This window comes from Fringilla coelebs (assembly GCF_963513975.1).
Source record: "Fringilla coelebs genome assembly, chromosome: 2".
NCBI classification, from domain to species: domain Eukaryota; kingdom Metazoa; phylum Chordata; class Aves; order Passeriformes; family Fringillidae; genus Fringilla; species Fringilla coelebs.
Window position 1 is genome coordinate 70856874 of NC_140029.1, and position 72089 is coordinate 70928962.

General features: G+C 42.3%; 1 protein-coding gene across 1 annotated transcript; it reads left to right on the top strand.

Annotated features, from left to right (window-relative positions):
- Positions 1 to 2303: 2303 nt before the first annotated feature.
- Positions 2304 to 32519, top strand: USP12 (ubiquitin specific peptidase 12; the record flags this gene model as incomplete). Its single annotated transcript, XM_084226366.1, has 9 exons — positions 2304 to 2558; positions 13455 to 13535; positions 18945 to 19158; positions 22160 to 22386; positions 27390 to 27466; positions 27653 to 27736; positions 29869 to 30066; positions 31800 to 31878; positions 32418 to 32519. Exons 1-9 carry the CDS (start codon positions 2511 to 2513, stop codon positions 32517 to 32519), a joined length of 1110 nt encoding a protein of 369 aa, XP_084082492.1. The 5' UTR covers positions 2304 to 2510.
- Positions 32520 to 72089: the final 39570 nt, after the last annotated feature.

A 72089-nucleotide genomic window follows, 5' to 3' on the forward strand; every position in this document is an offset into this window, starting at 1 on the left:
GGCTCAGCCAAATCAAGAAGTTATCCTTGATGTCTTCTAGAAATCTTAATTGCTTGCACCCTAATGTGTTATACTTGCAGCAGATATCAGACAGGCTAAAATTATCCCCAAACCCATGGTTTGTGATCAAGAAACTTCCTTCTTTCTTATTACAGTTCTCCTCAGCAGACTGGTGGCCAGTTGGCAAAGATGCTCTGGTTGCCTTTTGTCAGGCGGCGAGCGATACAAGACATGACTGATAACTTTTCTCAGACCAGGTCAGTTACTGTGCTGATCTATATGAATCACAGTCATTCTGTTTTCAAAACTCTGTAACCTCCTACACAAACACATGCACAGTCCTTGTCTAGCCCCCCCCCATTTTTCCTTAGTTCACCAAATATACTTCATTTTTGAATAATTCCAGTTGCCCCAAAGGGCTTGATGATTACAATTACAGGATGATTTTCAATTCTATTCCTCATTTCCTCATATTTTACTCTCGTTTAATGGTTGATCCTACAGAAAGTCTTTCTGTATTTCCCCTCATTCTGTGTGGTGTGAGTTCAGTTTGCTTATAACACAGCAACTCAGTTTACACAGAACAAAATCAGTCTCTCTGTATGTTACTAATTTACCATCTTCCCAGCTGCTCTTAGTCTCTGACCACGATTACCCACACCTGCCAGATACAGGCCAGCACAGCCATACATTCTCCACGCTTTTTGAAATGTGATCCAACAATAACTGAAATAATCCCAAAATAACTGATTTTTTGCCTTGGAACTAGAGAGAGAAAGAGCACTTCACAACAAGTATAATTTACCTTCTTTCTCTAATTTATGGGCAGAAGGAATCTTCTAGGCAATCTCTGATTTTCCAGTTGAGTGCCTTTCAAAATTTCCTGCAGTATTCTCTGGCCTGAACGGTTCCACTTGATGCCACATAATTGGTTCCAAACTGAATTATCTCCCAGATAACGGTATCAGCTTCTGCAACAGTGCAATTGTTTTTTGTGCTTTTCTGCTTCAGGGAGACAGCACACTGCCTTATTTTTTTCATGTCATGTTTTGAAATTTGGTCTACTCTGGATGATAGAGGAGTATCTGTTGTGGTGAGTCTGATTAATACTGTAAGGGATTGTTTTGGAGATGTTTCTGGCAGCAAATGTATTTCAGTAGATGAACTGCTGGATATCTGAAGGTTTGACACGTCTATCCTGCTAAATACCCATTCTTGCTTTCTTTGCTCAAAAATGGCCAATCCACTACTTTTGTTTCTATTCTTTCTCATTCCCCTGATGCTGTCCTCCCCCATGGTTTCTGTGGCAACGGTTTCAGAATATATTCATCCAAGAGGTGTTCATTTTCTCAGCTACTATACTTTTGAAATATACAATTCGAGATGACAGGTATCTTATAAAATGGTTTTATGTGATATAAAACCATTTTCAGGATATTTCAGGTTGCAGTAGAGTTCATTTATAATACTTTCTAAAGTCATATTCTTTATGTTTCAGCTGAAGGAAAATTTACTATTCCATTAACTTAGTTGCTAAAGAACATTTACTTCTGAAGATCATAGAAATGGTAATGATTTAATGTTACAGTGAACAGTGAACAGATGTATTTATGATCAAGACCTTGTGTGCATTGACATTGTTCTTAATGCATCTTGATCTACTAGATTTTTCCCATGTATGAAAAAAGACAGGGTGACAGATGTCTTGGCTAGCTTTGTGCTTCTTTAGTGCAGGTACCAACATCTTGAACAAGCCATCCAGATTTCTTCTTACAATCTGCAGACGAACAACATGGTTAAGCTCTTTCTCAAGTAGGTCCCTCAATTACCTGGTATGACTACTCTGCACGTCAGCTTTATTTTCCCACATGTGTGAGGCCGGCGCACTGTGGTCCCTTCTAGCCAGACCCTATTCTGTGGTCAGATATTGGAATAGGTGGCTCAGGGAGGTGGTGGAGTCGCTATCCCTGGATGTGTTTTAAGAGGCGTCTCGATCGGGCGTTGGGCGATGTGGTTTAGGGGTCACAGTGCTGGGTGGGCGGTTGGACTGAAGATCTGAGGGATCTCCTCCAACCTTGACGATTCGATGACTCCGTACAAGCTCTGGTGCCACTGACGGATCTATCGGTTCCCTCCGTGCCCCCGCGGCGCCGAGCTCGGCCGGCCCCGCCGAGCTCGGCCGGCCCTGCCGGGGCGGGGCGGGGCGGGGCGGAGGGGCGGGCGGGAGCCGGGCGCTGACCCGGCGGGAGGCGGGGCCGCGCCGGGCGGGATCGCTGGGAGCCGGCGGGCGCGGGGAGGCGGCGGGAGCGGGGCTGCGCGGCCGCGGTGGGAGCTGCGCGCCCGGCCGCGGGGGCCCCGCGCCGGCGGGGGGCTGCCCCCGCCGCCTGCCTTCCTGCCTTCCTTCGCTGCTTCCCTTCCTCCCTCTCTTCCTTCCCTTCCCCTCCTGCTCCCGCCCGGCCCGGCTCCGCTCGGCTCGGCGCTGTGATTGGGCGGAAGATGGCGCTGGGCGGATGGAAATCCTAATGACAGTCTCCAAAATCGCCTCCATCTGTACCATGGTGAGCGCGGGGCCGGGGCTGTGCCGGCTGCCCGGGCTGGGGGCGCGGGCGGCGGCAGCGCTGCGGGGCCGGGCTGCGGGGGAGGCCGGGCGGGGGCGCGGGGCGGGAGCGCTGCCGTGGGAGGCGGCCGGGAGCGGAGCGGGGTTAATCGGCTTTGGGAGACTCAACCTGGATGCGGGCGCCGAGCGGGTTGAGCTGGGCGGGCGGCGAAGCCGGGTCCCGGCTGCGGACGGGGCTGGAGCGCGGGGGGACCGAGCGCAGCTTCCCCCAAAGTGTGCCGAGAGCGGGGGCAGCGCTCCGGGGCATCGCCGCCGGTCCGGGGCTGCCTATTGCAGGCGTGTGGTGGTTACGGTCGGGTTTCTGGAAGCGCTTTCCTTCTCCCGGCTCACTCCGTAGCGTCCCTGCCCTCCCTCCGAGTGCTGAGCGCCTGAGCTGGGGCTGGAATCGCTCATCCACGGGCGGGTGCTCCCCGGGTTACCCGGACACGTGCGGGCATCCCATCCCGGCCGTGTGAGCTGCCTGGTGGGCATCGACCCAGGTCCCGATAGGAGGCTTCTCCCTGTGATTGCTTTCTCATTACTCTCTCTCGTGGTGAACTGGAGCCATAAGCAGAAGCACAGATGTGATAAAGCTCTCTTGGGTTCTTTTAGAGAGGGGTGGGGAGCTCAGTAGATTTGCTGATGGAGGAGTGATGAATTTAAGGAAGGAAATATCCCTTAGTCAGTAGAAGTTACTGCTTGTTATGGAAGAGATGTGCTAATGGTCCATAGCAGAAGTTCTTACATTTGTGCTCTCTTCTGCCTATTCCATCGCCATGCGAAAGTTCTTGTTATCAAATGTGTTTCCACGGGGGAAGGGAAGAGATGAGTAAGGGGAAGAACACGCTCTGTCATCTACTCTGTTAATTTGCTGCCATTATTATGTCTCATCAAACAGTGGGAAATGCTTGCGTTTCATATTATTGGAAACTGATTTACGGTTTTCATAAATCGTACTGCAAAGAGCCTTGAATGTCTCAAACAGATATTTTTGAGGTGGCCTGTGAGAATTTTGAGGGAATATCTGGAAGCCCACAGGATGGGATTGCTCAGGTGGTGTTTAGTCACTGTAATAATGTGGGTTTTTTGACATGGGAGATGACATAATTTCCACTGGAATTGGAAGAGTCTGACTTCTTGAATTTATCAGCTGTATATTTATCTGGTGTCATACTGACATCTTGATGTGGCCAGATTGGTAGGACATGTACCATGTGCTTCAGGAGTTTCCATTCTCTGAAGGCAGGTTTTAGGTTGTTGAGGGATCAGTATGGTTGTTCCCTGAGCTGGGGTGATCTTTTATTGCAATTCTAGCTGACATCTTTTCACCCAGAGCTGGCTGCTGGCCTTTGTGTCAGCATAAATTCAGTGCTGGCCTCTTGATTTGGGTCAAGTGTGAGACCTCACTGCTCTGCTTCTGGACTGCATACAAACCATAGGTCTGGATAAGCAGATAGTTTAAGATTATTCTGTATGTATGTTTATTAGAAATGATGTTGTGTCACTGAGATTTAGGTCAATCCTGAAACAAAATTTTCAACCAAAAATCTTCTTATTACTGACTGAAGTGTCTGTATCCATAAAGCTGAAATTCTGATGGCAATTAAATACGATCTGTCCAATCACTGTCATGTGCACTGAGGTGGATAAACTCCAGGCATAAGATTTTTGCTGGGCCTTTCTGATCAATAAGCTTTAATAGTACTGTTATAGGGGACACCTAGCATAGGATACCAGCTGTAAAAGCGTTTCAGCAGTTAATATAAGGTTGTGGTTAAAAGTATATCTGCAAAGATGGTGTGAAGGAGCACATGGTATTTACTGTAGTGTTATTCAGAACCATGTGGTTGAGGCGAGACAGGTCTTTTTAATTCTAACAAGAGTCAAATACTTATGTTTAAGCATATGTTTTACAAAATTGAAGAGGATTATAATTGCTGAGTAATACTGTTTTTTTTTTCTGGCAATGCTTCTTTGTGTCAACACATTTTAATAAAGTGCCAGACAACTACCTAAGAATTCTTACAAGTTTTTCTTGCCTTTTCCTGTGCCTCTTACCAGAACTCTCAGACTGTTCTGTGTCTTCTTGTGAAGACAAAAGTTCTTATTAGTACAAAACCAGTAACAGGCAATTTTTGTCAAGAGGCAGTTTGTGCCTACAGAAACCTAGCATGCATGTACACTTACAGTCTGTAACAGAGCAGTCTAGAACTGTATTGAAGAAACTCTTCCATTGCAGTTCTACATTTCATGACTTCTTTTTTTTTACATCCAAATTCAAGTTTTGCTTCTGCTGACCCATTTATATTTTATGTGTCTTACCCCTATTGTTCAAGCCCCGAAAATTATAAAGCAGTATATTATATTTTATAGTATGGGCAGGTTGTGTGAAGAGTGATAACCAGTATGTTTAGTTTATCTGTGCTACCTTTGGGGGATGATCTTCCAAGAGGACATCCTATTTGTGTTGGTTGGCACCTTTGTATATGCTGCATTAGTTCATTGATCAAACACCTCAGTATTCATCCCAATGTTAACAAAGCTCTTTCTGCAGTAATATGTCCTAGTGTTGTATTGCCTTTCAGCTTCCTTAAAATTCTTTGCTGTGTATCACCATTCATATGCTTCCTTGTGCTGTAGTAAGTCTTAATTACAAGGCCGGAGATTCTGGGAAAGCTCTGAAAATACCTCTGCCCTTGAGTGCTTTAGCCACTGTTCTTGTTGCAAAATGGATGAGGTTAAAATTGTGTGGTCTGCTTTTTCAAATTATTTTTAAAGTCTTTGCAGTAAAAGTAGAACTTGGTCTTTACCCTCATCCATGAGTAAAACTGCAGTCAAAGCCTTACTTGACTGAACAATATGGGATTTTTATGCATGGCTGAGGAGGGAGAAAGTAACCCAGGCTAACTGTAATGAAGATGTGCCCCATGTTATACTCACAGGTTGCATCTACTACTTCTGACTTCTGCTTCTGTTGTCTAGAATCCAGGAAACGCTTGCTAGCAGTTAAAAGGCATCAAGTCTTTGAGTAGCTGAAGCAGAGAGAAGATAGAAATTACATTTGTAGCTTACAAGCTATGAAAAGCCTCTAAGATGTCAGTCTCAGACATACACAAGGAAGTTGAAATGGCAGTAGTACTTGTTTTCTGTGTTTCTTCTGGAAAGTGGTTGATGATGTTGGCACAACCTGAAAAAGTGTGATAATATTTTAAAACTATGCTAACCTAGAAGGTGTAGCATTAGACATCAAAATCTTCCTGTTTTGGGTGTTTGTTTCTGTATTTCCTTCTCTGTTTGCCATCTCAGCATCTTGCATGCAGGGTCTGTCGCTGGATGTCTTCAGTGATTGTTTCAGCCCCCCAGCTCTGACATCAAATACGTAGTTGGTGGTTAGATGTTGATTGTGTAATGTAACAGTGTTCTGTGGAGAACCTCTGCTTATCTTACAATGCAAATTTTTGTTCTGCTTTTGAGAGGATTAAGGTATCACTCTGAATAGCTGACTATTGTCCTTTTCCTGCCTGCCACCCCTCGAGGGGCACTGTCACAGCACTCTTGTCCATTTCGGTCACATTTCATAAGGGTGAAGATGTTTCAGAGGCACTAGAGGTCAAACAAGCATGTGTGGGAAAAGGCATCTTAGGGCAAAAAGCCCCTGGAAGTGCCCAGCTGAGGGAAGGTTGAAGTGCACCTACCTTGAGTGTCATAGCAGAGGGGCTTTATAGAAACTCCCAGCTGCAGGAAAATTTTCAAGCTAGCTGTGACAGAGGTGTACATTTACAGGCTTTCTTACTGCTTCAGGAATTGTTTGTTTACAGTAGGGTTTCAAACTTGATTGTGAAATCTGCACTTAATGTAAATTGATGTTTGCCAGAGTCTGCAGCGAGCCAGCAATGGCTGTGATCTCAGTCCTGTCCTTCTAATTGCACTGTCTCCTCCGAAGCACAAATTATAAGACTTAAACATTATTTGATGATCAGGTTAACAGATTCCACAGGATAAGACTTAAAAGTTATTTGATGATCAGGTTAACAGATTCACAGGAAAGTATACAGAGGACCCATGCTGGAAGAAATTAGAATTGAATTACAGCAAGGAAAGAAAAGTTATGGGAAAACAGCTTCAAAATGAGGAGGTGACGGGGGAAAAAGCCAGCAGAGAAGGAAAGGACTGAAGTAACAGAGAGGAAAGCACAGTATTGTGGGGTTCCTTTATCCAGCTGTCTGACTTGCTCGTGTAGCACAGTTGGCAAGAAGGAACATGTGCTGTGTCTCAGCCATTGCATTTCTCTCTAGCACCATGACCTGGATCCGCCGTGCTCCGGGGACCGGAGTGTCCAGACACGTGCTCTGTTTGCAAGCCCAGGAGTTTTTGGAGAAGTATTTGTTAGGCAGTTGGGGTAGGAGCTTGCACCACAGTGGGGAAGTCCACTCGTCTGTTGGAGTTCTTATCAGGGGACGCTTGGATGATAAACATGACACTAAGATTCAAGCATTTGTCGTCATCATTTTTCTAGCTGTAACATGCTACAATAAAAGATGAATATTTATGTTTGGTCTTTAGAATACTGGGTTTGTGGCACTGTTTAGTATACTAATTGATTTAGACAAATTTGTTTTCAATTTTCATGAAAATAGGAATTTGACTCTAACATAAAACAATTGTCAAAAATGAGACACAAAGAAAAAAAATTCTCAAAGTTACCTAGTTGTAAAGCAGTATTTATACCAGCACAGGGACTGATTTAGTAGACATATTACTTATTTGGATTATTTGATTTATGTAAGTGTTCTATTTTCTTTTTACCTGCACACGTGTGTATATTCATCTTGCATGTTCTAAGCACAAGGAGAAATGAAATACAAATTTGGACTCTAGTCTTGGCAGCAGAATTTTTAGCTGTGTCAGTGGGAACAACTGAGCCTGTTACTAGACAACATTTGAATATTTAGATTGGTCAGTTATGTAGTCTTTGTATCTACTTTTTACATTACTGAAACAACTAATTTGCATTAAAACTTCTAGGGATTTTGTAAAAATGTGTCAAAAGGGGTTTTTCTATTCAAATTTCTTGAGGGGAAGAAGTGTGTAAAAGCCCTCTGTAAGGGGGGCTTAGGAAGATTGCCAAAGTAAAATGCTTTTAACAAATGGTTTATTTCAGTAAGATCTATCTGATCTCTCAGTTGAGAAAAAAAAAACCCACTAGATATTTGCTGTGGTGTAAAACCAGAAGGTTGTGTTAATGTAGACCAGAACAGGAAAACATTTTTTACCATCTTTTATAAACTCAAATTCTTTTTATGATTCCATGAAAATGGGAGGTTATAAAAGCAATATATTTGTTTTCTGAAACTGGAATTATGTAAGTAATAAAAGCATGTGAAACACACCACAGGATGCAGTTTATTAAAAACAGCTATTGAACAAATGTGTTTTCCCCACTCACCCTGCATTTTGGGTAGTTAGGTGAATCTAACTTTTCTGAAATATTAACTTCTCTTTGACTTCAGCAGTCAAAAGGATGCACCATCATATACTTCTCATGTACAAAGAAGTGCTACTACATGTAGTTGCTTGAAGGAAAATACATTGTGAATGTTCAGTGGGGCTCGAAAAGATGGGTTTGGTAGACATACCAAATGTGTGAAGAGAAATTAATTTTGTGCTTTGGTATAATTTTCCTTACCCAGGCAGAGGTGTTTTTACTTCCTACTCAGAAAATATTTTGTCTTAGTTGCACATGATAAGAGTATATAGGACTGTCTTAGACTGATTAATAAAATATAATTAATACTATTTGGAAGTATTTAAAAAGCGTTAACTGAAACTATCCAAATATTTAATGTATTAACAATGCATGTTCTTTTGCAAAGAAATGAACAACAAGGATTATTGAATCCCACTCATGTTTCACTGCTACTTCCTGGCTAGAAACAGTATCAAAAGAATTGTATTTCAGTTTTGGTTGCCACTGAAGCAACAAATATAAACTGATTTAAGATAGCTGTTCTCTTTGCTCTTAGTCCTGATTCATGTGAGTACACAGAAATGTATGCATTCACATATTCTGATGAAATATAACTGGAATAGTAGAATTCTGCATTTCTTCTTTAGCAAAGGATTCCTGTCACAGTGCATTAATTAGTGCATTGGGCTGTGAAATTCTGTTTATCTTCACTAGTTGCATAGACAAGGAAGAATCTCTCTAATCAGAAAAGAAAAAAGTGAAAGCACTAATGAGTGCTTCTGTACTGAGATTTATTTTTGAAAATTATAAATAATCCCATTCATTTTACATTTGTTCAGGAACATTGCTGTTCCTGATTACTGAGTTTCCCTTTTACTTGTAATGCCTTTCTGTCTCTAGAAAGAGTGATAGTTCTGTGTTGTGTGGTGGTATGGTTCATTTACCTATAGCAAAGGTCATGTTTGAAAAATTTATCTTACATATACCTGTGCAACATGGTTTAGTTATTTGAGTCACCTTTAATCAGTGCTGTTCTTGCTTCTTGTGTGGGGTGGAGAGCATTGTAGGGAAGGATCTAGCATAGTGCATGTGTAAGGGGAGAAATCAGGATGCTGGTAGCAAATGTAAGGTTTCCAGAAAAGAAAATTAAACAATTTTAAAGGTGAAATTCTGATTTTATTCAGGTAATTTACAGCTTAGTTAAATTAGAGGGTAAAGGTGTTAAACAACTGAAAAGATGACCCACCAAGCTATCGAGTGACCTTTATTCCAGAAAGGGATAGATCAAACCCCCCTATCCAAGGCCAGTAAGATGTGTAAGCTTCCAAGAACGTTAGGCTGGTTATGAATCAAGGCTTTGTACGGGAAATTCTGCCTGCTGGGTTGGATGCTAATGACCAGGTAGGACACTTTAAAACTGCAATTGTTTGCCTGCTTGCTGACATGTTTTTAGACAGTATTTTTAATGTAGGGTGGCATCCCAATTTACCATGCTTTGGTTTGCATTTTGGGAGCGGTCTTAGCGTGCACAAATTAGATGACTTTTGGAGGAAACTACATCAGACAACACAGATCAGTGTTCAGTCACAAAACCAGCCTGTAACTAATCGGGCAAGAATGCTCTGAAGCCCAAGGTGTGTATGTCAGATCCTAAGCACCAACTGATTTGTTTTACAGATTGGCTCTGGCTGTCTTATCCCTGTGTCAGCTGTGGGTGTGTCTCAGAAGGACTAGTTCAACATGAAACACACCAGTGTGGCCTCTGAGGCTTTGAGAAAAGGCAGTAATAAATAGCATTTAATGACCTTGTTGCAGAAAGTGAAAAACTAAACAAACAAAAAAACACATCTGTGTTTGTCTGTGCTTTTTTGTTTTTCTGCCCTTTTCCATTGAAACGTATGGCAGCAGTGGGCTTTTTAGTTTATTTTAGAAATCTGGGATGATGTATATTAGTAAAACCTGAAAATCCGGAAAATACAACCGTACATATTTCAAAGATAATACACCTTCCTATTCCACTGTATTTCCTGGGCTTTGATTCCACTAAACTGAAGTAAAACCCTCATCTAGTTAGTGTTAAATGTGTTGATAAGTACAAAATTCAAGGTCTTAAAAAAAAAAGTTGAGCAACTTAATTAAGGGACTTCTGTGGCAAACACAGATTATTATCCCTTCATTAAGAAATTAGCATTTAAGGCAAATTTTATAAATCCAAAAACTTGATGGAGGAGGTAAAGCAATTGATGTTCAACTGATTTCAACATGATTCAATAAAGTTTACATTACTTATAATTTTGAAGGATGAAATCTGAAATAGTTCAGTTCTACACCTAACTTTCATTAGGTTTGTGGGGGTTTTTGTGTAATTATTGTTAGTTTTCAGTAACAAAAAGCAAATCTTGATTTCATATTTTGTTCTTGTAAACACACCTTAGTTGCAGAACTTTCCACTTTTAAAGCTGTTTTTCACCTACCATGAGAAATGAGTGTTTTCTCTGCCTTTACTATTGTGTGTGTGCTGGAAGAAGGTCAGTGTAAGGCAGTGCTTGCTTGTGCAGCTGTATGGCTTTTACACTGATGCCATGCCAAAAGTGGTAAATCCCAGAACTACTGCAATATTATCATCCTCTTGGATTTCTGCTGTGCCTCTGTTGCTTCTCATTTCTAGATAATGACCATGTGTGCTTCCCCTCAGAAGAACAAGGAAAATTGGAGGTGGATGTGCTGACCAAACTTCATGATGTTCCTTTCTGTCCCCTGTGTAATATCAAAGCCGGGTTGCAATGTGGAGACTGAACACCTGTTGTATCTAAGTGAGCCCCCCAAAAAAGAGAGTTTTATTGTGGGATTTTCCCTGGGGATCCCAGTTAAGTGGCAGAGGAATAAATTCTCTACTCCACAGCATACAGCACAGCCTGAAATTTCCCAAGTCTGGTTCCCAAGTCCAGTAACTCCAGCTTGGCCGATGGAAAGAGAGGCACTCCCACTTCTGCCTTAAACCTCCACCCGTGTCCTCATGTCCAAGAGATGATACACGACCACAATAGTTGGTGGTGCTGCAGTGCTCCCCCTGCATCTGTTTTTGCATAATGGAAGAGTCAGCTGGGACTGGTAATGTGGACTGTAATCATGACTGGGAAACACTTTGAAGCAAGGGATAATTAGGTTTTAAAATAGCTTTTATGGGTCAGTTGTGAACACGCATTCTAGTGTATTCTTGCTGTGTTTCTGCTCTTTGCAGCCAATACACTGTGCACAGTATCAGTGATTACTTTGGAGGCAGAGATAGCATCCTTTATGACAGACAAAAAGAGAGCTGTAAAGGGAAGTCTGAGTAGCTCGAGGGGTTTTATATTGGTGTAAAACATCCGTGCTGGTTTGTACTAATGTTCATAAACAACTGCATTTAAACATAGATGATGCCATGTTTTGAAGTCATGTGAAAGTCTGAGCCTTGAATGAAGCTTCTTTGAATAATCAGAAAACCATGACGATCTGGTGGTATCTCAGCTTGCCTTTCTTATTGCCAAGTCGGATCTTTATTGTGCAAGAAAACTCAATACAGTGTTCGGGTCTGTGCAAACAGAAACATCAATGTTTATATCATAATATTTACCTTTCAAAGATGGAGTAAAGTAGCTACTCCGCCCTAGCTTTGAAAAGAGAAAGCATTTCCTTAAACCTGCTCTTGAATTTATTTTTAAAGAGGTAGAGATTTTAACAACAGCGTCAAAGGCCCCCACAGTTCCTTCTTTTTCCTAGTTTCTTTGTAATACTCACCTTGCCAGAGCTTGTGGGTGCATTTAAACAAGGCTGCTTCCTTCTTTTTCCTAGTTTCTTTGTAATACTCACCTTGCCAGAGCTTGTGGGTGCATTTAAACAAGGCTGCAAAACAAAATATTCGGAGTCTCAGAGTGCTTTAATCTTAAATGAAGGTTTGTACCCCTTTTCCTCACCACTATAATCTCCATTTGAAAACACCTTCTAAAGTAATAAGCCCTGCAGCTAAATCCTCAGGAAAGGAGAGGCTTTATCAAACTGGGTAATTGGAGGGGATGTGGCTGATGACAGCAGCTAGGGCTATGCTGTGAATGGAGCAGAGCTGTGGTGTGGCAAGCGTGGAGTTTTCCTGGCTTTTGCCCTGTTCTGGTTAAAGTTGTTACCTCCTCATGGGCCTTTGAGCGTGTGCTTCCAGTTTCAGAACTGCTAAGGTAGTTTGTGTAAAGTTCTGCAGTACCATGCCACACCATCATTTCATTTTCATTGTATACATTTGTGACACAGTTCTAATATTCATTCTGTTCCACTGCTCCCTGTCTGTAATTAATCTGTGCAACCCCTTGTGCTGTTTTTGGTGCAGTCCACGATTTTCATGGAATTTAATTGTTATAATATGCCATGTAATGGCTATTTGCTATATCTTTGGTGTAAAAAATGACCTTGCTGGGATGGAGTTGCACCTGGTTTTAAGGTCCTTTGCTGTATATTATCCTCTATTTTAGCTGCACTTAGATCAGCTGGAACATTCATACTCGTGTATTAGTCTCATTGAGGATATATATAGATAGATAAAGATATATGGATATCAGTTTTGTTGAGTGCAAAAAGTTGTGTACATTTCCATTTCTCTAAAAGCAATCAGTTTAAGAGCTCATCCAAAGCTAGGGGTTTTTTGTTGTCTGAATTTTCCAGCATACAAGTTTTTCTGTCTCTAAATAAAAAAGAAAACACTGCTTTTCTTTAAAACACAGTGTTTACTGCAGCAGTTCAGTCAACAGCCACAGAGTAACCAAAGTCATATTCTCTGACTTCTTTCTGAGGATCAGACCCAACAGATTTTTTGGGCAAAGGCTGCAGTATTTGTAATGCACACTATCACTAGCTGTTCTGCGTTTTCTTTTAGTTTTACAAAGTTCAAGGCATTTAGCAAAGCACTTTGAACAACTTATATTTTCAGTGTAGGTGAAGCAGACCAGTCTCTTTGCTTCCTGTGAACAATCTGCATCTCTTAACTTTTTAAGGAATGTGCTTTACAGTATGAAGGTTATGTTTCTTAGAAGGAGCTCACCAGTTGGCCTTGCATGACCTGCTTTGCATCCTGTATTAGTTAAAGTGTTACTAAAGTAATTTGACTCTGGAAATAACAAGTAAAGAACATTGAAACACTGTAATTGCATGAAAATACGTGAAAATTGTATAACTTTGAGATGCTTTAGAATAGCACATATTTGGAAACATTTCTTAGGTAATTTTTAGTTGTAATCAGGTGTTTTCTCAGGGTTTTTTTATGGATGGTTAATTTTAATTGTTCATCCTTGCTCAAAAACTCTTTTTCTCAGCTACTTTCACTGTTGCCACACTAAAATTTTGCTGCTTTTGATTTTTTTCTAGGGCGCCAATGCCTCAGCTTTGGAGAAAGAGATTGGTCCGGAACAATTTCCAGTCAATGAGCACTATTTTGGTTTGGTTAATGTGAGTCTCAGACCATAACTGACTGCTTTGGAAGGGCAGGAATGGGTTGGTGGAACAAGACTGGGATGAGTGAATACTTCAAATTCTGAAAGATATAATCACTGAAACTGAATATTCCTACTATTGAAATGTGTTTCAGTATTTAATGTGTTTGTTGAAGCATGCTACTGGATTGTTGAAATGGGCTCTCTATTGAATATTTTTATTTTGTTTCATTTGTTGTAGGGTAGTTTTTACATTACTTTCATGTTATTAAAATGTGTAAGTCGTAAAGAAGGCTATTTAAAATATATAGCTTGTTGTTCATAATATGCCAATAATGTAAAATAAATACATTAAAAGAAAAAAAAATATTGTAAAAGACTATGATGCTAGGAAGTATTTATATCTGCTCTTTATATTAAGATTTAAAAAAAAATACAGCCCAAAGAGGAAAGCAGAAAAAAATATATTGGACTGTTTGAATCAGTAATTAGTTTTAAGGAATGATTTAAGCTTTAATTTCTAATATTACTGATGAAAGGTGTATCTTGTTAGAAATTGAATTATACTGATGTGAAATATCAAATTAACTGGGCTTCAGAAATTACATAGTTCAAACAGGTTGATTTAACCAGAGCTTGTCTTGCTTTTCTTAATGAAATTGTCTTGTTTTCTTAATGAAATGGATTATTTAAATGTTGTCCTGGTACTGTACCATGTCTCTACCTCCAGATGCTTAGCACTGACCTGGTTTGAGAGTCTGCAGTCTGAGCATACACTGTGGAGTCAGTAAACACTGACAAGCTGACTTCCATGCCTCTCAAAACACCATCACTTAAATTCAAGTGATTTCTTTCCTTTCCCATGAAAGCTGAAATCCCCTCTGAATGCTGCCTTCTCTCAGAGGAGGAAATGCAGCAGTTTCACTGTTAATGCCTGTCAGTTCTGCAGCTGAGCTGAGGCTTTCCATTTTTCCAGTGACAGGATTTCTCAAATCTGTTATTCTGTTGACAGATAAACTGTTTTCCTAATTTCTTGTCCAAGTCCAGAGAGGATTTAAGACTTAATGGTGAAATTGTATTGTACACCTAATCTTAAAGTTTTACATAGTTTGTACCCTTAGGAGAAGGTTCAGTAAAGGACAATCTTCCTAATATGTCATGAAGATCAACAAATTCTGGCTTTTTGTACTCAGGGGGGAGTAGAAATTTGAGTGGGTATCTGTCATTGCACTCATTTCAGAGGCAGACAGCTACAATATATGAGTGCTTTTAATTTTCTGTCTTCTACAGGAATTTTGCTTGTTTTAGCTTCAAACAAATTTTATGAGCTAAAATTCTTTGAATTGTAACAAATAATAAAATGGGATCTCATTACGTTTATAGCGCACTGGTGCTGGTTTTCAGGTACAGTGGTTGGCAAAGGAAATTCAGTGATGTTGATGCCTGAATGGTTTTCAGGTCTGTTCTGCAGGTTGTGTTTACTAACACAGCACACACACACCATAAATGTGTAATGAACTTGCTGCATGTAAATCTGCCAGGAAAAGTGAAAGTAACTAACTATGGCCAATGACTAGAAAGAATGACAGGCATAATGAAAAGAAATACTAGATAATTAGATTATAAATTGGTACTATTAGATTGAGAAGTGATAGAAATCACAGTGTTTGCTTTCATTGATTTCTCTAATTTATTTGTAGCAATTACAGGAAGTGAATCTCCTAGAGGCTTATTAACATTTACTGCTTAGTTTTTTTAAATTTGTTTATTGATTTTGTTTGTCCTAACTTTCTCCAGGGTAATGGGAAAAAGGGAAATAATGTGGAAGTCAGTAGGCTTCTTCTAACTGTATGATAGGTGGTCATTTGAGCTGTCTGGAATACAGAAAAGCATTTTAGATAAAGATGACAATCCTGAAATAGAGATCTGTCAGTTTTCCAGAGGTAGCATAAAAGAGGAGGAAGCAAAAGCCCTGTCTTAACTTTTTTCCAGCTTTGTGGTAGAATCTAGGGATTGTTCAGAGGATGAGCTGAAAGAGCAATTTGAGAGGTAAAAGAAGACTCAAGAAAGGGCAGTTATGGGAAACATATGGAAGGACCAGATGGTTGATGGGAATGGAAAATTCGGCTTAGACTTGAAGGGACAGTATCATTCACTAAATCAGCAGGAAATATCTAAGATATGTGGTACGATGAAAGCATTAGGAGTGTGATGTCCCATGCATCTGGACAACCAGGAGCATCAAGCCTGCTTATTACTCTTCAGTGCAGTAATACAGACTGTTCAAATCTATGTGCTTCACAAATTCCATCAATCATTTTATCCAGTGAGGATGAAATAAGATTTTTAATCTGAGAGAGCTGCTCTGGAAGCTCTTCAGCAGTTTACCAGATTTCTATGGCAGAAGGTTTGGTTATTCAGTCTCTTGCAGTGGATCCACGTGTTTTGGAGAAATCCTTTTCACTGGAATGGACCATTGCAAGAATGAAAAGTTGTTAGAGCTGCCAGTGCATCAGGGCTGGGAGGAGCCCTAGAGCTGCTCAAAGACAATGTTCCAAACAGATCTAAGCTCTTGTAAATCTCTTTGTAGAATGGGGTTCAACAGCCACATTTCTTCATCAGAAATGTCAGGAGAGCATCAGAAGAGTAAGCTGTAAGACTATAAGTGTTCATGGGTGTGCAGTGGTTTTGTTGCACAGTGTTTTTGTTTTGCCTACTGTCTCATTTTTCCACATTGGTTTAGGTGTTGTAACTTTAGTTTAAGAATTTAAATGAGGAAAAGAAAAGGGTGTGTAAAAACATAGTGAATGCAGTATTTTCCTGAAAGGAATTTAGAGCAGAAGAGCAGTATGAACTGATAAAAAGAAAAAAAAAAGTGGATTTTTTACATCTCTTAGTCATGCCCAGCATGAGATGGTCCCAACAAGTTCTTTCTTACATTTTCTACTGCTGTTGTGAGGCAGGCTGGACAAGCATGAAGTCCCCCAGTGCAGGGCTTGCACTCCCAGGTGCTGTGGCTCCGAGGCAGTGCCGGCTGGGGTGGGGAGGAGGAGGAAGGTGTCTCTTGGCAGCCCAGCCCAGTGCTGAAGGTCCAGGGTTGGAAGGCAGAGTGTGAGTGGGTGGTGGGAGCATGGGGAGACTGGAGCAAGGTGTTGGGTGTTTCTCTAAAGATGGGAACTGAAGTAATCCTGGTGGAAAGACCAGCATTTGTCCATTTAGCAAACTGAGTAGTTGTGTAGTCTAGAAACCTCCCAGCCATTTCCCACTTGTTGCTTAGTACAGGTACAGCCTTTTAAATTTTTTTCATGATTGGGAGGATTTATTGTAAAAATATTTTGAGTTTTGAAATGATAAAGACTGATGCTTTAGAGATAAAACAAATGTGAACTAATTAAATTTTCTTCAGGAGTTTGCTTTCATTCTCCTGTTGCCTGCTGTGTTTCTGAATCTGGTTGGAAAAAGCCTTTTATGGACTTAATCTGGTTGCTTTTATTTCATACTCACAGGCATGTAGGTTAACATACATTCATATTAAATTAATCTGAATTTTGTTCAGTGCTCTGAGGTCTTCATATTTTACTTGTCTCTCGCCACATGGTTGCCATTCTAATTAATTTATCATCAGACTGCTCCTTTTTAAAATTGGAATCTTATGAAAATTCTAATTTGCTTGCTTTTCATCTTTTGACACTTGCTGTAGAAATTTTAGCAGTTTTCCAGTTTGATTAAATTTTAAGAACTTTCTTAGCACTTTAATGTAGCTCTCTTTTTATGGCTGTTTCTAATTATGAACTCCTAAACAGCTTACAATATTAAATGTTTTGACAGAAGCTACTGTGTGATTTCATCAGCTTCCTTTAAGGTAAAAAGCCCCAGTTTTCCTCTTAAGTTCATTGACTTATTTGCAGATTTGGACCACCAAGAATCTTAATATAACCATTTTCCTAGCTTAAATAAATAAGAATAATGGATGTTAAATTCATCACTTTTTTAATATGGATACCTTAATGACATCTTAATACTTTTTAAAATACGCTTCTTACTTATTCTTTGAGTGTATCTTGGTTATTCAGAAAGTAGTTCTTCATGTTTCATTTGTTTAGAATAGAGGAAAGTAATTAATTTTTAAGTTTTGTAATTAAATTGCATGGTGCTTGTTTGTCTTAACTGGGAGAGAGCAAAAAGTAGTTACTTCCCTGTTATTCTTAAGATGTGAAAGCTTTTAGTTCTTCTCTATTGAAGGAACCTGCTCTTAAAATATCTCTGAAAGCAGTCTTTGCTATATAATTCTCCCTATCACAACAATAAAGTCTCAATTTGCTGCCTATCTGTGCTGCTATCCCTGTATAACTTAAGTCTGAATGTAATTTCCACGTTTTGCAGAATGTGTGCAATAGGTGCATGCTTCCATTTGCAGGTTGTGTGACTGCAGCTGAAAGGTTGGATTACTTGCTGGGGGCCTCGTAAAGATTTTTCCCACACTTTCAGTGTTGGATAGTAGGTTCCACTGGAGGAGGGCAGCTTAAAATTGGAATGGCAGCACAAAATTGGAATGGCTTTATCCACTGATGGCTCACCATGCCTTCACAGGAGTGGTGGGGGTATTTTCAGTGTTGGGGTGAGCTGCAGACAGTGTCAGTGACCTCAGGTGCCTAAAGGAGTCTGAGGAAGGAGTGTCCCACCTGGGGTGTCCTGGTACAGAGTGGGTTATGGACACTTTTCTTGCTGATTCTACTTTCCTCTTTCGGTCCAGTGGCTTGTCTCCTTCAAAGTGTGCACATCCCAGTTGTGTTCTCTTTTCCCTGCAATCTTGGTTTCAAGCTACCAACTGCCTTAGCTTTGAATCCTAAACAGGCCATGTCACACTGGCACTTTGGAGTTTCCTTAAAGAAATCTTGCACCCTGGAACGAGAACTGAAAATGTAGGAGCAGGTTAAAGTAGTTATTTTGGACTTTGATGACAGCTATTAAGATTTGGAGAGTCTAATTCCTGAAGTGTGTGAGGCACTCTCTGTTTTCAGCTGAACTTCTTGCAGTACAGGGTCATGCTGTGCATGTTCATGGCTGTTGTGACTGATATGTGGTAGACAGATATTTTTACCTGAGCTTATTTTGGGAGTTGTGACATTGGGGGGAATATTTTGAACATTTTGACCCAAATAGATGTAAAATATTACCAATGAGTTAAAATTTAAGTGAGACTGAATTTGTGTTGTTCAAATTAGCCTAGGTGTTTCATGCCCTTAGATACAGTGTCCTTGGCAATCCTTTGTGCTACATCAATATGTTTTTCTACCTTGAAGTCAGGAGGAGATGACTTGCAGAAAGTTGGCCCCTGCTCATGCATTCTCTTACAGCTTGGAATTAATTTTACCTCTCTACAGTAATGCCGTGCAAACTCACAGATCTCTCTCTTATTTTGCAGTTTGGGAATACGTGCTACTGCAATTCAGTTCTCCAGGCACTTTATTTTTGTCGACCATTTCGAGACAAAGTCTTAGCGTACAAGAGTCAGCCAAGGAAAAAAGAGAATCTCCTTACATGCTTAGCTGATCTCTTCCACAGTATAGCCACCCAGAAGAAAAAAGTTGGAGTAATACCTCCCAAGAAATTTATAACAAGATTACGAAAAGAAAATGGTAACTTTTTTTTTTCTTTTTCTTGTGTAACAATTATAGCAATTATGATTTAATTCTGAAGCTGACATAGTGTGTGCCAGCTAAATGCCTGTGTATTTGTGCTCTGTAGAGTACCTATATAGAAAGTGCTCTTGGTGCTGTAGCATAAACAAGAGGTGGCCCCAGGATAAGGGTGTAACCCTGGAGCAGTTTTGAGAGGGAATCCTTGTTTCTGTCTCTTCAAATAGAGCTAAAGTGTATTGTCATATTGTCACTATCTGCTTATGAAATTGCTTGCTACTTTTATTTCTCTGGGAGTTTAATATTTGTAATCAAAATTCACTGTAAAACCTTTGTTCTTTGTTTTAAAAAAATACTTTTTTGAATGGAGGAATCAGTCTCCCAAACTGAGTCTGTGGAAAGACTTGCCCATAAGAATCTAGATTAAAACCCCCCCACCTTTTTAAATTTACTTTAAATTTATATATATGTAACTTTACCTACTTTTAAAACCACTAAGTAGTTTTGGCAAATTGTTTTTTACATGTCATCATTAGCCTAAATTTCAAGAGATTTCTAGGGATTTTTCACATTTCTTGTTTCTTATCTGCAGGGCTAATTCGTCAGAATGTCTAGAAAATTATTTGGTGTCAAAATATAAAGGAGGCCTTGTAATTTGCTACTTGATTTGGATACATTTTTATAAAAATACAACTTTTTTTCCTTAAGAAGTAATACTATATTTAAGTAAACTGTATGAGGTACCATACTCAATGCTGCTGCAATAGATGTATTCATGCTGTTGCAGTCATTTCCAAGACCATGAATGCAGACTGAAAAAGCATTTAAATGATGACTATCTCTGTAGTAAAAACAAGAAATAAAATATTATGATGACATTCCTAGTTTGACATGGCTCTTCCAGCAAATGCACTCCATGAGCTGTAATGATATTGTTAAAAAAAAGCTCTTGGGTGCTGTACAATCACTTGCCTGTGCAGAGTAGAAAACTCATTCCCTTCTTTGGCACGTATCCTCGGGAAAGTGTGCTTGTGTTTGATACATTTACAGAAACAGTTCATTATAACAAATGCAGAGAATCATTCAGATGGAAAACAGAAAGCAAACCACAGGAGCCATTAAGTTCATTATAGAAAGTGTGCTTTGTAATGTGTAATTATGTCATGCCACTAAAATTCTATGCAGAGCAAAGCAATTGGAAAGCCTTCAGTGGAGAAGTCAGATGTGGAAGTTCAACCCTTGTCTTTTTGGGCCTCTTTTAATGATGATACTCTCACCTTTTGTACAAGTAAACAGCTACATTCAGGCTACAATTACATGGGTATCATATTTCTATTAAGTGCTTATTGTAAGGGTTTATAATCTTGAGCCTTAAAGAAGAGTCAGTTTAGGTACGTGTGCAACACCAGTCTAGAGTCTCTTCAGTCAGTATCCAGCACGCCAGGGTGATAACTGAGGGCACAGTCTTAATGTATTCCAGACTCCCAAGCTGCTGCTCCATCTTTATTTGCAGTGTCTGAATACAGCATGGATATATTGTACATCTCTGAACTGGAGAGGAGCTTTTCACAAGGGTGTCTAGTGCAGGACAAGGGGAATGGCTTTAAACTGAAAGAGGCCAGGTTTAGATTAGATATTGGGAAGAAATTAACAGCTGTGATAGTGGTGAGGCACTGGAATAGGTTGCCCAGAGAAGCTGTGGATGCCCCATCCCTGGAAGTGTTCACGGCCAGGTTGGATGGCGCTTTGAGCAACCTGGTCTTGTCGGAAGGTATCCTTGTCCAGAGCAGGAGAGTTGGAACTCAATGGTCTTTAAGATCCCTTCTAATCCAAGCAATTCTGTCTTTCTCTAGTAATGACCTTAAAGTTTAATTGCTTGGGAAGGCAGCTGCTGGCTTGAAGTCAGCTGGAGGTGTACTGTTACATTTGCATAAAGTTCTTCTAATTGTAAAATAAGCAATCTGTATCTTTCACTTTGCTGTAGTTAATGCTTATTACTGACTGGGCACAAAGCCCTGACATGCCTGTGGTACTCACTGTGAAGAACCTCTGAAGTCTTTTACCTCAAGAGACTTGTAGCTCTTGCCCTGCCTTGATTTACTTGATTAAATAATGACCTTGCAATTGGCTAGATTGAACTCGCTTGTCTCAAAAATAGTCTAGTAGTTAATTAAATAAACTACATGGTTCCTACTCTTGCCTCACCTATTGCACTACTTAACCTCTCCAAATGACCTAGATTAGCATGAAGGTTTCCCTACTTAGCTAATAACCTTAGACCTTTTTTTTCTATTTGAATTTTATTCCTGGATACCATCAAGTGAATGGCTGTAAAGCATCCCTGGAGTGCCTGTATGCATTTCAAAACTTGAACTTCACTGAGTATCTTTCTCATTCATCTATCCACTCCTGTACACTAAAGACCTGTCTCTTAGAACATTCTTGGACTGCCAGCAAAGTGAAATAATCGCACATTAAAAGACTTGTGTGATACTAGCTCGGGATACAGAATGCTTTTTAAATAGGCAGGTAAATCTCCTCTTAGTAATTCCTGGTCAGAGAGAAAAGTAACTGTTACTGAATCTGTGTTATCCCAGACATTGATCTATGCTTGGCAGAGGTAGCATAGCCCCTGTAGGAGATTCAGTGGCATCTGGAGGCTGGGCAGAATGACCTGTACCAGTTCAGGCGGCTCCCCACATACACCTGTGTTTAGGCCATTGAATTGTGCCCTGGTTTTCATGCAGGATGGTTCAGTTTTCAGGTAATTCCTGTCAGCTGAGTGATTTCTGTCAGTGCAAGCTGACTTGCTGTCCCCTCTTCCCACTCTTTATTTTTTTGGCTTAGTTTATCAAGCAGGCATTTTAGGTTGGTGTCGTATTGCCTTGAATGATTCAAGATGTGAAATAAAGGACTGGTTTTGAAATCTGACTCTGTTAAAAACCTTTCTGTAGTACAGCACTAACTGATCAGTTAGTAAGGTTTGTGTTTCATCTTGCAGAACTGTTTGATAACTACATGCAGCAGGATGCACACGAGTTCCTGAACTACCTTTTGAACACGATTGCGGACATCTTGCAAGAGGAGAGGAAGCAGGAGAAGCAGAACGGGCGCCTGCCCAATGGCAACGTGGACAGTGAGAGCAACAGCCCCCCAGACCCCACCTGGGTGCACGAGATCTTCCAGGGAACGCTAACTAACGAAACCAGGTGTCTTACCTGTGAAACTGTAAGTTCTGGAGGGCTTTGTAAACACCAATGCTGCCACGCGTCAGAGCTGCGTGCTTCACGGTTCATTTATCCCAGCAGAACAAAATATTCGTTTCTTTCTTCAGGGATCTTTATAGTTGGGTGAATATTCGTGTTTTTTCTCTGTTGGTAAGAACATTCCAGCGGCCGATGCATGAATTGTAGGAAGAGACATTTGATCAATATTGAGAAAATGCCAAGTTGGATTTTTTGTCAGTGTGATTGTAATCACCTTCAAAATTTAGATCAGAAAATCCTAAAGTGGTGTATTCTTAAACAAAATAAACTCTGTGATTTAAGGGTGTGAGGTTCTTCTCAAATTTAATGTCTAAACAACTTAGTGTTGTGCTTATTGATGCATCTCCTAATTAAGTATTATGAATCAGTTTCCATGGATTCCTAGTTTTTAAATTTAAAGCTGTTGAAATCAAGATACTAATGGCTGGCTTTTGGCACTTTGGTAATAGACTGGAATTCTCAAAAAGCATAGCTTCATGTTCATGAAAAGTAATCCTTCCCTAAATGTCTGTCCACAGGAATTCTTCTAATACTACACCCTGAGAAGTAAAATTTCTCTGAGTATGCTATACTAAAATATTTTTGAGAAGTTCCATGATAGGAGAAAGAAAGAATGTATTTCATAAAAACTTAAAATTGGATTTTACCAGATTGAGAGAGTAAAAGCAGCACAATTTTAAAATTACAGTAATTCAGTCATGGTCTATTCCTTAGAGATTGTAAAAAGCTAAATGACTGTGGATTTTGTATAACTTCATGCCAATTTTCTTTAACTTGATTAGGTAATGCAGATATGTCAGCATGACGTTGGAAGGGAGGAATTAATCAAATCTGTATATTTCTCATGTCATTTTCTCAGTCTTCTAGAAATACCCATCTCTTTTATTTCAAAGAAAAGAGCTTCACAATGTCATGTGTAATGTAACAGCAGACGATGAGTAATTTAGGTGCTCATTCCACGCTACCATATTTTTTTTCTGGCAGATTTCCCCTCCCTAATAAGTATTTCTTGGCAACTGTCAATTGTTTCTCTTCTGGTTCTTGAGCTGTTCCTTTTTTTTTTTTCCTTGAAACATGAGTTTAGCCAAAGTCTTTTGTCACAATTGGCATCATTACCTTTCCTCACTGTGGCATTATGAATTACTGCTGTCAGGATTTTGATCTAGGTACCATCCTTAATGCAATTTTAAAACACTGATATGCTCTTTGCCAGCATATTTTATTAGTTATCAGGTCTGTCACAATTTTGAGAATTCTACTAACACTGTTCAGGTTTTTTTTTTTCTATTAGCTGTAGCTAATAGAAATATTCAGCTATTGCTGAAGATGATAAAGTAATCTGGAAACTATTTTATCAGTTTCTGTCTTTTTAGTATATCAGCTTGTGTCTAAAACACAGGGACCTGGAAATGAGCACTCAGAAACACATTTGGACACATTAAATGGGTAATATTACTGTGGATAGTGTCTTATTTTTAAAAATACTGAGTATCTATGATTGTTTTGATGCTTATTAGAAGCTGTTGGCATTTGGATTCTTCCTGTGTTTAGAAATATAAGCTAAAATGTTAGGAGTACTTGGAAATAGCTCATGTACAAGATTACAAGCAATAGTAGATGAATTATTGCTTCTTAATGACAAGACAATAGCCCTAGTATATTTTTAATTTAAATTGGAAAGTTATTGCACATTTAAATATAAAGCATAATGTATATCTTTGCTGAAAGTGACAGTCATTATCTTGTAATGGGACAAACCTCCTCAATGTTCCTAAAATGAGCAAAATTTTATTTTGATTATGGTTGTCCTGGTTGTGGAAAAGAGCATCCTTCCAGATGCACTGTTTCATTAGCTCATCTTAAAGATAAAAACTGAACTATCTAAAGATGCATCCTCAGTTTAAGTATGGACAGTGGAGTATAAGGAATGCAGATATGAGTCTTTAACAAAGATTTGTGTTGTGAATCAAGCCACTTTATTAAATGAATATGTTACAAAAGGATTGTAAGTTGTCTTTACATGGTTTTAATGTGGTTTCTCTTTATAATGCTTTCACCCTTCCTTGAGAGAGGCAGAATGATGAAGTGAATGTAAATTTTATGGCTAATTTATAGAAAGTATCTAGAAGTTAATTGGTTTTACAGATTTCTCTCATTGTTTCAGGAAGGATAACAGTAAACCAGAAAGTATTATAATTGGCTTCATTAAGATTAAATTTTGAATAGCTAAATGTGGCCAGTATTTCTACAGAGAAATACAGGAAATTTTCAAAACCACCATATCAGTCTCCAGGTGATGGTCTTGCTCTTGAGTTCAAATGACTCCACAAGGCATAAAATTCTTTGGTTTAGTTTTGCTTTGGACTGAGAGAAGGCAATAAGGAAAATCCCAGTGTTCTTTCTCTCCCATATGAGTCCTACAGAGCCTTTAGCTCTGCTCAATTTTAATTTCTCTTTTATTTTTAAACTAAGATAAATCACACACTTTGTTTCAGCTTCCTTTAAAATTACTTTCTGTTTTAGCACACATGGCAGTCTATAGCTGCAAGAGCTCTTTTGCCAGTGAGCAGATTCACATTGCCAGTGAAATTCCCAAGTGTAAGAAGTAATGGATTCTGTGAGTGTCAGCCTTCTGAGCTTTGTGTTCTGTGCAGCCCTGGTCATCAGAGCACAGCTGATGATGTCCTTGACGTGGGAACAGCACACCATCCTCTTCAGCCAGAGCCCTGGAACATCCAAAGTCCTCACTGCTACTCAGATGTTCCTGTTAGGAGCACTCAGACAGCTTTTCGAACACATCAGGGCTCGATCCTGCAAGTGCTGAGATTTTCTGATCATGCCTGTCATTTTTTTCATTCTATAGATGACTGAAATAGATAGCATTGCTGATTGTAGCCTAAGAAGCTTAGTGATGTTTATTTGAAACAGAACCTCTACAAAAAGTGGGGGGAGAGACTTGTAAGACTCCAGAGTGGCTTTTAATTTTTTTTTTAATTAAAACTGTATGAGCTTATGTTAGAAAAATCTGTCCAAATACTAAGGCTCAAAAAATCTTAAAAATTAAGAATAGCAATTTATAAATCACCAACGTAAATGGAAAAAAATCCACTTGCAATTCTTGCAATAAAGCCTTTAATGGTTCCTCATGGTCCTAAGTGCACAGTGGGCTGTCTAACCTGAGTGAGATGTTTTAAGACCATATTATCACAGAGAATGAAAATTGTCCTTTTGCAAACTTCTGTTTTCAGTACCAATCTCTTTTTAACCAAGTAGAGCACATCCCTTCCCTCCTCTCCATTGCCCTTACAGCTTTTGTGTGGGATAAAGCTGCCTGTGAAATCTGTATTGTTTCACCTAATTTTCTTTGATTGGACCAAAAGAGGAAGAATTATCTAATTGCATGTCTGAATAACACTGATCACATGACTCCCAAATTCCAGCTGTCCTAGCTGAAGACTGCAGCAGCAGAGTATTTTCTAGAACTGTTTTTTTCTTTTTCTGAGCCATTCTTAATCCCCAGTTACGGTGATTTCCACCAGAGTTCTTAGTGTTACAAACGCAGGTCTGATAATTCCAAGAGTGATTTGCAAAAGGGTATTTTGATGAACTGGCCACACAACTAAACCATAATACATCCCTGAACACAGGAAATGTGCAGCACACTGAAGATGCAGGCTGCTTTTTTTCCCCCACTCTAAACATTCTGGAAGTTTTGCATCTGTGTTCTGTGATCTCTCTAAAAGTATAAACATTATACTTGAGCACCTGAATATTGCAGTAGAAATTATGTGTACTGACTTAGTGGTGTTTTTTGACATGCACACTTAACTCTTGGAAAGACTAGGGACAGAACAGTTGGACCCCAGTCTTCGCACAGGTTTTAACAGAAGCTTTCAACTTGATTTCCTGGGTGTTTGGATTTGCCTTGTGTTTTTAATGCTCAAATATGGTAGTCTTGACCATCTGCCTTTTTCTTTTTTTCTCCATGTACACTGCCCTTAAGAGCTGTGTGTTTCTCATCTCTTGATTATCAGAGAACAACTTCCCCCCCCCCTTTTTTTTTCTTTCCTTTCTGAGTTGAAAAGGGAACATAAATCTCATATGTTTAAAAGATCAACTTATATTATTTCACTGTACCTATTTCACTTTTCCTGCATTCAGTCAAGAAACTGCAGCCAGGTATCTTTTCTAAAAGCATTTACTTCTGTCTAGGTAGAGACCATTATCATGAGTGACATTGAGAATATTTAGGTACAGAGAGGACACACTAGCAGGCAAAAGTTAAGGTTGCACATAACTGGTTTTTAAAACTTCAAAAGCATAGCTGGTTTTCAGGACAGCTGTGGATTTTTCCATCATTTGTCAGGGTTTGTGGTAGAATTTCTTTTCTGCTTCTAGAATGTTCTGTTTTACTTTCTTGTTGCTCTTACATTTTTTTAAGAATTGGCTGCTATTCTGCCTCTGTCAGACCAAGCTCCAAGCTCTCCTTTGCCAAATTTAGTGTCTGCTGCTCCTTTAAGAGTATGAGTCTAGCCTGGAGGAGGCTTCAGAATAATCATGCTGTTTATTAGGTACACTGTGACATGCAAATACATAACTTTCAGTTCAAGGGAGTCAGAGAAGAACAGAAGTGAGAGCACTAAGCAGAAGAATCACAGTGATCCTGTTCTGTTGAAAAATCTGAGGTGTAGAAGACACTTAGCATTAATATTGTTGATCTGAAATCACTGCATAATGACAACTGGCATAATATACACCCAGAGACTCATACACACTTCACCCTTCCTGAAAAAAAAAGAGAGAATACAGCAAATCTCTCAAATAGAAAGGCCACTTGTAAAATTTTTTAAAAGGATATTATAGGGTAAAAGATGCATTCTGTCAATAGAAAGTGGTACTGAAAAACAGAGGCAAATGAGTATTATTTGTTTTAACTATGTTCTATTGGGTCTTCTTTTCATGCAGGTAAGCAGCAAGGATGAAGACTTTCTAGACCTTTCAGTTGATGTGGAGCAGAATACTTCAATCACTCACTGCTTAAGGTAGGCACAAAAATCCAAATTTCTGTGATTTGCCTTTACCTGTTACCCCCAGAAAGCAGGAAATAAGGTGCCAGTTCTATCTTAAGTAGGTTGAAGTGTATTAAGTTATGCTGATATTGTGTATTTATATGGACATTTCATATTAAAAATGAGTCTTTACAGATTTCTCTTTTTTTTTTTACTCAGGGGTTTCAGCAACACAGAAACTCTGTGCAGTGAATACAAGTATTACTGTGAAGAGTGTCGCAGTAAGCAAGAAGCACATAAAAGGTACAGCACAGTTGGGGAAGGAGACAAATAACCCATGCATTCAGTGAAAATACTCTGGTACTGCTTCTGTGTGGGGGTGTAAGGGAGACAACACCCTTTTCCCCTTCATTTTTCTACTCTTCTCCCACTTGAAAATAACTTGCTAGAATTCAATGTGTCTTTTCCCATGAGTAGTGAGAATCCATGTAAAGCATTTTGGGACTCCTTTGATCATTATTTATTTTACAAATGAGAAAATGAATAGTCTTAAGACCAAAAAAAAGTTAAAAAGCCAAGTCAAAACAAACTCTAGGGGACTAATAAAAAGTAATTGGCAATGGTGAAGTCATTGATTGCATGTGCCTTCTTAAAGTTAGTTTTGTTTTGAAAATGAAATAATTTTTCCAGTTGCTGAAAGATTCAGTTTGATAGCACTTTTTGTAACTATTGTTGTTGACTGAGTTTCTGGTTTCTTGAGTGTGTTTGATTAGTTGTGCTAAACTGCTTGACAGAGCTCCTGAAAATCATCAGAAGCTCTGTGGAAGCCTGAAAACCATTATGTTTGTTTAAAACCAATTCTTGTCTGCCTTATAATTCTAGTCTTGTTTACACCTTTGAAAAACCTGTCAATTTGTGTACTGCGTGGTTATTTACTATCTGAGGAAGTATTTGGCTGAAGGAGTGGGAGCTCTGACATGCTCTACTGGTTATACCACTGCTGCTGGTTATTTGGTTTACCAGAGATTGCCCAGGAAGCTTTTGCATATCTCATCTGCCAAGTCTGCCTTCACACGTTGCCTAAGCTTACTAATTGGTGTCTGGTAGAGGATGTGAATCCAGACCTGGCCTGTTTTCTGTTGCCTGAGCTCTTTTTCTGTGTGGGAGGTAATGTGAGCCATGGCCAATATAAATTGGGTTGACATAAACCTGTACTGTAGGCACTTCCACAGCAAAACACAGCTTTGATTGCTTATATTTTGGGTTTCACGTGGGGTGTAAGTTCGGTTTCACTGCAGTCCTACTTTTCTTCCATCTCTATAAAACAGTTTAGCTGTGATGGGGACTACTCAGCTAGCAAAGATGGTGTACCAGATTTCTTCACCATTGAAAGAGCTCCAGTTACCAAACACAGTTACATTATAAGGAGGGGAATTAGTTTTGAAAAGAGAGCAGAAATTGTAGCCATAATACAATAAAGATGTCTGAAGCCTGGGCTGTATTGCAGAGACATTTGAGCAGCCTTTTGGGGCTGAAGGTTTGAACCATCAGCGCTGTGCTGGTGTAAGGCACTTGGCAGTGCCAAGACGCAGAGCGCTCTGGTTTGGTTGTTCTGTTGGGATGGGCGGATTCATTGCCCAAAGATTTGGAAGTCAGTGTTTGCTGCCAGGCCAGCTGTGGTTGGCTGGGGAGGATTTGTAGGCACTGGTGTGAGATCTCAATACCTCGTGCTGGGGAAAGGGGCTACTGAGCCCTCAGTAGAACTAGGTCATTTTCTGGCTTTGACTGCTGTAAAACATTGCTGCAACATTTGTATGAATTTTTTGTGCCAGAGCTCGGCCTTATCTTGTTTGGATAGCAGGAGGTAGGTGCATAACAGTGGGCTATTTGTGTCCCTTGGAAATTTTAAATGAATGGCTTGGAAATGAATGGCTAGGAAAACTTGGGAGTAATACTTATGTGACAAAGCTTATTTTAAAGAGCTTGTTTGACTTGGCTGGTTTACTGGGAAATTCAGCTGGAATGGGACCTCTGAAATAGCTCTGTTGCAATACCTGCACTGTACATCAAGTGGGATCTGGGCTTTGCTTTTGGAACTCTGAAAAGCTATGGGTAGATAAACATAAAAATTGAATTCTGTGCTATGTGATCTTTATGTCTAAATTACTGTGTGAGCTCATCGCAGCTGTTTTTATATACTATATCTTCCTGTTTTAAATACATTTTCAGTTCTCTCTCTCTTTTGGTTAAAAATCTTCCTTTAGTTTAGCAACACAATATACTTTTAAACAGCTGATTGTTTTGGTTTCTTTTAATGCTTGCAAAGGTTTTTAAAGACTTCAGTAAAACAGGTTTCTTGTTAGCTGATACCGACTGAATGTTTAAGATGAATATTGGAAATACTGCTGTTTTTTTGGGTTTGTTCTTTTTTTCAGGATGAAGGTAAAAAAGCTGCCTATGATTCTAGCTCTCCATTTGAAGAGATTTAAGTACATGGATCAGCTGCATCGATACACAAAACTCTCTTATAGAGTAGTTTTTCCTTTAGAGCTTCGTTTATTTAACACCTCAGGAGACGCCACCAATCCTGACAGAATGTATGACCTTGTTGCTGTGGTAGTTCATTGTGGAAGGTAATTACTCTGCTTTAAGCAAGGGATTTTTTAATAACCATAACTGTGCTTAAAAGAACAACACAAAGCCCCCACTGTCATATAAATCAATAGCAAATAAAGACCTCTCAAAAAGTAACTTATTTAGGAAAAAAATTGTTGTGGGGAGAAGCTACCAGTCCTGACAGAAATTATGGCCTTGTTGCTTTGAGAGATCATTGTGAAACATGGTGACTCTATTTCACATTACAGATCTTTATATGAACTTAACTGTGTTTAAAAAAACCAACACAAAACACACATTATCATAGAATAATATTTAAAAACAGTTTCTAAGGAAAAAGGCTTTCTTAGGAAGGAAAGCATTATAGAAAGATTAATTTATAAAGCATTTCCTTTAGGGTGTGGTGTTTTTCTTAAGGCTTGAGCAACATTTTCTGGAATATATCCATATATTATGAGTTTTGTTGATTACTATGTTTCATTGCTTTCAAAATAGGACTGTTAGATTTGTATTTGACTTTGCTATATTCAAAAAAACGTTCTTGTGGCTTCAAGGCTTAAAACCAGGTTGTTCTACAAACTGTTTATTGAGTGGATAAAAGCTGTAAGTTGAAGAGCTGAAAATTACAATTTGACATCTAGAATCATAGAATAGTTTATGTTGCAAGGTCAAATACTAAAACTCAAAGCAGGGTAACTTTGACATTAGACTAGGTTGCACTGGTCACAGTTTCATAACTAAGAATCCTAATTTCACTTTCTCTTTGGACAATTTGCTCCACTTATTCAGTCTTCTCACAATGACTGAAGAGTAGTGTTAAGATAAACGATCCCAGTTGGACAATTTTGGAAAACAAGCCTTTGTGCCATAGTTTTCTGGGACACTCTTGTTCTGGGTTATAAGGGAAATTCTTTCTGGCTGTTCTGACCGTTTCTGCCTTCTTGGGGACTTCTCTGTTCGCGGAGCCATGGGCAGGAAGGAGATGCCCACGCTGTTTTCGTGGTGGTGGTGATTTGGTGCACAGGCATCTCCCTCAGGGAGCAATCTTCCTTCCCTGACCTGGGCACAAAAACTATGGGAAAGCTGCTGGCTGGTTGTGGCAGTTCCAGAACTGCTTTCTCTTGGTCAGTTGTAAGGTTCAGCTGTTTCAGAAGTTGTGCTGTTTCCTTTTTCTTCCTGAAACCTGATGAGAAATAAGACACTCCTGAAGTTCTGGTGGGTTGTTTTTTCTGTCATAGTCATGGAGAAGTTTCCTGTCTGCCATAACTGAAGAGGCTGAGCATTGTAACACTTTTAACTGGGAGCCCTTCTCATTGCTGAGCTTCTTGAGACTCCATTTCATTCAGTTTCTGTTTACAGTGGACCAGATAAAGAGACTGGAGATGAGCAGCAGCTCTACAGGCTTTTTGCTTTCTGAAGATCAGAAATAGTTTGGGATCTGTTCTGTCTTAATGAAATATCAGAATGCTTTATTGATTTCACTTCTCTGTTTAAGATTTCATTTATTTTTTCAGTGCCTGTGCTGCTCATTCCTCCTTTATTTAGCATAATAAGTAAGACTGTGTTGTGAGGATGATGTAAGGAGAGGGTAAAAACAAAATAGACAAGACACATCCAAGCAGGAATTGTGGTGGCAGCCATTTTTATTACTGTTAATTACTGCTTTTCTACAAGAAAAATAATTAAAGGGAATGCATCTCCACATATATGTGTGTTATGGTTTATGTTCTTTCCTAATTTTATTTTACAGTGGCCCTAACAGAGGACATTATATTGCAATAGTGAAGAGTCATGATTTTTGGTTGCTTTTTGATGATGATATTGTTGAGGTAAGCCCAACCAGAGCACATGCACCCCCCTTGTGGATCTGATTATTTAAAGTAGAATGACTGGTGTGCTGATGAAAAGAGGCTTCAACCCCAGTCTAAATGAGCAATGATTGTGTGTGCAGAGCTGTGCCTTACAATTGGACTGCACAACACTTTGAATTCCATTTAGGTTTTTAAAAAGAAACTCTTTTGTTTATGACCACTGTCTTTCACCATTGTTTAATAAACTGTTCTGTGGCAAGAAGACAAATAATGATATAGATAAATTGGGTTTTAGCTTAAAATATGTAGGAACTTAATGCAATACTTGCAACACTTAAAAATTTATATATAAAACATACATAGCTGCTACCCTCTGTGCAGTTGATGGCTGAGGGGAAGCTGAGACATAACAAGTTGAAGAATTATTTGGATTATATTGTTTTATGTAACTATGTGAAAGTTTATTTGGTTCAACAATAACTTTTAGTGGAACCTAATTTTATGTGTATATTATGCAAGACATTCCTACTTCAATTTTTTTGTGCTTTTGCCTCCAGAAAATTGATGCACAAGCTATTGAAGAATTCTACGGGTTGACATCAGACATCTCAAAGAACTCTGAGTCTGGTTACATCCTCTTCTATCAGTCTCGGGACTGAGGGGGAGCTGTAGTGAAGAGAGATTCTTGTGTCTCACATCTTCTCTTTCCTGGAATGGAGCAAGCACTGAGGAGAAGGAAAGCAGGGAGCTCTAGGGGCAGTAGCACAGTTTGCACACAACTAAGAAAAGAGTTTGGGGTTCTTAAAACGTTTGTATCGTTTTCATTTTATTTGCTCAGGTATCATGCTGATTACACATCTCTGCTGCATCCCATAAAAGCAAAAAGAGAGATACCAGCCACTCTTGCAGGAGCTTTTCTTTGGGGAATGCCATCTCTGTGGTCCTAGTTCAAAGCCCATTGAAGCCTTCCATGGACTTCAGTGACCTTTGAATCGGGCTCTCACTGTGCTGCCGGATTGGTGCAGTTAGGAGCGTTAGAAATCTATTTTATACAGACTTCGTGTATAAAAGGTAAAGGATTCCCTGTGCTTAAGTCTGAAAGAATGAGGTTTGGAAGGTTAACATGTAAGCAAGAAGTTCTGTCTGGGCCCAACTCAATTGCCTTCTTGATGGAAGTGGTTTAACTGGAGGTGTAAACTGGTGTCAGGGAGGCAGGGATGCTTTGCTTCTCTGGAGAAGCTTACATTATTTATAACGTGTGATCGGGAACAATCAGTCACGGTTATGGCTTTTCATCTCCGTATGGGGAAAGATTTGGTTTGTAATAGTTTATTTTTTATTTATAAATTATTGTAACTTAGGATCTTGTGTACTGTCCTTTATTCTAACAAGTATTGGAAATTTTATATATTCATTTGAATTTAAACTAATTATGTTTAAATATTAAAGGAGAGACAATAAAAATTACAAAAGAGACGCCTACAATATCTGAAAAAATGTATAACACAGAAGAGAGATTTCCTTCTGGAGGAACTGGTATCTAACTCAGGTACTTTATTTAGTTAAATCAGAATAGGCTCTTCCCATTAACGGGTGAAAAAAGTGATCAAGCTGTTATGTAGAAGACTTAAATCATAACAAAACGTTGGTGCAGTGGTGGTATACCAGTCTTTGTAGTTCTTTGATGATTTGTTAATGGTTCAGACTCTAGGCAAATTAAAATGGTTCAGATCGAAGTTAATAATTTTAAGAATATTATTTCCTCTCCTAAAAGCAGATCAACTTCTGTTAAACATTAAATTAAGTCTGAGTAATAAGAAGAAATAGGTTTGGAATTTCATGAGACTGAAGATACCACATTCCTGTGAAATTAATAATATTTCAGTCCTGTGTAGTGGAAATTTTTGAAACCAAGCAGTTTAACTTGCTTTAGGCTTATGAAACAGCGTTAAGAATTAAATCGTGGCAAAACACCTGATCTGTAAGAAATGTGAACCATTTGACATTCTTCACTTAGGAGTACTTTGTCTGACAGTAGCTGAATGTAATTTCTGGAAGGTCATTGGATGTGCATTCCAGATTATGGCAATCAGGTCTTGGATGTCCTTGTCACTCCCTTGTCAGCTAGTGATTTTTACATTACTGTAATTTTCTAAGGTTATTTTATTGATACTGTTACAACTTTTAAAAAGAATGTCTCCTGTCTGCTGCTATAACTGACTATTTACTTACCTGTATCTTTTAGCTCAGGAAATGACTTCACCTATTCACTCAGTTGAACAAATCTTTAACAGGGTCACTAAATAAATTGGGCTATTTAGCAACTGTCATATTATAACAAATCGCTTTTGTAAGATGCAGAGTTTCTAATGCCTTGGTTTGGCTAGAATTCTTTTATAGAAGATTATGTATCATGATTAAACTACCAGCATTGTAAAGTAAAGGTTAAATATTCTGATGAGAGGTGCAGAAAAATATGATTGGATTTTTCTGAAAGGATTCAAATAATGTTAACATCTATTTTTGGCTTTCAATAAGAAAAGGGTTTAAGGGGTAAATCAGTTAAATAATGGTGCATGTTAGAAGGATGAAGTCCTTTGCATACTAAAGGTACAGTTTTGCAAAAGAGCTGTCATATTACCTTTTGTTAATTTGTTTGGTCTTTTTTTTCCTTTTTTTCTTATTTTTCTTTTTTTTGTTGTTTTGTTTTTTTCTTTTAATGTAGTTGAAAGCTGAGGCTAGTTGATAAATGGTTTATACTTAAACAAAATTCAAAACATTTTTGTTGTTTCACTGGTTTTACTCCTGCTATGTATTTTTCTAAGATACTGACTTTTATTTTGTATAGGGGTTTTGAGATAGTATTCCAAATTATATATTTTGTTTTTCTTTTAGTGCAGCTGAAATAATTGTAAGTTCTTAATTAAACTGGTGTCAGAAACTGCAACTTAAAACGGAATTAAAAGAGACAGAAATAAGAAATATAACTGATTGGTATGTAAAACATTATAGGATTTTTTCTTGACTGTAATACAGTGAGGAGTGTGGGAAAGTTGTCAGTTGTTGTAAATGGTGGAATTTATTTGCTGTGTAACTATGTAAATGTCAATTGGGATTACAGTCCCTTATTTTGTATATTGGAGCAAAAAAAACTTCTATTAAATAAAGTTATGTTCTCTAAAGATAAATACTGTATCCTTTGTGAAGCCCAGATGGTCAGTCAGCTGCTTTTTGTACTTTATAATGTTTTTTAAAAAAAAGACAACTATGTGGAACTTGCTGTATTAGTCCAACTGCCCTGAGCCCTGGGCAGAGAGGTGTGTTTAAATACACTGCATTAAGTATCTTACTCACTGTGTTGTTAGGGAAATCTAGGGTGGCAGCCGTGTTTGGGGTGGTGTGCTTCTCTAGGAGTACTTTTTGATAAGTCCCTGGTCTCTGAGCTAGAAGAGAAGGGAGTGTTAAATACTGCTCTTCCTGGACTGCTTCTCCCTCAAAAACAAATTTGTCCCTTGCCACAAAATACGTGTCTGAGTTGCCCAAGGGATTTCTTGGATCGCCACCTTGTGGGAAGGAAAACAGAAGGAGAGAAAAATGGGAGAATTTACAGCATTAACTTGTGAGAGACTGACAAAGGACAGGAGTCCAGCGTCACAAATACGAGCTGTAGCTGGTTACAGTATCCATGGATGATCTGGGATCTTTCTTCACTTGGAACCCGCTCTTCTTCTCTAATGCAAGTAAATAAACGTGAGGTTTCACAAACAGCTCAGACCCTGCCATATTTGTATTTGTGGTGTATCTGTAGCCTTTCATTGCCCAGAAATGGTGACTTTTAGGTGTTGGGGTACGTGTATGAATGGTTAAACTGAGTTGTGTTTTCACAATTTAGTCAAAAATCATCTCCTTAGGTGGCATTCAGGTGGTGGTAGCACATGAGGATTTGGGGCCACTTCAGCTCCCCCACCACAGTCTGTGCCATCTGCATAGGGCCGGCAGATTAATGTGGGATCCACAGATCTGTGTCGCTCTGGAGAGGCAGCTTCAAGCTGGGTAGGACATCCTGACTTGTTCCCTGTGGAAAAGGGTGGTGGTCTGGTGGTTTGTATCTGTGGGTTTGGTTTTTTGTCTTCATTTTGTTGTTGGTTTGGGGTTTTTTTAAAAGTTGTCTGAGAGGAGTTTCTTGAAATTGTATTCATAGATGAAACCACTTCTTTGGTTACCTTTGTCTCTAAAAGAGGAAAATGTTTCAGTGCATGTTACTTACCTGTGGCCTGCAGTATTCCACTGACAATACTTTTGTGACTTTTCTAAAAGTTTAAACAGTGCAGGTATTGATTGTTTGCTTCCAAAGAGTGACTGTACTTTGTAAGGTTTCCAGTCTTCCCCCACATTTGTCTGAGCTGATCTTAAGTTTGTGTGTCTTGGAAATTTTGGGGGTTTTTTCCCTCTTGACAATGCAATATGCACTGTTAATGGTTTTGGTCTTCAAAGTCCTCTAACCTCTCACAGCATAATGTGAGATGTATAATACATTAGTCTCTTTACCTGTGAGCCTCCAAGAACTCAATTATTACTGAATTAATATTCTGCATAATCTGTATTCAAGGGTGGTTCACTTTGCAGCAGTTGTGCCCCTGATTGATTGCTATAAATGAACTGTGCAAGTCAACTACCATGCAAACAAACACAAGCTTCATAAATACAGAGGTCCCTGAAATCCATTGTTTCCTGTTTTAATGATAGAGTGTGGTGAGGCAGTAATGAACTTCCTTTGGTCTTTGTTAAAATATATTCTTTGGGGAACTTCTCTACTTCTATAAGAATGTGTTGGATATACAAGGAAAATTGTGGATATCACCAGTTTCGAAATGAACAGAGTAATATCTTTGACTTTCTTAATAAAAGTACAAATAAATTATATTCTTTCTTTCTCTTTAGTGGCTTGTGGTTGCTGCCTGCACAAGAGATTGTAAGGGCTCAGAAGAGACCAAGGTACTTTGTACCCAGGTCATTGTTATAGATCATTGTCCTTGATCTGCATTCTGCAGGTTGTATAATCCAGGAGAGAGAATGCACAGCAGGAACCCATCTGGAAGTAGAGAGACGTAGCTTTACAATTATTTACTGACACAACAAATATGAAAGCAGCGTTCCCCCAAAAGACAAAATATTGTATTTAGTGCAGATTTCTGGTGTTTGGAGAATTTAGGGGATGCTCAAAACATCCTGCTGTTCTTGACTTTTTCATGCCTTTGTGTGTGTGTTTAATTTGCTGTTTGAAATTTCTGTCGGTACACAGATATTTAAGGTTGATATGATTGTATTAATGAGTGCTCCTCCAGAAACAATTTATGCATATATGGAGTGTAATATTTTAGTGATCTGATCTACAAATACTTTCTGACTCTTCACTAGGACCCATTTGTGTATTTTCTCTAACTGATTTTAGGAAAAAAATAGTGAAGGTCTCAAAATATTTTATTAGCATGTTGTATTATTAAGTGATTCAATGTCTAGAGATGCCTCTCAAGTTCATCAGCTGAATTTGAGTGTCATCACATCAAAGCACAGCTTGATGTGCATCAGCTGCTTTGAGGTGTGATTGTTATGTTGCTTCAGCTGTTTCACTGTTGCTTTGTTGCAGTGACTGCCACGATCAGCTCTTACAAGATGTGCTGACAGCATTCAGCCTGAGTTGCCTATTTCCATGCTTGCACATTTATTTGGCTTTCTGGAGGTTCGTTATCCCAATGTTGTGTCACATCCATCTTCTCCGCATCTTCCATGTCGAGGAAGATTGCTGATACACAGCCTCAGAAAATGTTTGGTACGTCACTGAGTTGTATGTCAGGGCCAAGATATGAGGTATTTGCATTGAAAATGTCTGGTGCTTTCTGTTTTCTAAATTGTCATGTCTCTATGAAAGTACTCTTCAATATAAAAAAGAAAATTGGAATCATGGGATTGAACAAATGCAACCTTGGTGTACCCTTTTCCTCCTCTCTTTAAGGAGACTATGAAAGGCATGCAGTGTTTCCCCCTGATTGCTACAGAATCGAAAACATATTTGAAAAATGAAATCTTTGTTTTACAGAAGATGCCTTTTATATTGTTTTTGAGCTTTTTTAGGGTTGCACAGCATGGCAAGGCAATGTTACATGGGGGTCATCAGAAGCAGGTTATGAGAAGACCTGTTAGGAGCTAGATGCCAGAGAGGTGTCACTGTAATTGTTAATCCCAGTCTAACACAACCCAAATTTTGCAGAGAAGCCACCAAGAACCTTCAGTGAATATTGGGAGGAAAACTGCATTAATCAGGACTGTACTTGCTGCATATGCAATACTCTGAGACTCTCTTCCATTCCTTTTTTTTCATAAAAGAGAGACAAACCATTTTAAATGTAAAATTTAAATATTTATAGGCCATGTATTCGCTCTCTTTTGAGTTGTTGGTTTTTTTTTTTGGTTTGTTTTTTTTTTTTTTGGGGGGTGTGTTGTTAGTTTGCTTTTAATTCTGGTAACTTCGCCTGTATTGGAGAGTATTAAAGGGAGATACTGCAAGTTCAGATCAACAAGTTTGTTCCACAAATATATCACAACACCAATTAGCCTCCTTTTTCCCATATTTTGCGTGTAGAATTATTCATAATTCACCAAAGGAGAAAAGAGAGAAAAATTACTACAGTTACTAAGTTGTCTTTTGTCTTTATTCATGATTGGATTGTGTGCAAGGTAAAATGTATTTGTGGGGCGTAAAAAAAAAATTGAAAAATTTCTTAGCCATTAAAGTAGAATGCATGATAATTTTGTGTTTCAGTGAGTAAAGAAAATTTTTGAAAAATATGCAGCATTGAAATGCTGCTTTTGGACAAATTTGGTTAATTTAACAAAAATAGCCTACCAAAAGCTTGTTAATAAGGATTATAGTGAGATGAAAAAAGCCCCAGAGCCTTGAAATCTCTAAAAGCAGTGCCAGGCTGGCTGATGGGGCAGTCTGTATTACACCAGTTACCAGCCTGCAGTGTGAATCCGTGTGTCCAGAACTGGCACCACTGTCCTGGTGGTTCTGCTGTCCATCAGGAACATCTGCACACGTCAGGACACACAGCTGGAACCTTCCATAAGGAACATAGCTGGGGTAGTAGTGACAGAACAGCAGTGTTTGTCCCTAAGTGCACAAATGCCAACTTCCATTTTGGAAACAGAGGAGGAGGAAGGTGAGAACTGCCAAGTGTCCCCCTCACAAAAGGATAAATCTCAGAGTTATATGGGGATGCTGAGTCCTGAGTAATTCAGTCTCACTTCAGTGTTTTCCATCAAGAAAATGTGCTTCAGACAGCTGCCACACATCTCAGGAGGTCTCACAGATCTCAGGTCTGGCCTGCCTGGCACTTGTCCTGCCGTGTCCTAGTGTTGCAGCCACCTCCGTGAAGTGTGATAAAAATCCCATCTTATAAAACACTCCTTGCAAAATGAGCGGTAAGCCTGGACAGAAAGCTGCCTGAACTGGCTGCCTGCTCTCCCTCTGGTGTGCAACAGGCAGAGCAGCTTCAAGGGCTTAGCACATGCTCAGCAGTTTTCATAGCTGAGACATCTTGTTCTGACTTGCTCATTCGGTGGTTTTTACTGAGGGGCATTTCAGCATCTGCTCGTGGCAATCATCTCACTGAACCATGATCTGATTCCCATTTCCATTCCTGGCTGGGCATGCATAGAAGACATTTCCTGATGTTCTCTGCCTGTTTACCTAAGTACTGAGAGCAGATCTGTCATTTTTGTTCGGTTCCCTCAAGGTTTGGGTAAGATTGTAGGGGTCAACGTGCAGGAAGGTTACAAAAATCCAGTTGATCATTACATTTAATAGGAGTTACATATTTAAAATATTTTTGTTGATGAGGAAAACAGGTCATGTTAAAAAAAAGAGGAATGATTCATGTGGAAGCAAGGAGTGAAAGTTGTGGCCTTGAATATGTGAGAGAACAAACCTTTCAAGTGCTCCCTAAGAGTATCTGGAGCCTCAAAAAGCAACATTTCTCCCTGAGCATTATCTGATATCCTGATTCAGTGCAGATCTTACCTGTTCTGGTGAAATGAAAAGCAATGAAGTATTTTTCCTATTCTGCAGGCAAGGTCTACAGTAATTTTGGAGGCTTGAGGTGTTTTTCATTAAAAGTAATGTTGATGTTTTGTGATTAATGATTTACTGGAATCCTTCTTACAGATGATTAAATTTGGTGAATTAAGGTTCTAAGTTGCCTTGTATCAAGGCTGTTTTCCCATTGTTGCTGTTTTTTTTTTAAATTATATTAAGGAAGATGTGAAGATCAGAATTCAGCTGTCACATTAGTGTTCCATTTATTTGGCTGATTGCTCTGTTGTGGATGTCTAGATAATTATATGTAAATCACTGACTTCTTGCTAATGGCCAACTTGAGGGGTTTTTTCCACAAATCTGTCAGTTCTTGAATGTTTCTCCAAAGTGTGAAGAGGAATTAAAAGAACGTTTTGACATATTCATGCAAATGTAGGCTGGATGTAGACGTGCAAGTGCCTAAAGTGGTCTGTCTGAACGTGGCTGTTTTCAAACTGCTACTTTGGAATGGGGAATCAGGCTACGTATTTGAAAACAAAAACTGATGAAATGTAAGTGTCTGAAATCATTTCAATGTGATTTAAAATCCTGCTTGTCTTCTGAATATTTTTTCAGTGTCAACAGTAAAAGTCCCCTGAAATGAAAAGGAGCTGCATAAGGCCAGTGTCTTTGGAAAGGTCATTACAATGTGGATGCCTAATACGGAGCTGGGAGCTTAACTTTCTATACGTAGTTGGCAATTTTGGCCTGACTTTATTAATAGAAATTTTCCGTAGTTTTACATAAGGTAAAGAGACCCTTTTGTGCCTGGTGATGAAAAAAAATTTGCATTAAAAAATCCATGTTTTCTCAAAATCACTGGAGCTAGAAATAGCAATGGTCAAAGCATTAGGGGTGGCATATTTAAAAGTGTGCAAGCAAAGGCTTGTGTTTATGGATGATTAATACTATTCATACAAAGAGACTAACATCAGCAGTGAAGCTTTCACATGTTATGTGGGAAAAAGCAGTTCAATTCTAAGAGGCTTTTGAAAGCAGTCTTTGCTCATAACTTTACTGTGCTCAGTTAATTGAACTGTTCTTTCTCGTTCAGATACCGTTTGGGGCTTGGAGAAAACATTTGCAGTAAATTTGGATGCTTTCATAAATTCAAGTGAGTAAGTTTCAGCCTAAAACTGACTGAAGTATGCAGCCAAACATAGTTATAATTATTTCATTCACATGTCAGTAATATATAGAATTTTAAATCTTCAATACTCAATTAATAAGCCTTGGGAAATTGTGCTTAGTCTGTTTTCTTATACTGTTGACCTGAAGTTTTTTTGTTTTGATCATGCAGCTGTTTGAGAAGAACAGCCTCCTGCCAGAATAGGTCATGAAGTAAATGAAAAAGTTATTTTTATATCTATATCTATATCTATATCTATATCTATATCTATCTATCTATCTATCTATCTATCTATCTATATATCTATATCTATATATATATATATAGATATGCCATTCTGTGAAATCGTTTGTATGGCTTTTATAAAATACTGGAATAAACATTGATGATGATGATGTTGACTAATAAAGTGCAATTCCAAGCTACAGAATGGCCAGCTGACTGGAGGGTTTGGGTTTTTGGTTTTGTAAGTCATTCTTTGGTTGTTGGATGTATACGTGTGCCTACCCCTATGCCTCTGCTGTGCCCTGAGATTAAAACCCAAATCGGATGGATTAGGACTGGTAAACCACGAGGAGTAGTGGCCACTGTGGATAATAGAATCAGCCATTAGTGTTGCCCATATTGCTGGAGAGCAAGGCAGACTGAAACCTTGTGGTAGTGGCTGAGAGGAGCAGTGGTCCCACCAGGATACCCTGGGACCTGGGCTCCAGGACTGGCTCTGGCTGTTTGGTGGAAGGACAAACTCTGCTGCAGAATTCATACACATTAAACCAGTCCTGCCAAGGCAGTGCCTTGGGTATGTACTAAATACTCGATGTCATCAGGAATTTTGCTGATGACTAATGGTGTATCAGGGATTTTTTGCTTTAGAGTGCTGTTGTGAGGAGAAGCAATCGCATTCATGTCATTAATACACGCTTTTAAAAGCAGGGCTGCAAGAGCCGCTTTCTGAGAAAAGGGAATCTGGTTCTGTTGAAACATGTTTCTCTTTGCACACCAAAATAAAATCCAGCAATTTGCTCGGGCAAACAATGGGACTGGAGAGGGAGCATGGAAGGAGTTCCAGCTTGTTGGGCGTGCAGTGCCACCGACCAGGCAGCGCTTGTCACAGCAAACAGCGCCCAGCGCGCCGAGCCCTGTGCTGGCTGCCAGCAGGGCGCTGGCTCAGATCCACCCTGCTCAGATCCCGCTCTTCAGAGCACCCACAGAATGAGTCTCAGCTTCCTTAGAGCCCATCCCTCTCTCCCTGCGTCTTGGTGGATTGGAGATCACCAAACCACCCAGGGCCAGGGTAAAATCAGCTGATGGGGTGGGGTCCTTTCCAAAGAGGGTCTGCTCCTGTTGTATTTGTGCACTCGTGTCTTCAGAGCTATAACGCATTAGGAATTTTCCAGCAAAGCAAATTTTGTTAGAAATTGATGATTGGTGAAAAGTGAAATGTTTTATGAGAACGTAATTCACCAGGTTTTGGTGGAACAGCTGCAGGGTGAAGACTGATCCATTCACTTGCCTGCCAGCTCCCTGGGTGGGTTTATGGGGAGTCCAGATTGCAGGAGCACTACAGGGTAGTCATGAGGGTTTCAGACAACACAAGTACCTTGAGTCTGCTGTGCTTGTTTCAGTTCTCCACGAGATACCGTGGCTTCAGGTGAAACATTTGATAAGCCCGGTAACACTCATGCACTGAGGCTGGATTGAGACTGCCTTCCTCCCTTTGCTACCTTTGCATGCTTGCCTGTGCAACCTCCTGGATTTCACTGAAAGACATCAGGGAGAAGCAGAGGTAGTTTATTGTACTGATAATTTATCAGTACCTAGAAGAACTGAAAACTTTGGATATGTAGAGAAAACTCATTTGAGCTCATAGAGCAAGAATTAGGATGGTTAGCTTCTGAAGACTTTGGATTTAAAAAAAACATATGAGATAGCAAAGGAGTTTCACAGAGACTTTTGAAGAAAATAGGTGACCTTGGAGTGATCTTCTGATTCCCCAGGCTAGAAGAGATTGTTTCCCACTTAACCCTCTTTTTTCATGTCTGCCCATGGCAAGTTTTTGGAATTACCTTTCAATGCCATCCTCTTGTTTGCTTTTCCCTGTGATGAATTAAAATTGGTTAGTGAAAGAGCAGGAGCTATGCCCTTCCCAAATCTGTGTTCAAACAGCATCTCTGGTCATGCCAAGTTGTTCAGGGCTTTGTCCATTTTGGTCTTGAAAATGCCCAAGGCAGAGATGGTACACCTCTCTGGGCATCCTTTGCCACTGCTTGACTGTGCTTGCTGTGAAACTTTCTCCTTGCAAGTCTGAACTTCTCCCTCTCCAATTTGTGATGATGATCAATCATCCTCCCACTGTGTATTACAGAGAATAGCCTGATTTTTATCTTCTGTGTTTTAAAATCAAAGACCCGTTATTATTTAGTATGACCCCTTGTGTATCACAGAGCTGTGAATTTCATCCTGCTGCTCCTGGGCGTCACCTCTGAGTGGTAAATGTCTCCTCATTTAAGGTGCCTCTTGCTGGCTTTCTTACAAGGCTACTTGTTGCAGCTCAGTACCCTTCTGTTCATCTGCCTTCAGAATTTTCATGTGACCTTGTATATGGTTTGAACCAGTGATTTCCTCCCCCTGACGTGACTCATCCCTTCTTACCTGTTTGCCCTCACTCTCCCTGACTCTCCAAGTTTCTTTGTTTGTGTCCAAGTCTCGTGTTCCACAGGACCTGCTCCCCACCTCTGAATGCTGCCTCTCAGAGCAGTGTCTGCACCCACATCATTCTGCTTTCTGTTCCTCCCTCTGTCTTCCTCAGCCTCAACTCCCAGCCCAACTCATCCCACCAGCACCATCCCTGGTCTCTTCCCTCTCCTCTGGGGTAGATCTGACATTTGTCTCCTTTGCATTCACACTGGAAGTTCTTGGCCTCTCCCTACCTGTGCTCAGCAGCAGGATGTTTCTGCTGCAGATTCAAAGCTAACTCCCAACCCCAGCATTTGGTTTGTGACTCATGAGTTCTGCCTGTGAGAGCTGCAGATCCCCAGGCTCCAGGCTCCCCTGTCACATGGGGGTCACCTTCAGCAGAGACTGGGCCATGCTGCTTGCCAGAGGGGACATTGCTGCTGTTGTCAGCCTGGACACTCCTGTGCAGGGCTTTTGTTGTACCACACAAAGCTACACATTTCAGTTTCGAGATCTCCTGCCAGTCAGAGGTCTGCTCCTCATCTCTATCTGCACTTTGGCTTGGGCAGCCATGTAATTTTCCTAGCAAAGTCACAATACCTTTTCCTTCATCTCCATTTATGAGTAACATGAGGGCTCTGCTTAAGATTTAGTAATTTGTAAACTAAAAGCATTGGAAAGATGACTTCATGATCTTCTTCTCAAGAAAAATCATCCTTGCAACACCTGTAAATTATCTGAGGTACTGTGTCTGCTGCTAATAATAATATCCTATTTATTCTCATTTTCTAATTTTAAATTTGTGCTGCTCTTATCCATTTATATCTCCCAGTGAGTTCCTGTGTTATCCTGAAACTGTAGGGGGTCAGGCTATTCCCACCAGTTCATACAGCCTCATACAGTCCAGTGGGGCTGGGAGAAGGTAAACCACTGCAATAATTATCTGTGGCAGGAGGCATTAATTGCTGTTTACCGCAGGATTCCTCATTCTTAGCTGCATGTAATGCGTTGCCATTTTAATTTCCTGTCCTGCACAGCAGACACACTGGGCTTTCCTGATGCTGTGGTGGAGCCACGCTGGTGGAGCTGGGGCCATGGGGGGTCCCAGGAGGCAGCAGTGGGGTGCAGAGCTCCAGCTGGGACCCCCAGCCTCAGGACACGGCAGCTTGCCCCCACTGCTTCATCTGAAACCCAGCAGCTGCCAGGTAGGGCAAGAAGGAAACGCTGAGATAAAACTGTGTTACAGCAGCTTTGCTGTCCTCAGCTGCCTCCCTGCCCCTGGATCTACCAGCAAGCCCAGAACTCCTCAGTTCTGCAGCAACAAGCCAAGCTTGCAGGGGTGATTTCTGCCAGGCCAAGAGCACGAGGCAGCCCTGAGAATTCCTGCTTTTCTGTCCACAAGTAATGGGTGGCTGCAGGATGGACCCCTGAGAGGGGATGGGGAGTAGGTTGTTAACCATCCATCCAAACAAGAGTCTGGTTTGACACGCTGGTTTTCGATGAAGAGAAATTGAGCCTGCCCAGCAACCTGCTGAGAGGATGCTGCTGCTGCTGCTGCTGCTGCCTTTGGTGGCAGCTTCTCCAGCTGCTGCTCCAGTGGCTCCCCCAGCACAGCTACACCGACCCCTTGGGGGGGTTCAGCTCCCCAGCACCCCCTTCCCTTCTCCTTGTCAGTATCCGAGCTCTTGTGCCCCCAGGGGAGGTGAACAGCTTGGCAGCAACGCAAAAGCCCTCAGACACAAACTCTGGGGGAAGTGTTTTATAAACATCTCACCATTTCTCGCAAAATGTAGTGAGGCTGTAATCAGGAGTAATGAGAGGAGGTGCAGTTCCAGCATGCTGCTAATTAGGCACTAAAAACTTGAGCACACTTGTCAGCACCTCTACCTCCAGTGATAATTCAAAACCTGGTATTCCTCCCCTTCCAATTCCCCCCTGATGAATAACTAAAGTGACATTCAGTTACAAACACAAAAAGTTATGGCAAAACCTATTCCCTTTAAGCTGTTACACATCCAACAGTCCTTGGCAAAGCCAAGAGGGCTCATTCCAATTATTGAGACAAAAAAAATATATTGCTATCTTTTTTATAAACAGTCAGAGAGAGTTGCACTTGTTATTTCCCCACAGCCGATGTCAGTAGTGCCGCTTCCTGGCCTGGCTGGAATCCAGCCCCAGCCCCAGCCGTGTGCCTGCCATGGCTTGTTTGGGAAATCAGCTCCCGAGCTGTAATTTGTCCCTCCAGCTGGTGCCTGTGCAGTGTTACTGAAGGGATGTGCTAATTACCTTGTATTCATTCAAGCAGAGACAAGCCAACTGCACTTTCTAATTTGTAGGTGGAATGAAGATGTTGGACATTGGTCCTGTCTCTAACAGCCTTTTGTGCCATGATCATTCCAGCTTCTCCAGGAGAATGCTGTGGGAAACAGCATCAAGTGCCTTACTGAAGTCCAGACAGACAACATCCACAGCCTCTCCCTCCCCTACCAAGCCTGCCACCTTGTCACAGAAGATGAGGTTGATGGAGCACAACTTGCCTTTTGCACACCCATGCTGGCTGGGTGTGGTCCCCTCCTGGTCCTGCACGTGCTGCATGGTGTCACCCAACCTGCTCTGTGACCTTCTCGGGCTCCAAGGGCAGGCTGACAGGCCTGTAGTTCCCTGACTCTTTCTTCCAGCCCTTCTTATGGATGGGCATCACATTTGCTGACCACCAGTCAACTGGAACATCCCCACTGAGCTAGGACTGCTGGCAAACCATGGATTGGGTTGGAAGGCACCATAAACATCAACTAGTATTTCATCTCCCTGCCATGGTGAGGGACACTTTCCACCAGATTCCTCCAAGCTTCATCCAGCTGGTCTTGAACACTTTTGGGGATGGAGCATCCACAGTTTCTCTGGGGCAACCTGTTCCAGTGCCTGATCACTCTCACAGTGAAGAACTTCTTCCTAATATTTAATTTAAACCTGTCCTCTGATGGAAAGTGCTTTGATGAACACTTGAGCCGGGTCACTTGTACACTTGTATGAATCCTGTCCAGCCCCACAGACTTGTTTCTGAATGGTGTAGCAGGTCAGGATAACTAAACATTTCCCATGGGAATCCGGGGGCTTCATTCTTCTCCCCATCCCTGTCTTCCATCCCAGGAGTGAGCCCTGTACCCTCCTTGAGGCAGGCCATGTTGCAAAGGCTGCAGGCTGCATTTATTACTGACATCTTGCAGGAAGAGAGTGACTGCTTTTCTTTAGAAAATCCTCGCTTTTCTAGATCACACTTTCATCTTTTGAAAATCCCTACATGGAATTTAGGATGGAAACCCTGACAGTTGGCATTCCTGTTCCTAGCAGCAGGTTGCATTAGCTGGGACATCCAAGGGAGTGTGGCTGTTCATCATCCCAGCCTGTGCTTCCCTTGGGCACTGCCAGGGGCTCAGGACCCTCTCCTCTTGTCACTTCTGCTGCCAGCAGTTGTCCTGGGGCAGAAGGACATTTCCCAGAGCTTTGAAGGCTGGGAAACTGGAGGTGGAGTTGTTTACTTCTTCACCTGACATTTTCCATGGAACTAATAATGAAATCCAGCAGTGGCATACAGCTGGCAGGAGGTGCTGAACCCAGGGATCTGGTGAGACAAGCAGATGAGCTGCTTTAGCTTCAGAGAGGAGTGGGTTTGTGCTCTCAGCCCCCAGAGATGTGCTGGGTTCCAGCTGCTGCCCCACTGGGCTCCACAGGATCCTCTCCTCACCCTCCACACCCCGTGACTCCTCCTTGCTGCAAGGCAGATTTCCTCATCTGAGAGACCATCTTGTGGAAAAGCCTTCCCCCAGTTTTGTGCCTTTCCCACAGCCTTGCCCATGCCAGACTCAGGAGTCTCCAAGGTCATTGTTAGGAAAATTAATCCACAAACATCAAGGTTTATGTCCAAAAAGGAGACAGAGGAGTCCTTTTAGTCCTTTTACTTTATTCAAATAAAGGAAGAGGCCATGGGGCATTCCCCCAAATTTCCCAGCTGCATTTCCCTTCTCTCTTTCCCCATTGGCTGAGGTACTGGAGAGGTACAGACTCCCTGATAGGCCTGATACCAAAGATCTTTCTCTAATGTACAACCCTCCCTTTTCATTTTTAATTGATGTGGAATTTAGGGGGTTTTTTTCCCATTGTTTCTTTCATCTTTCAATGTCTAATTTCATTTATCAGCAAGCTTAAAGTTTATTTGTAAAGGCAAATATCTTTTTCCATTCATCAATCAGTGGAATCCTTCCCATTGTTTCTTTTATCTCCCAGTGCTGGTTTTATCCAAGTTTACCAGCAAACCCAGAGCTTGTTTGTAAAGAAAAATCTGCTATTCCTCTCATCATCAAGTTTCTCCAAGCTTCATGCACGGTGTTGGATGGGTAAAGGAGAAGACCTAAATAATTATTTCCACTGGCTGTCTCTTCTAAACTTTTCATAACAGGTTTTCTTGAGGCATTTTCATTCTTGACCATCTCTGAGAGCTGAAGACAGAAAAAAAGCTCCCTGCCAAGTGTCAGTGACTTTGTTCAAATCCCAGGGACATGTCCTTCACACCACTACCCTCCCAAGCTTCTCAGAGTTCAGGTTTTTATAACAGCACTGCTCCCATACCAAGGGGACCGTGTATTTTTGTAGGCTGAATCTCATTTTTTATCCATCTTCGTTTGTATTTTCTATTTTTAAAAGGATTCTTCTTTCAATATCTCTATCAAAACACACATCAGGGCTCATTTTCCCTAACTATTTATAGTCCTTCACTACATTTGAAGTTTCCTTTAGGGGCCCTCAAAGCTCGGCACAAGGAGGCTGGCCAGGGGTGGGGCAGGGTTAAGTAATGGCAGGATGTTTTAATTCCACGGATGACAGGAAAGCATTAATCCCAGTATCAGTGCCTTAGTTCTGGCCAGTGTGCTTTTCAGAGCTTACCTGGCGTGTAACTCTCTTAAGAAACATCCTAAATCAGGGCATGTTCTTGGTAGAAGCAAATACCCCAGGAGTTTGCCACTGGCTTGTGCCCAAGCCCTCTGCTGTGGCCAGTGTCCTTGAACTTTGAAGACACCTGGGCAGGGAGCAGCCCTCCCAGGGCTGTGCCCTAGGGCTGTGCTGCCCTGCTCCAGCTCTGCACAAAGCCAGGGCTCAGCCAATCCCCGGGGCTCGGCAGCGTTTGCATTTCTGTAGGTGCTCGTCTAAGCCCTTAAACAGCCCTTGCTGCTTTGAGACTAGACACAGGTATTGAAGTCCCACAAATATTTCAGCTGTCATCAAAGGCAAGAAAGAACTTGAGTAGGCAGCAGCTTATTTTTAGAGCTGATGATGCACCCATGAAAAAGGTTTTGTGGTTGTGTTGTGAATATCCTTCCACTTAATAAGAATTATTCACCCACTCTGCCACAGTTTGCTTGTCTGGAGTAGGCAGTGTCTCGGAGTTTTGGTCACAAATCCCCACTCTCAGTTTCTGAGGATTTTTCCCAGCAAGGAGGGATTTCTGAGGATCTCTCCCACACGGATCTCTGCTCCAGCCATGTTGGGGACAGCGCTGGTGTCAGCCCCTCCATGTGTCTGACAAGGCAGGGAAAGCCAAGCACTCTGTCAGCCCGCTGTTATCAGCAGCCAGGAGGGGCACCTGGTGAGCAGAGAGTGGGACTGGGGCTCTTCCCCTCTCCCCAAGCAGCTGAGGATTGCATGCTGCTTGCTGTTAGCAAAACACTCCATCCCACTCTTCTTTAACCCTGGAAATTATAACCTGTTCTTCTGGCAAGAGCTTCTAGAAAATCTCTGGGCAGCGAGGTGAGAGTGTCCCTAGCAGAGAGGCACGCTGGCACCACGATGGCTCAGGTCCATGTGGCTAACCAGTCTCTTGGATAATACATGGACATTTTCCAGATTGGTAGATCCTGAAGATGATTCTATTATTCGAGGTAGTAATGCTGGAAAGAGGTGGGAAGAGGGCTCTGGGCTGTGATGAGCAGTGGGTGTACGTGTGGCTGCAAGGAGCACTGGGTGTCTGGGTAGCACGGCAGCTGCCAGCCGCGTTTTCCCACCTTAGTTAGAGCCTCTCTGAGAGTCAGGTTGCTCTGAAGATGCTAAAACCTGCTTGCAAGCAGTCCTAACAGGGAGACTGAAACTTGAACAGAGATCAGCTTGATATGGAATGAGATGAAAGTCCCTGGGCTTGCACATGAAGAGGGCCTCCATCTCCAGGTCCCTTGCTCTCTGCAGCATTTTCTGCTGACTTGCTCAATTCAGCTCTCTCTCTCAGATGGCAAGACTCTGGTTTTTAGAGTTGTTTCCCTGCTCTGTCTGTGCTACCATGTAGTGTATTTTATTCCAGTGGGGGATGAGAGATAGAAAGGGAGAGATGCTGGAGGTCTGAGTTGCAAGTGCCTCAGTCACTTAGCAGACCTTTCAGTGAATTCCTCTCACCTCACATGAAACATTCTTATTTCAGGTATAACGTGAGAGATGTAATTAAAGAATGAGAGCCCTGCCAGTGCACCAGTGAGCCCCTGTGGGAGGGCAGGAGCTGCTGCCTGCAGCCACAGAAGCCCTGAGGAGCTCAGTGCTGGGCAGCTGGGGACAGCCATGGTTGGATCTGTTTGGCATCTTCCCTTGCAGAGCCCCAGCTGCCCAGGACTCAGTAGCCAAGCTCTCACCTGGATGAGGATGTTCACGTCCCCTGCTAATGTGCCCTTCTGGGAGGACTACCAGAATTTCCCCAAAGACACAGCCAGACCCAGCCTGGGTCATAAAACAGCACATTATTTTAAGATAAGTAAAAGATTCAGTAAGACCTACAGGAGGGTTTCCAAAATGCTTTTTTTTTTTTTTAAATCCAAGTCTATAGGAAGCAAAGATATTACACTGCAACACTCACACTGGGATGCTTGATTTAGTGGGTCAGGTTGAGCACAAATGTAATTTTGTCTGATTTAGTAGGTCAGGTTGAGCACAAATGTAATTTTGTCTGTCCCTCCTCTGCCTGCTGTCCTCAGATAGAGGCCAGCTTCCTTTTAGGTACAGTCTAAAGGTAAAAGATGTGATTTCCAAAGGCCCAACCTAGCTGTGCCACCTGCTGTCTCCAGCAAAGTTCAGGAGCTCCTGGGGTGTGTGAGGAGCCAGAGTGCCAGCACATGGCACACACAGCCTTTTCCCTGCAGGTCTGCAAGGGCCTGGAATCAGCTGGGATGCGAGATCCACACAGAGCAAAAGTTCATCCAGTTCAGTGACTGGTTCGGGGCTGTCCTTTGTTCTCCTCCTCTGCTTCTGGTGCCACACTAAAGAGTATGAAATGTGTAGGAGTGCTCATCCATGTGCAGCTGCTTGGAAGGGGCGTGGGGAGGGAAGGAGCAGCTGGCTCTGCTGGTGTGGGTGCTGTGGGAGGCAGTCGTGGGCCTTTGGGGTTATTTCTGGTGGGGATTGCAGAATAACTTGGAGAAACAGCATGTGAGCACTAGGTCTGCTCAGTGCACCTGCTTGCTGGGTTCCCTTAATCACCCCTCTTGTGTCTTCTCCAAGAAAGGTTGTTGGGAGCTTGGAGAGGCTCTTCTTGGGAAAAAAAATGCAACTGGCAAGAGGAGAGAGAGAAGAGGGGCATTAAAACGAGACCTCACAGGTGGAATATCCTTCTACATCCAGAGGAGCAGCAGAGCAGCGGGAAGACAGGAACTCTTTATGCTACCTCTGCACAGCACCCTCCAGCACCCCCTGCCTCTCTAGGGGAGTGACTTCAGCGGGAATGACTCAGAGAATGGAGTGTTTTTTCTTCAAAGTTAGGAGATAAACATGAAGGGTTTTGTGAGAACCGCTGATGTTGTCCACAAGGGGGGTACGGACAGCGCAGCAAGAACGGGACAGTAATTCTTGCAACATAAATTTGCTGCCTGATGAGGGTTGGAGATTTTACAGGGTGCCAGAAGGGTTGCAAAAACATCTATGATCTGATCTAGAAGGGTGGGGGCTCTGGCAAGCCAGACACAGCTCGTGTGTCGGAATTCAGGACATCCCTCTGGCTGTCCTGGGCTCAGAGACCCTGGCAGAGAGCCCAAGACACCTGTGATTTCAACCCATGGAGCAAATTACCAACTTTAGATGAGGATCTGCAAGCCATGAAAGTATAAATAGAATAATAATTAGTTTGTCATGGGGTGAAAAATAGATTTTTTGGGGGTTTTTAGAATGGGGGTTCAGGAGGCAAGATGGAGGGATCTGGGCATGTCCTGCCTTTCTCCTTCTTCTTCTTGGCCTGCATTCAGCTGTGATGTTGACACACACATGTTAGATTGGCTTAGAGTAGAAGCTCACTGTCTAACATAGGTGATAGGTATTGGAAAGTAACTGTAAATATTGTGCATGTAGTTTTTAGTACAAAGACATAACACCACCCTGGGGGCAGGCAGAGTGCCTCTGTCTGACCTGCTGAGTGGACCTCGGCAGGCCAGGAGAAGGAATTTTATAGATAAGGAACAATAAACGACCTTGAGACCGAGAACTGAAGAGCTCTGACCCCTTCTTTGACCACAGGGCTGGGAAAAGAGACTTCCTGATGTATCTCAGGGTCATTCTGACCAGCTAAAGCCCCGAGACTCGTGGACAGACAAAGCCTTTTGCTGCAAGACTTTTGCCAAGCAGCTGTGCTACTCCTGTCTGCCTGGCTAGCAACATGCTCCTGTGTGGCTCCCTTTCACGAATCACAGACTGTTCTGAGTTGGAAGGCACCCATGAGGATCATTGACTCCAAATGTAAAGTGCACGGCCCACACAGGGATCAAACTTGCAACCTTGGCATTATTAGCACCATGCTCCCAACAACTGAGCTCATCTTGGGGTCTTTCCTCCCACCAGCTCCTGTGGGGTCCTGACCTGCCTGTTGGGATTGCATTAGTTCAACCATAAATACAATAGCACTACTATTTATTTCAATTAACCTGTTTTCTGATTAGAGCAATTAAGCCAGCAGTCAGACACAGAAAGTGGCTTCAATGTATATTTTCAGTGGCTGATGCTGCCAGTTGAGGTCTCACAGGAACCTGGGATTCAAGAGCTCAGGTGCCTGGGCTTGCTCCTTTCCTGGTCCTGTGTCCACTGCAGATGCTCCCTGCCAGCTGAGTCAGCATGTCAGTGCCATCAGCTCCGGGACAGCTCTGAAGAAAAGCTCTTTGCAGTAGTATCACTACCTTCTTTTGCAATCTGTAGTGTTCAGGATAGCACCCACTCAGCTCCTGGGCTGAAAACACGAGTAGACAGGATCAGTAGATAGGATCAGTAGATACAGGTTGCTTGTAAGCTCACTTAGTCCAGGACAGGCTACACCTCCCACCAGACCAAGCTGATTAAAGCCATATCCAGCCTGGCCGTGAGCACTTCCAGGAATGGGGCATCCACAGCTTCTCTGGGCAACCTGAACCAGTGCTGCACTTCACCACCCTCACAGTACAGAATTTCTTCTTAACATCCAATCTAAACCTCTCCTCTTCCAGTTTAAAACCAATTCCTCTTGTCCTGTCACTGCAGGCTGTGGTAAAACATGTTGCCCTCACCACGTACCACGTATGTGGTACGTGAGTATGGGGCTGTGGTCCCTCTTGTGCACTCCCCAAAATCTGTCCCTGTCTGCAGTTCAGGTGGGGAAGGACCAGGAGGTGGTGGCTGGGAGTTGTGGCAGCTCCTGCCTGTACTCCCCCGTGGGCGCAGGATGGCTGCTGGGGTGTCAGAAATATGTCTTGTGCCTACAGACGTGGTGAGAACCTGCAATCTTGTTGCTTTTATCCTCAACAAATTCTATGTAGGTGGAACCAATTATATATAATGTACTTCAGCTTCCTAAATGCAAAGCTTAGGAGGCTAAAATGTGCCCCAGACTGACGTCAGGAGTATTTCAAGTGTATAGCTGAAGGCAGTACCCCTTTGATATCTGTCTATTAGTATCTGTTTTGCTGATGTCATGGGTAGCTTTTTCTTCCATTCATCTGTTTAGAGGGTTTTTTTAACTGTGTTTTAAGTAATCATTTTCACCAGCAGAATGAAAGAGAATTAGCTAAGACCAGGATGGGTGTGCATGTAGCTGTTGCAAGTATATGATGCCATGGAAAATACTCCCTTGAGCTTCCTGGGTTCAGGAATAAGCTCAGAGCCACATTCTGTGGAGGTGCAGAGCACATCATGCACAAGCCAGTGGGCTTCAAACTGTGCATGTGTCTCTCAGCTCTTGGGGATTCAGGTGATGGTTTTATTTTCACAAGCACATGCATTCAGTAAGAAATGGTTTCTCAGTAGCTCTGGAAATCCAAGAGCTGGCTCAAAGCTGTGCAGGCAAATCCATTTCTGTTCCAGGCACCAGGGAGGGGGCAGTGTGGGGGACGTGCTGGGGCACATATTGAAGGGGGTTGGGGATGGAGAATAGCCTTCAGGGAGAAAGGGCTGGGCTTTTCAGGGGCTGCTGATTGGGCTTTTCATCCCAAACCACCTTCTACCTCATCTCCTTGGGGAAGGGAACACCTCCCATTAGGCTCTCCCAGGTCCTGGGACCCAGAGCCACCCTTATGGCCACCTGGAGAAGGTAAGGGATTTCCTGACAAGGAGTGAGGAAATGCAGCCCCCACAGGTAAACAGCTACACCAAGATTCTGCACAGGTGGGCAGACCTGAGAAGGGGGGGACATGCAGACTTTCCATAACCCCCAGACCTTAGGCCAACAAAGAGGAGTCCCTGGGATTGCATGACGGGCTATTGGAAGACGCACACTTCTCGCTCCTATGGAAAATAATTCATACTAGGACAGAGATTTATTTATGAGATCCTGGGCTTATTTAGCATGCTCAGTAACCAGCCATCTCCTTTTCACCAGTCAAGGTTTTCCACCAGTTGAGGCTGGCCTCAGTGCCTGTATCTTTAACTGCTACTGATGTTTCCACTGCATGGGGAAAAAGATGGTGAAAAATAATAATAAGATTTATCTGTCTTCAGAAAAGGCCACATTTTCAGTAGGCACTGACAACCTTTACATTTAATCTGACAAGACTGTATTTGTAGTGGTGCTTCACACTGTGGATTTGGTATAAACAGTAGCTTTACATAAACTGCTTCTTCAGAAAACTCATATCAAGCAACTAATAAAGTGCAATTAGTAATCTGGGCCTTTCGTGATGTTACTTTAAACAGATTGTTCTCTGTGGATGGTAATTGTCAGTCTGTTCTCTGTATCATTTCCTTGAAAGCTCCAACAAGTACCTCTGCCCTCCTGATAAGGGCACTGCTCGGGGAGCTGGGAAATGAAGAGAGAACCTGAGCACAGAGGCAATTAGTTGAAAGTACATCTTGTCCCTTAAAAAGCTGGCCCTGTTAAAAAGCACTCAGCCCACCACACTCAGGCCTGAAAGAAAACACCCTGAGAGGTCATTTGGGAGAAACTGTTATGCAAAAACAACATGTACCAGATCCACTCGAGGTAAAGGACATTCAGGTTCCTGACAAAGTCAGCAGCCATCCTCCCGAGGGCTGTCTGTACCAACAGCTCTGGAAACTCCTGTTCCTCCTGTGCCTCTCACTCCTCTTCAGTATTGCACAGCCACCACGCACTGCCATACTCACCGCCCATCTCGGATACTGAGGAAGCTGGAAGTGCTCACTGTGCCACTTTCATGGAATCATGAAGTCACAGAATGGTTTGGGTGAGAAGGAGGAGGTGGGGGCAAGAGCAAACTGAGGCCTAGAAGGTGGACAAAGCTTCACAGGGTTCCAAAGCGTCATGAAAAATCCAAATATCAGCCAGCAGCCTTGGGAAATGCAAATATTTCTCCAGAGGTAGGTCCTCTGAAGCCACTAATGCTCAAAACTGTTGTAGTTCCCCTTATTTCTTGCTTGCAAGTGGAGCAGAGCAATTTTGGCTCAGTCTGTTCCAAGTCCACCTGAATCTCATACCTACCCTGGAAAATTCAACGCAGAGTTAAAGCTGATAAATTTAGACAAAAAATAAACTCCTCAGTTGCAACAAATGTCTACACAGAAGGGAAAGTCCCTAAGCCTAAATGGACTATCCTGAGCATCTCTCCATGGATGAACAGGAGACTGCACTGATGCAGATGGAGCAATGCCACTCTGCCCTGTCTCCTTGGCTGTGCTTCATTTGCAGATGAACCCCAGACACAGGCTTGCACTAGGTTCATTTTCTTTCTATTGTTTCTTTCTCAGCCACACCCAGAAAACGCAGCTCATGCACTGGTAAGAGCCTCCACAAAGCACACCACGTGTGGTGTTAAATGCAGGCACATCCCTCCCTCGGCCTCGCTCCAGTCCTCACTGCACATGAAAGCCGGCACAGGACAGAGCAAGGCAGCAGAAAGATCAGTGGAGCAAGGATGCTGTGGCAGGGATGCTGTGGCCTGAGAACCTTGTTAGTCAGAGGGAGAGTCATGCTGGGGTGACTCAACTTGGGAAAACGTGCTTTTTTGATTACTTAATAAAACATCTTTTAATTATTAGGTTTTTTAAATTGAAACAATTGCTCTTACTCATTCGTTGCTAGTGGATATCAAGGACAGGGGACAGGGTGGTGGTAGCTTATCTAGCAGACTTGTAGCTGCACACTTCAAACCATGCTCTGTCTGGTGCCACCTGATTCTTAGGCTTTCATTCACGCCATCCCTGTGATTTTGGTGGCTTTACAATTGGGCATGACTTGAATGGAGTGTTGCCATGCAGGTAACCTGCCTTGAGCTCCTGTTAGTAACAAGATTGTGGCGTTTCTGCTGTTTCTGAGAACTAAATTAGGTGGAAATGGTTTCAGATCACTGTTTCATACATCGCAGGACGTAACAGTAGAGGTTCTGATCTCAAAACACCACCACATGACATGAATGCTTTTGAAATGTATCAGCCTCTGCTTTCTCAGATCTCATGTGCTCCCCAGAGACTTCTCCAGATCCAGCTTCTCTGCAGATGCTTTACACCAACACTGGGCCTGCTGTGCCCTGTGCCCTGCCTGCCCTGCACACTGGCCATCTCCAGGGACAGTGACCCATTGCTTCCTCCACAGGGCAATGTCAGGGCAGGGCTTTCTCTGCAGTAATTTATTTCAGCTCCTGGGTGCCATGGACCAGAGGCCAGAAAGCCTCTCAGCCCTCTGCTTCTGATACTTCTCCCACTGGCACAGAGAAGCAAGGAGGGAAAGGAAGTATCTGTGCTCGAATGCCAAACAGAAATAAGTTCATTCAAGGATAAAAGGTACGGGGGGAGGAGGAGCAGGGCTGGAGGAGACAGACAGACAGACTGGAGGCAGCAGGGGCAGAAGGGGTCACCTGGGAGGGGATGAGCCAATGGAGAACAGCCTGTAACCGGCACAGCACACTCCTTTCCTGAAAGCTGGAACAGGACCCAGCACTGGCAGCTCTCCACATTCCTGAGCAACATCTCTGCCATCAGCCAGCAGTCGCGACACACGGGCACTGGCACAGGGGTGTCCCTGGGGGTCCTGCAGCAGCTTGTTGGCCACAGATCCTCACAGTCAGCCCAAGGGAAGCTCGTGTGAGTCTCCTGGGCTTCAGCAGAGGAGAATTACTGCTCATACATGCTCTGGAAAGGGAGGGAAGGGAGAGAAGAAGGAGTGGGCTGTACACACCATTGTGCTACAAGACCTCTGCTGTGACAAAGCAGGCATCGCTGAGAGAACCCTGAGAGCACCTGGGAAATGCCACCAGACATGCAACCTCCTCTCCATTCCTCAGAGAGAAGGAACAACCCTTTCTTGTTTCATTCCTCCTTTGAGTAACCCCCTGCTTTAATTGGCAAATCCCAGTGGGCCCAGGAGCAGAGTCCTACAGCACATCCCCTCCTGCTGCAGCTGCCAAGCTCCTCACCCTTTCTGTAAGTCATTCAAACCATCAGCTTGGGTCTGCTTGTCCAGGAAGGCTCTGTCCCAGGCTCTCACTTCTCATATCACTCTTCAGATTCTGATTCCTAGTGTATTAATTTTAAGTCCACTTACTCTCAGGCTTTTCAAAGTTTTCAAAGTACATCATGTACCACAGAAAGGGCAATCTCTATGTTAATAGGCAACTCCCCAAAGAAGTACAAACCTGACAGTCAGAGTATTTCTTTGATTGCTCATTCTCCTACTGGCTGCATTAGTAACACTGAATGTTTTTAGAGATATTGCTGTACGTCAGCTAGAGTTATTGCACCAGACTGAACTTAAACAGCAGCAGTCTATTGCCAATATTGAAAGTCCACACTGAGACCTGTGAGCCTACTAATTTTTGTTCTTTTTTTGCTTAAACTTTAGCCCAAATCATCTTAAAGAAGACAAGAAATGCATTTGAGAGGTTAGGTGCTATATCTGCTAAGCTTTCTGGAAGATGGATTAGTGAATTTATTTGCCATATAAAATGTAACTAAATAAAGCTATAAGAATGTTCACTAAGAATAATTCAGCACTGACAGAAAGACAGCTTATAACATCTATGTGCCTTCTCTTCAACAAGGTTTTACAGTTTTAAAGGAAAGGACACACAGTCCCTGAGAATTGAAAAACAAGTGCTCTCAATCACTCCCACTGGCAGTTGTGTTGGTCTAATTCTGTGCTGGTGCAGCCCAGATGGGTGCATGGGGACCTGTGTCTCGGGGAGGAGAAGAGTATCTCAGTCCTTACAGACCATAGCAATGTCCTGGCATTTTGTTTTGCCTAAGAAGTATCACAGAGCATAAAGTTTTTGGGTGGAAGAGGAGGGATAAACTACCAACAACAGCCACTCGCTTTGCCCCCATGCCTTAGGAAAGCCCTCTTCAACAATTCCAGCTCTGCCCTTCCTGCATCTTTCCCATCCCACCCAGCCTTCGCCTCAGCCCATGATTTTAGGAAACATTTTCTGCCCTCCCCTTATGGTCCTATTTTCCTAATTCCTTTACTTCCCCTGTCTTCCTCACTCTTCTCCCTTTGGGTAATTGTAACCATGATGTCCCGGACATCCCGGCCCTTCCACAGCACCTTGGCTGGTCTGGGTGTCCTTCAAGCATGCGATGGCCACAGTCAACTCCCATCCCCACCCCCCAGCTGGATAAACAGCTGCGGGTCCCCAGAAGCCCGGCACGCCCTCCGTAGCAGGTTTATCCATGGATAAGGGGATGCGGGAGCTGCTGCACCTTCGGCGGGAGCGCGGCGTCCGCCCGGCCCGGGGAGGTTTCGCTCGGTGTCGCAGCGCCACCTGATGGGACAGGGCGGCTCCTGCTGCCGCCCGGCGTCACCTCCCGGTCCCCTCGGTGCTCCCCGGTCCCCTCGGCTCCTCCCGGTCAGCGGAACACGGCTGAACCCCGCCCGGACACGCTTTGCGGGTGCCGTGGATTAACCCCGGGTGGGCAACCAAGCCCTGCGTAGCTGCTTGCTCAGCTCGCTCTGGATGTGCCAAATCCGGTCCCCACCGCCGCCCAAGCAGTCATTAACCTCTCCTACTCCCTCAAGCCTGAAAAGGGTTGGAAATCCTGAAAAACCTCGGAAAGCAATGTCTATGCTTGCAGAACATGCACAATGATTCCTTCGGTGGAGGATTAGCACGGAAATAGCAATAATGCACCCAAAAGGTGTTAATGAAGTTCCCATCAGGAAAAATTGACTGAAGTCGCATCCTGCACAATCCTGGAGAAGACTTCTTGGAGAGTAGTAAGATTTCCATCCCCTCTACTTCCCATCTTGCACATTTGAGTGTATGCAGCACATTTGCACTCAGAGGCAAATTAAAGTCACCACCGGCAGAGCTGCTGCAGATCTGCTTCGTTGTTCATCCCAGGGCCACAGCCCATTGCACCTCACCACCTCCCATTTCCATTAGAACAGACATGCCTCATTTCCCCCGAGGCTGTATAAAACTTCTGCTGTATACCCCGTGGGAAGGCAGGCTGATCAAATGGAGGGACAAGCTCAGGACATGGGGAAGGGCTCACACATTGTGGATTCTAACCTTGTCCTGCCACACCTGTACATCACCCCCATTTTTTCTGCCTGCAAAAGGGTAAAAGCAAGGGATCCTTTTTTATCTGCAGTCTAATGAGGTCCCAGGAAAAACAACTTTAGGCTGTGTAGAGGCGTGGTCTGCAGCTCTACAGGGGAGAGCTAAACATTTTGTGGAGACCTGTGCTTGTGGGTTCTTCTTTAAGCAGCAGATGCATGACCCGTGGGTGAGCAGTGCGCGCCACACCTCTGGCTTCAGCAGCCCCTGCCACTCTGTCTCCCCTGCCTGCTGCACACACAAATGTGCCACTGGAAAAGTTATGAGCTTTTTATTGTCACTTGTGGAGCGATTGACTGAGCCATCGAAGTGCTTATTCATTTCTGGTTATCTGATTGTCGTAATGTTTCTAAACTGCCCGTTGAAGGTAAGAGATAAACTACAGCCAGCCTCAGACTGAGAGGCGCCTTTGACGTAGCCAGGGTTTTTTCACCTGGGGATGATATATTATTTATTGACTCACACAGGGTCACCTGGAAATTCTTCATGCAGGGAATCGAAAGGGAAGAGTAAATACTAAAACCAAAGGCTTTTGCCAGTGGGATGTTTTTTTTTTTCTGCTTGGTGGCTCTGCTTCTTAAAGGGAAGGGAAACTCCTCTGCCCTCTGTTGCTCCAAGAAGAACAGATGCAGCACAGAGAAAAACAAGCAGCTGCTTATTTATTTCTCAAAGAATTCTTGTTTCCTTGTTTTTAAAACCTTCCCCTTTTTACACCAGCTTAGAGGTGCCAAACTACTTGAAGCAGTGAAATGCAGGGATCAGTTCAGGGATGGCGGAGAGATCCAATATTACTGCCAAGGGAGATCCAGCAGGAGAGAACGTTGCTGTTCTGTAGATTTCCCAGGTTTGCTCTCTAAAAATTAATCCAAATCCACCCCATGAAGCAGCATTTGCACCATAAAATGAAAAAAAAAAAAGGTTTTCCCGAGGCTCAGGGGAGTGGTGTAGGCACAGAGCATTCGGAGATAACAATTTTCTGAACAAATCTTTGATGTTAGCCTTTCAGTACATAATTTCTATGGGAGGCAGGAGAGACATCCATCTGCTAAAGGGAATATTTGCCTCTTCCATTCTGCATGCAGCTTTCCTGTTGCTATGGTCACATATTGTTATAATTGTCTTTTATTAAGGAGAATCTCCCTTAAAGATTTTTCTACCCAATGCATCCTGCCAGCTCTCTGGTTCATGAATACATGTTTACCTATTTAGCCTGCCCAATGATGGCATTTTTAAGGCCTCAGAGTATTTGGTTTCCAAGCACTGAGAGAATTAATAGAGAAGTTCCCAGCATGATCATGATTTCTTGAAGTCAAAGTCAAATAGAAAGACGTGGCATCAGATATTTTTATGTCCCTTTATGGGAAAAAAAAATGAAGATTTTTGCTTTTTATCAATCAGAGATCAAGAATAATAGGCTGAAATAGATTTACTAGTGTAATTTGTCTGCCTGGATGGAATGGCTTGTCTGCCTTCTGACAGAACTTTGTCTCACCTGTTTTTCAATAGCCTGCAGCTGACATACATATGGATTCTACAATTTCCCTGGAGTCATCACTATGCTGGGAAAAGTGTCTTATTTTCAAAAGTAAATTGCTCTGCAGCAAAGCCTTGCTGTGCACCAGGCTGGGTGTGAGCAGTGAGGCCAGGGCCCTCTGCACAGGAACCACGGGAGTTTGTGACATCTCCATCCCTGTCACTTGTTCCAGTGCCTCACTACCCTCAGAGTTAAGAATTTCTTCCTTGTATCTGGCCTGAATCTCCCTCTTTTAGTTTAAAATTGTTCCCCGTTGTCCTATAAATGACCCCACGGATGATATCTAATTGGAGCAGACCCATATTGGGCTTTTCTTCACGTGCCCTCCAAGATGGGAAGTTAATTGTTGGTAACTATTTATTTCCTTCTTTGGTCTGAGCACACAGAGAGGTTGAGCTGGCAATGTCCCCTCCATGCTGAGTGTAAAATGTTGGCTGGGTTCAGTCTGACCTGGCAGAGGGACAGAGCTTTCAAAGAAAATTGTGTCTGTATAAATGCCATGAAAGTGCATATAGCCGGACAGAGACAAGGACCCTTTTCAGCAACTTTTCTGAGCAAGCAGCTGTAGCTGAGCTCGTGGCTTGTCAGACACTGAGGAACCAGCACAAGTGAGAGCTCTTGTGAGCCCTCCAGACAAAAGCAGAGCTGGAGCCAGGCTTATTGCCATTGATGCTGGAGTCAGTCACAGGGCAGGTCTGCAGGCAAGCAGGCTGTGGGAGGCACAGGGCTGAGCACAGCTCCTGAAGCAGCTCCAAATCTGTCCCACAACCACTTTGCCTCCTTTGCTGAGTTAACCCCAGCTCAGTCAGGGAGAAACACAACACACTGGTCCAGAGGAACAGAAAGCAGCAACCCTGTAGCAAGGCAATGCTGCTGCTGGCTCTGCTGGACAGGGCATGACTGCTGCTGGGTGGTCAGCACTGCAAACAACAGCAAATCCTAAGGGAGCAAACCCAGCTCCCCAGCCGTGCCTCCCTGCTCCTGAGATGTGATGCCCACGTGAATGAATGAGAACTGTTTTACAGGCCAGGCTGTCCCCTGTACTACCACTGAAGGGCTCTTATACCCCTCTAAATAGAAGGTCTGGTCTCTGTCCAGCTCAGCATGTCTGTGCCCCCCACAGTCCAGTCAAAGCATTCAGCATTGGTGCTGAGGCACCTTGTCGTGCAGGGGACTGACTGCAGCCAGGGCCCCTCTCAGCTGCATTGCCATGGCAATCCCTGCTCTGGCCTCATCCTTCTGGGTCACCCAGCACACAGCTCTTCTCATGCCTCTCATCCTCCTGCCCAGTTCTCAGAGGTGTGGTCAGCCTCCACGGTCCCATGAGCTGGGGCTGCTGTCACCAGCCCCATTTTTAGCAGGAGCATCCATTCTCACTTTTGCTACACTGCTCTGCCCTGGTTTGCTGTACAGCTCTGGGAGCTGTGCTGGTGCTGCTTGGGCACCACAGTGATTACATCTCATCACTAGTGCTGAACAGTGGGAGTGTGGAGCCAGGACCGGGGGCCAGGCTCGAGTGGCTTTAATGGTTGGGAATTTGTTGCTTAGAGGCTGCTGTGAGGGTAAAATGCTAAAGTGTTGCTGACATTTTGGTGGTGTTGTAAGGGCTTGCTTGCTTTCAGGGAAAATGGGGAAGAAGGAAAGGGAAAAAGACGTGATCAAGTGGCAAAGATGAAACAGCATAGTCAGAAACCCACCCATTGTTTTCCTGAGGTGAAGAAGTGGAAGGGCAGGTTGATGGGGTTGCATTCCTCCTCCTAATCCTCAGTATCCCTGAGTTCTAGGAGCACTGCCAGACCCTCGGCAGCAGAGCAGCTCCAAGAGTGCATCTCAGCACCCTGTTCAATTGTGTGATTATTTGCAATTAGCTGTGTGTAAATCCAGCAGCTGGAGTATGATGGGAGTTACCTGATCCAGCTCAGGAGCAGTTCTCAAAGTACTGGGAAGAGCTAGTCACTAAACCAGGATGGCACTTGTATGACGGTGAGGTCATAGGAGCAGCCTTACCAGGCCAGCCCAGCACCCTGTCCCCAGCAGGTGGCTGAAGAGAGAAGGAGGCCATTTTAGTCTTGTTGAAGTTGTGTTGATGTCCACCTCTGGTGGAAAAAACCAACAGAAGTGGTTCAATGGAAAGTAGAAGCACCAAGCAAGTATATTTAGAAATTTCAAAAATATCTGTTCTGTTGAGTGATCTATGGCTCAGGGACCTAAAACACCTCAGTGGATTTCACCTCCTTTAGGATGTCCAAAACTTATGAGAACCCGTGCGCATTTACCTTACAACCATGAAGTTCTCTCACAGGGAACATCACAGATCTAAACACTGTGCAACTCCATAAATTCTGCACTGTATAAAAATAAATCTCATTTTGTTTTTCTTGAAATTGCAGCCTGCTGGTTTTGTGTGAGTTGCTCCCGTGTTAGAAAAGAGGGTGGTTTCTTCACCTTCTTCCTGTTGTTTGTAATTTATAACCTGCCAGAATAACTTCCTGTCTTTTGGGGAGCTAAAGAGTTCTCTCGACCTGTTTTTTTTTTTTCCACACACAGAAGCCTTTCTGTACCTTTGCTCACCTTTGTCATCTTTCTCCATATCTTTCCAGCCATAAAGTAATGTGCCTTGTCACCTGTCAATAGCACTGTGTAAATGCTAAGTAAGGCCAACATGTGCCAATCATTAAGCTCAAGGGAAATCTTTGGAGGCGTTTGTATCCCACTGAGGTGGATTCAGAGCAAACAGACACAAGGGGACCAGAGTGTGGAAGGTGGAAAATCTGCAGCACCAAAGACTGAGCAAATTCTCATACCTACAGAAAACACAACGTTCTCAAACAGCTGATAACAAAGGCAAAATTCTGTGCACTGAACACAGGACACTGCCTGCTGAATCCCTGGAGGGAGTTGTCTGAAATGTTGGAAGAGCTGGACATATCCTTAGAGTAACAAACCCCACTTCTGGGTCTCCCTTGAGCCAAGCAATGGACACAGCCTGAGTCAAAGAGCTAAGCCACTCTGCAGTATCCAGCTGTGTGCAATGAAATGCAAAGGGTCTGTGCTGGCAGGTACAGGACAATGCAACATTCAAGGGTTTGTCTTAAATTCGCATAGGGCCTGGGTTATACAAGAAAATGTCTCCAGATATGTGGGGTCTGGTGTTCATTTAATGTGGCAGCCTGGATCCTAGCATCAGGTCCCCATAAATTCTTAGCACAATCCTTGCCACAGTGACCTTCTTCTCTAATATCTGTCGCTATACAAACATACACTATAAAACTGACACAAATCATAGCCCCTTTTTTCCCTCCTAGAGCTAGAGGGGACATCTGCTGCTCAGGGTGGTTTTGCAGCCCCCGTGTGCTGGTGACACCAGAATTAATGAACTACAGACAAAGCCCTCACAGCCCCTTCCTCGAATACTTTCCCTGAGTTTTCCTGCCCAGCTCTGTGGTTAGCACACACCCTGAGGATGGAGAAGTGAGTCCAGCCCCCGCCTCAACAAGTTTCAATCCACATCTGCGTCTTGCCAGGAGAGGTCTGTATTGCCTGCTGTGCAGTGGTCAGTGTACATAAGAAGGGAGAAGAATGCAAAATACAGTTCTAGGTCACCTGAGCATTTTAGGGGGGAAAAAGCCTTCTTTAGGTGGTGCCTTTTCTGCCCTAAAATCACAAGCCAAACAAGATTAAAATTATAAAAAAGCAGTTACCATTTATTGAAGGTCCTTCAAGTGCACTTATGGCAGAATGCCCCCATGACAAAGAGCTTTGGTAAATTACCATAATTGACAAGAATCCCCAGTTAGAAGTACTTAATGAAGTACTTCCCCTCTTGGTTTAGCCCCCTGCTGAAGCCTCCCACCTTGCTTCTGGCCCCACACTGTTTATGCCTAAACACATGGAAAAGTGACATTGCCTTGGTTCACAGAAGCAGCAAGATTGGAATAGGATTCCAGGAATTTTTTGTCTGACAAAATACTGGAGTTAGCTTAAGAAACTATATAACCATACAATAATAGTCTACAGAGCTACAAATATGTGAGAAATATATAAAAAGTAAAAATCTTCTGGCATCATAGGATTGACTTTTCTGACCTGCTGCAGATATCTGCTCTAGGCAGAGCCTAGCTGTACTGCAGGTGGGACTGCTTCTCTCATGCATTTGCAGGAGGAGCGCCACAAGACAGATCAGCTAAACCCAAAACTGTGTGGTTGTGTCTCTATGTGATGAATATCGAGGCTTAGTGACAAAAGTGAAGGCACTGTTGCCTTGAAAATGTGTTGCTAAGAAGAGGCTGAAAAGTGTGAAATACAGGCAGCAAAGGAAAACACAAGCAGTGCTGTGGAAGGAAGGAAGAGGCTGTTACTCATGGCTCCCTAGCATCAGATACTGCAAGGTTTAAAACCTGGCTTTCAGGAAGATCCCAGAGCCATTTTTATTTGAAGGGTATGAACATTTATAGAGCTCTACATATTTTAGTGAGCCATGTAAACACTAGCTAATTCATTTAAGTAACACATAAAGCAAGTTAAACCATTTATCTCCTCAGAGATAAACCAGTCAGCAGAGTTTAAAAAAAACACAGGTCCCTAGTAGAATGGTTATTTAAAAGGGAAAATGTTTACAGTGTTTAATTTCTTTCTCCACAATAAAGAAATTTCCTGATATTCCTGCAACAGATGAGCACAGAATAAAAGGAAATTCATTTGGAAAGCATGTTTTTCCCTCCAGTGTTACCCACGCCAGCCCTTGTTTTCAGAAGCATTGTTTTTCATCAGCTGGTGAAAGCACCTGGAAAGCTGGAGTCCTAATTCCAGTGATTGCTCCTTCAGCTCTGATCTTCCTCTTTCATATGCACACAAAAGAAGACCTTAACAATGTGCATAAAATATTCTGATGCCAAAATTGGGTTCAGCTGCTTTTCTGCTCCCCCCACTCACTGTGCTTAAGCTAAATGAAGTTGTCTTTCCCAGAGCTGAAATCACCCAGTCCTCAGTCACTGTCTGAGAACTGGGCATTTATTTTCCTTGCAGCCTTCCAGTCTCTCTCCTGAGCTCATGAGCAAGAGCACAAACCAGAGCTGTGTTAACTGGGGGCCACATCTCCCCCACCTCTGCAAACCCACACCTGCCTCTGGCAGGACCTTACATAGCTGAATAAAGGTTTTGAGGATGTAGCCATATAAACTAATGCAAATACTACATAAAAAATAATCTTCATTGTGGAGGAGGAAGTAATGCAACTTTATGAGTGGGAAGGTCAGGGAGTGTTATCTGCTATTACCCGTGAGTTTTGTGGTCTCCATTCCCATTTGATCCATTTGCTTTTCTGTTGACACTGGCTTGGGATAGAGGAAACTCAAGCTAAAATCAGATTACCTGTCAAGATCCTGACAAAGGAAGGAAAGGGCCCTTGATTAGAAGGGACCTCTGGCATTCCTTGCAGAGCTCCCTGTCCCTTGGCAGGGCTTGCTGCCCTTTAGCTGGCTGCTCCAGGTGCTTTGGGCTGGCAGCAGGTGTCTGCTGTAACTTGCAGACTGGCTGTCATCACCACGCTTGGAAAATTTCTACTGCAAAAAGTTTCAGAAGAGAGCTCATCATGAATGACAGCGTTGTCCTTGCTGGGTCCTCCTGGGGCCCTCAACCAAAGCATGACCAGTGTTAGTCTCTGTAAAAACAGTTGTCAATCTAACAGTAAAACACATTTATATACCATTATAGACCCACGGGTATATAAATACATGCAGACACACAGACTATACACCAGGAGTGATGTGCTTATACTTACATGCTTATACTTACATGCTTATATAGTAAAGTCGGAATTTTTTCAAAAAATTTCAAGAAATTCAGCTGTTTTTCAAAAAATTATGATAAGGTACTTTGTAAACCATGGGGAAAAAAATTCTACAATCTATAACTCTAAAAAATAACAAGTAGAAATTAAGAAGAAGGGCAAAATTTGCACAGGATACACAGATAATTGTAAAGATATTTTGCTTTGGAAAGTAGCAATTTAACAGCACTGCTGAGTTGAAGGACACTCACTGGCACAGAACAAAACACTCATGATTATATTCTATCTCTTCAGGTCAGTTTTGCAGGTTTTTCTCTCAGGAGGTCGGAAAGAAAACTACATTAGTCTCCATTTTCAGGTTTATGCCCATGAATCAGAGACTGGAACTTGGTCATCCATACTTTCATTACAGAAGTTACAGGAAGACTAAACCTGTCCCCTGTGATTATTTCCACTCTTGGTTTAAAATGCAGCAGCAGGGAATTCTCTGCCGGTGCAGAGACAATCAGGAATAGTGGGCCATAGCAAGGATTGAGCGAACAGCCCACCAGGAGAGAGGCTTTGCCCCTGCAGGAGTTTTCTGGGCTTAGGACAGATAAACTTTCCCATTGACGCAGGCTGGTGTGCGCCTGCACACGCTCGGAGCCAGCCAAAGCCTCAGGGACTTTTGCCACCCTGCTGTTAATCATTCTCCAAGCTGAGCCCTACTCTTTGAGATCTCTGACCTGTTTTGCAGCCCCGAAGGGGTTTATTGCAGGCAGCACAGCCTTGGCCAGTGTTTGGATTGCTGACAGGCAGCCAGCTGGCCCCGGTTCAGAGCCCCGCGATACGGAGCCTTGCACGGCCGCGCGTTTGTACCTCTGGGAAAAGGGAGCAGCTCCTGCTTCCATCGGCCAAGGGAGAGCAGGGACACGGGGGGAGCAGGAAGCAGCCAGCTGAATTTCCCTTGGGTGATAATGAGGTCATGTGGATGTGGTATCTGCAAGAGCGTGGATTCAGGACTGAAAAGCAATCAGGTTACAGGGAATGGTGCAAGGAGAGGCCCTGCCTTGAGTGAACTGTGCCAAACACAAGAAATCTCCAAAGCCCCAAATCTTACAAGATTCATGCACACAGGAAAGATTTCTCCCACAGGTCTTTAAGTAATTTATACATTTTTTCAAGTCTTTGGAAGCTTTTCCTGAGTCTTTTATGACTTGCTGAAGCCTTGAACTAGCAAGAACTTCATTCAAGCTTGAATTAATTCTAGAATTTAGGTGTTGCTTTATTCATGGTCCCCAAAATTGTAGATAATTTAAAACAAAGAGGAGTCAGAACCATTTTGTCAAACATTTTGATTAGCCAGTATGCTCCTGAATCCTGTATGGTATTTCTCATTGGTGAATCTCAGCAGGCATCTGCTTCCAATCTTATGAAAGTGTCCCATTAAAAAATCCATAAAGAAGTGGAATTAGGAATTAAACCCAGTAACCTTGCTACTGAAAATATACTAGATACTCTTCAAAGATCCTTTCCAAACCAAACCATCCATTGGGTCTGTGAGTCTACAATAAGTGCATGATCATGCAGTCACTTGGGGAAGCAAGAGGGCATAAATGAAGGAAATGGTTCCTTCTTTTCAGTACCAGAAACTCATTAAAATCCCCTGCAATTCTAAGGAATGGCACCAGCCACGTTACATGGGAGACAGGTCAATGGATTTTCTCTGGTTCAGGAGGCTTAGCCCTTGCAGAAAAGTGTGCTGCAATCAGGATGGAATCTGTCTTTCTTCAAAACATGGAAAGGTGTGACTTTCATGGGACCAGGAAAGGGCTGTATTGATTTTTCTTTTTGGCACGTGTGAAAGACCAGTACAATTTTGAGCCTCCTCTGTTGGCTCACCAGTTCAAATCCATGCACTTTGCAGAAATGACAGTTCTGTGCAGGAACTTGAAACTAATGGGACAAGGAAGGCTGCATACTATTGACAAAAGTCTTTTCATCACTTACAGCCAGCTCTCTGGATGCATATTCCCAAAATCCTTTGAAACTTTGGAGACTGAGTTACTTTGGTTGCATGTGCCTGTTGTCTTCTTCAGTCTTACTCAGGAGTTTGCAGTGAGCAGCTTTTACTCATTAGGGATAAAGATCATAATTCACTTGTACTTCTATTCCATTTTACCAACTACATCACAGGCAGTAATCTTCAAGGTATAAAATCTATATATATTGGGATATATATATATATATAGATTTTGTTCAGCAAAGGGCTGATTTTGTGCTGTCAATAAGGTATAAAGGCACTGTGTGTCCAGGAAAGAACAGTTTAGGGCAATTAGGAGCTGTTTTATGAATGCAAGAACAAAGCTTACTTCCAGCAGCTCTCTGCTCTGTGGCCTCTCTGGTACCTAAGAAAAGGTAGCAAGTGTCCAGTGGGGACACAAGGTTACAAAACCTTCCCCCAAGCTGTCCCTGGAGCTGTCTTTAGATCTTGAAGCAAGAGCTTCTTGGTGGTTGGTATGAGGGTATTAGTGTGCACCAAAGGTGTTCTCTGCCATGCACTCTCTGTGTTGTGTTTTTGGGGTCTTCCTGAAGGCTAGAAGATGATTTACGCTGTGCTGGACATCTGAGGGTATAGGTGAAGCAGGTTTGCTTTTTCCTTGATACAGATCTGTAAGGAGTCAGATGCAACTGATGGCATTTGTTAGTAGAAGGCATAGTGCAGAAGAACACAAATGGGAAGTATAGAAGTGGAAAAGTTAGGAAGAGAGTAAAAGAAACAGGAAAGGATAAGGGCTAGCTTTAGTAGCAGTTTTCTTAGAATTGGGATGGAGAGAAGAGCTGAAAGGACCAAAGAAATGAAGAGCAGTCAGCAGTCTCTGGTTGTCTGATTTATAGGGCCCATACAAACTCTCAGTCACACAGCACTTTCGTTTCCCAGAAGTCCCAATCCATGGTGCAGCAGACACCCATGCTGTGGCTGCACAGGCTCACGCAGGATGCTTCTTGTGCCTGCTGTAGGGTGCAGCCCTCTGGACACCCCTGCAGACCCAGCACTGTCAGCACCACCCTTTGTCTCGTGGTCAGAAGACAAGCTGCAGGTGTGTCCAGTCCAGGATTTGGACCTATTTAAATTAAGTTTTCCAAACCTCTTGCTCTGTGTTCAGATCTTTGTGCATGCCTGTCACTCAAATTTTGTTGTCACACAGAATTTTTCGTGCAAGCAGTTTAATATAATGTTGTATTCCCACATCCTAATTATCTCCCCTGTGGAGGTCCCTGTGTAGCTGGGACCAGTAGGTTCCTGTCCTTCTCATTACTTTAGCTGATTCAAATCCTTTCAAAGAGCAAGGCCTGGAACAGCAATTTCACGACCTACAGTCACCTTCAGTGCCAAGGCTCACTGAAAGGCCACCCACGCAGGGTTTGGGCAGTAGTGTGCACAAAGTGACTCCTGTGCTGTTGCATTTTCCATGAACTGCCACACAACAGAATAAGTGCCCATATTCCTCTGAGTGGTGCTACATGAAATGCCAACGCTTAAAACACCTCCGTATTTCCGTAGAATAACACAACCTGAAAGAGTTCGCGCAATTCAGAGGTGCCTCAAAGTGAGGGTGGTTGATCAATCAACTGACTAATTGCGTCTGACTGCAGCAAGTAGAGATTCTTCTGTCCTGTGTTCGCTTGCAATGAAGCGAGAAAGAGAACTGGGTTGCCCAAATGGCCTGGGGCACAGGCTACCCAAGGCAATCAATTGCTTCACTCAGTCACCCTCGCTGATGATGGGAAAATACAAAGTGCCCCCTGGTAGGCATAGAACCTTCAGCCGTGAGGCTGCCTGCAAAGAAATGCTCAGGATAACAAGCATTTTAGGTTTTTGATATATTTCTAAAATGTAACTGCTATTTTATCACCTAATCAAGCTATATAGTAGTATTTTATTGCCAAATCTGAAATTTATTACGGCTGCTTTGTGGTTATACACCAGTGTTGAATTAGTGCTTTATTACTATAAGCAACTGATAACACCTACCCAATTAAAGTATCTTTGTATCTATCTCTATTTGGAACTGTTCCGACACCAAGTTCTTGTCAGTACAGAACAATTGTTATTATTAGTGACTGAAACAGGACTAAATTAACAGCTAGAGAAGTTGTGATTGCACCACTAAACTCCTAAGTAGTTTGATTAGTAAATAATACAGTAATACCAATTAAACATAACAGCTGCTTATCTCACGGAGATTATAAAATAAATATATAGCTGTAAATATATCTTGTTATGGTACAGTATAGTTTGCATGATTTAAAATACTTTAAAGAAATAATTAAGCTTTCTAAGAAGTCAGGCACCAGAAAAAACAGTAGTATGTATCTCCACATTGTGAGTACATCATCACAAAAAACCACAAGCAAGTAAAAGGAAAATATAAGACAGGCAATTTATGAGATACTATTTTGTGATTCTAAGTTCTAAGTAGTATTTCATGTTCTATTTTCTGTCTTTATTTTACAAAGAATAAAACACAATTAAAGATGGCAGAATTTGCATGAAAATCGTGGCTTCATGGCAGAAGGATTTGATCTTGCTGCTAACCAGGGCTTTGAGTTGCAAAAATAGGCTGTATTTTGACATAGACCTTCCTGTGCTTTCAGGAAATCAAGGATTTGAATCCTCTGTGTAACAGGACTATGATACCTGCTCCTAGCTGCAGTTTCCTTTTCCAGCTGCACCCCCCAAGGCCAAAACTGTTCCAAAGAACAAGAAATACCCCAATGAGTGATCAAATGGTCCCTGGGGTGGCACAGCTCCTTAACTTGTGGCTCAGGAAGATCATGGGGCTGTGGACACCGTGCTGCTGAGAGTGCTCCATGCTGCTGAAGGAAACAGAAATCACAGCATTGGAGCATGGCCCTGTTCTTGAGGTTTGGGTGTCTCAGGAGGATGCTGGAGGCATCTATTTTCTATTAGAGATTTA